Raw genomic sequence first — 72,089 nt, 5'->3', positions numbered from 1 at the left:
CTACACTACAGTTCTTTTCAATTTAGATAGCGTAAGATGCATCTGTACTCATCCACTTTCAAAATGCTAAGCTAAAAATTACCTTTCTGTCAGCCTGCTGAGGATCCATATGCAAAGATCAGACACTCCAAAGTTGTTTCCTCAACATTGCTTTGATGCGATCCCAGAAAGCATATTTTGCCAATTTCGCCTCATTTTCTAATTAGTAGCAATGGTTTACTGTTACTTGATTCTCTTGGAGTCCTCCAACTATTTGTTGTTGGGTGATTTTGATGTTGGTATTGTGCTTCCCTTCCCCTTCCCTTCCCTTGGGAAACAAAAACTTCTCATCGCAGACTGTAACATTCCAAAGATAACGACTTTCCAATGTCTTCATCCTTTGTTTCTATTCCTTTTATACATGAGACATGAAAGAATGACTGATGGCAATGCAGATGGCTTTGCTTCTTTCAGTAAGCTCAAGCAAATGTCATCTGTTGTTATTTAGAATATATGGTACTTGGAATTTCTTTGAGGAGAATTGCCCGCTTCATTCAGTTCTTACTAACACTTCCATAGGAGGGGTTGTTGCTGTCTCATTATAGTTCTGGCATGTTCTAGTAGGATGATAAAGTGGCTATATCTACACTTTACATTTATATTTTAAATATTACTGTTACTCATTATTTCCAGGTCTTCAAATATAGTTTGAAATACCTTGTAAATTAAAGTCAATGTACTGAAAAAAATGTCAGAATAGAGAAGTTTTGCAAATGGCTGAATGTATGCTATGGATCTGGAGCTTGCATCACAGTGATGGCGTTGAATTGAGTCCATTATTCTAAACGTGGTATTTGAACCTTCTGAAATAAGGAGTAACTTCCATGGAGAAGGTATAGATTTGCTCATGGAAGGGTAGTAGAAACAGAAGCAAATCCTGGCATATCAAAAAGTGGTGGGAACAAAGGAAGAAGAGGAAAGTTTTAAGGAAGTCAGGGAGACAGAAGGAAAAATAAGATTAAGATGGACAAAGATAATGGAAAAGGAAAAATAGAAACAGCTTAACAAAGTGAGAAAGTGAGGAGCAAATAAGGGAAAGTACGCGATGGAAGAATGACAAGAACAGGAAATGGAAGGAGAGACAGATGAGTGTCAGGCTGTGACAATGTCAATAATATGTTTTGGATAAACTTCTCAGTAGCTTCAAAGGTCCAGGGTACTAAAAATACTCTGGAACAGATGTGTAGTAGAGGATTTTTCCAATTGTAATGGCTGCAAGTGGTGTATGGCAGCTTATTTGTGCATTGTGCTGGTGAGCTGTTATCAGCCTAATTGGCTATTGTGCCCAACTATTTGACTCCACATTAGTTCTGGTGAAGCAGTTTACTATTCCCAATGTTGGTGGGCCTCAAGAACAAAGTGGGGAGTTCCTTCAAGTAGAAGCAATCAACTCTGCCTGACTTTCCAACCTCCTGAGAGGCTCCACAGACTTTGTAACCAAAACTTCACAATGACTCTTGGTTCACTTTCCAGTTGGCCAGCTTACCACAAAGGCTTTAAACTTGCCATCTCTCTACATTTTATGAATAAAATTAATCTCTCTAGCCACACCTTGAGTTACTTAAAAAAAACTCATTGAAAAAATTTAAATGTATTCAACAATTTTTTTTTGCAAAAAAATCTTTCAATGTCATCTTAAGGACTCTGCATATACTAGAAGATTTTCTCTTTAAAATATCACACATGATTTCCCAATAAAAAATATACTTAGTATGATTAACTTGATTCAAAATGTGATTTGCCAAGAGACATTTCAATTTTCTAGCCAGTACTTAGAATTAATGTTTTATAAATTGCCAATTCAAGATACACAAGTCTCAAAAATTTGACAGCAACATTTGTAAAGTAAAAATTCTACACAAAATCTATTTAAAATTCAACTTTTAAAAACTAAATCAGCATTGTATGTAGAGTGGGCACATATTTCAGGAAACACATGACAATAAAAGGACTAAGATTTGATTGCTTTTACAGTTTTAAGTATGCATGAAAGTAAGTCTTATTTCATTTTTATGCAACAGTAAGAGAAAGTTACATTCACAGTTTTAGCTCTTGACAAACTGAACTAGCAGGCAAACTTAAATCCATCAGATATAACTAATGAACTCACTTTCTCAAGCTTAGGCTACCTTGAAAACTTATATCAGATATTGCTGTGTATTCTCTAGTGAAAACAATGTCTGACAGAAGAGCCTTAATAGCAGATGTTTTCTAAGTTCATGCTGTTGGAAACAAAATTTATAAACATGCTACATGCTTGGTAATGATTTAGATCCCTAAAAGTACAAACATATTGATTTAGAAGTACATATGTTACAAATCTCAACAGGGGTCAATATTTGCCTTTGGTTAGCACTTACATTTGTAAATATGAAACTGAATTTGAAATTAGTACCAGTGTAGAGCATGCTCAGAATTCTAATATCCAAAATGCTAAAACAAACGTATACCTCTTTCCTAAGATGTTAGAATACTAGGGAACTAACTAGATCCAAATAAAAAGAATAACTCTTGTTCTGTACAGTTTCTTTGCAGACATGTTTAAAACAAAATCTCCAAGAGTTTAAAAACTGAATATTGTCATAGAAAAGTAGAAAATTACCATGATTGAATACCAAAGTTTAATACCTTAAATACAGCAAAAGATTTAAAATTGTAGAACACCTACTTATTCATTATTCTAGCCATATTTTAGTTTTACTCACATTCAAGGAGCCCATTATTGACCCAATTTATGAATACAGAACAAGGGAACAATAATTGTCACTTTTATGTGAAACATTCATCTATCAACTAAAGGACCAATTAATAGCAATGTAAGAAATTCAGAAACAGTAAAATGTTTGCTTTATATTTCATGGAAGGTTTTGCTGTTCCAAGTAAAGCTGTGTGCTTTCCAAATTCTAAAACTAAAATATTCCAATTCATTAAGGTACTCAGTGTCCTTTCATTTCTTTGGAACAACAACAACAACAACAACAACAAAAGGATTAAGGGTTGCTGACTTTAGATGTGACGGACCATTTTGATTTGGGGGATTTTCACACAGAGAAATCATATATTTATTTACAGGACAGTTTAAATAGTATGCATATTTCAAACAATCTTACTTCAATTACCTCGTGAGGCGATATACCATTTTTACATAGAGTTCTAAAAAAAATTTGAGGAAAGATACACACACACTCACACTCAACATTTGCATTTACTGATTTACTTCACAAATGCACTCAATGGCAGGAATTTGCCAGGGCTGAAGCCAATAGCCAGGAAGTCAATTCAGAAATCACATGTGCACATGTGGGTAGAGGGGCCTGACCCATCACTCTTGCCTTGGAAGGTCTGTGTTGGTAGGAGCTGGGGTCAAGAATCAAAGTCAGTTATCAAACCCAGATACTCTGTTTTGGGATGCAGCTTGGCTAAATATCTCTCTTGAATTTTTGAGTCCTCTTTTAGATACAGATATATAGACAGATAAACAGAAAGTCAGATACCTGATGTAACTGGAGCATTCTAATACTTTTTGTATTCCAGCACACAGGTCGATTTTTCCCTTGGTGGTTTATGGATCTACTTCTCTAGCTGACAAACTCCTTTTAGTCCAGGTTGTTTCTCACTCAGATTCAACTTCATGATGTCTTTTGTATTTTGATACTAATACAAGAGTAAGATCTCAATGGAGATTAATTATAAATGTTGTATCTGTTCCAGTGAGTGTGCTAGTTCTATAATAACTCTCCCTTACCTCATGACAGCAAGCAGGGTATCTACTAATTAACATGATTGCTGGCTGGGGAATATGAGGAAAATTCATCAAGTGCAAAGCACAAAGGTGCTTAAAATAGTTCATGAAAAACTATAATTAAAGAATAAATTTATTTGGTGAAAAAATAAAATCCATGCCTGATGTGTCACATCATACACATGTATTTTTTTCCAAGAACTTTTTGAAGATCCCCTCATATGCATGGATTTCAACATTTTTAAATAAATGTTTTCCTAACAATACTTACATATACATTCAAAAACTTTTGCACCAAAATTTTGTATTTGTTCTCCTACAAGCTGATGCTAAATCTTTAATCTTCTGTGTCGCTTCCATGTGGCACCAGTTCTAAGCCTGACTATAACCTCAATTCTGGAAGACAAGTTATTTCTTTAATATTTTAAACCTATGCTAAAAATTATTGCCAGCCTTTTGGTTGTTGAGTCTTTGGAAAATGAAATCACTTGCAATACCAGGATGATCTGTACCCCACAATGGTGATAGGAAGATGGATTCTGGATAGGAAGCTCCAGGATGGTGAAACCACATACCCTGTAAGGACCTTGAGTTAAGCAGGAGCTTAGCCTGCATAGCTCCTTCTGCCATAGCAGTTCTAGGTCACTCTTCTGTCTAGTGCTCATAATGGGGGAGTCTTGGCCTGTAACACCGGCGCCTCCCTGAGTATGAAAGGCTTGCTCTGTGATCCTGCTGGCCTGCTGAGCACCATCAGGATGGTGTGTGCACTCACTCATCTGTGTTGCGTCTGCAGAGAACATCATGTTCTGTTTTTCTGGTTCCCTCAAACAGAATCCTAATCTAACTCAAGAGTATTTTTACTCAAAGCCCAAAAAAAGGGGTGGGGGGAAGAGGAGGGATTAAAGCAAGGGTGCTTCATTTCATATGGGGTGAAGGGGAAATACAGCAGATGAAACTTTTCATAACCTGTTTTACTATGTATTTCATCACCTTACAGACACTTTTATTTTCAAAAGAAACATGTCTACTATAATGTAAGTCACCATGAAAGCTAATTCTATATCCAGAAGAGCACATATATAGAGAATTTCAAAGCAAAGAACGACACAAGCATTCAGTGAACAATATTAAAGATCCTCAAATTCAAGAGTTCTTTTAGTCACATTATCACCTCCTATTCTGAGGGAACACAAAATCTGCAGCAGGCAGAGTAAACTTGATGTGGGACTAATGTCTTTTCTGTCATTGTCCACATCTATAAATGAGGTAACAGTGTGATCGTTGAAAAGCAAGCCTGTCAACGTTAGTTGAGCAGAATTGCAATGGGGTAAAAAGATGAACCTCAATCAACAACAGGACAGCAGAAATGTAGGGAATTTTGATAAGAAACTAAAATTATTTGGACAGACTCAAAGCAAAATTTAAATTTTATTATTATATAAATAATAATATAAATATTGTTATAATTATATAAAATCATATAAATATTATTATAGAAAATGAGGCTTTTAAAACATATTTATGCTCTTCTGGACTTCATGAAGTACAAGCCTTATTTCTAGACACTCCGTTTTCATTTTCTGAAATGATTTGCTATTTACCAGAGAGCAAGATTATGCTATTCATCCTTTGTCTCAAACCCAAAAGCTAACATACTTTTGATCGTGAGCCAATTTAAGCTCTTTCGGATAACCAATAGAGGGTATTTTAATTATTAACATGGATATAAACCAGAAAGAACAATGGGGTGGTCCTATGAGTGTTTAGATTTGGAATCAGGTTTATAATCTTATTGGATGAAGTAGTCAAATAATGAAAAATAATAAAATTCAGATCCTTACCAGGGATTAAAGGATTTTTCATAACAAAATGTGCAATATTGAGAGGGAAGGTTTTCATAAGCTTCAGAATTATGGAGTTTGTAACTCTAAGGAAGATTAGGTTTATTTATAAGCAATAAACATGTTACAATTTTCTGACGGATGAGTGCCAGAGTATATATGAGCATCCAGATTACAGTGGTTTTGGTTGAATTCCTTGGCATGTTCATGGTGGATGCTACAAAGTAGAATGCAAATCCAGGTTTTGGATATGTGAGTTACAGTGCTTCTTTAGTTCACACTTACTGTGTTTTCTCTCAATCTCTCTTTTGGTTTTGAAAATTTGGGTACTCAAAAAGCAGTTCCTTCATATAACAATCAATTTCTTTAAATATGAAACATATAGCTTCAAGGAAGCCCATCGAATGCCTTCCTTTCCTCACTAAATTCTTAGAATTGGGTCTGTGAACTACCATGAATCTGTTCTGTGTTAATATCACAGTAAAATGAAAATTGATGATAGTTGTGCTACAACAACTATCATGTATTTGCTAATTATCCTGAGAATCTAATGTATTAATAAATTTTGCAAATAAAAATGTCAAAACACAAATAAAAGGAGAAATGGAAGCTATTTGGATTGCTTTAGTGCTTTTGAAATTCTAATTAAAATAAAAATTAGTATAGATTGGGATATTTGGTTTTATTCTCCACACCTGTAAGATGTCCTCATTTGATCATGTGAATCTTACACATAGATTTTCACATATACACGCACTGGTGTAGCTTCGAGCAAAGGGACGCTTTCTTGTTCTGGGTCAATCAAATTTGTTTAGATTTCTTATCACTTTCTTGGCATTAAAGATATAGTATTCTTCATTTCAGGAAACAATAGTGCATTAGAATGTGCTTGATAAGACAAACAGGAATGGAAAGTATTTCAGACTACCAGTTAAAGGAACAATGAAGGCAAGTAACTTTACTTCTCTATCTAATACATCTACCCCTGTCATTTCTCTATATCTAGTACTCATTTATCTCTTATGTTTATATATTCATGTAAAACCTAGTAGTGAACAGAGCATTCAATAGTCTTTGGACAGTTCTCCAGGGGATTCAACTAAACTAAAACTTTGTGATGTCAATTTTCCAGAAATTAAGTGCAAACTTTATGTATGCAGAAAACTTGTTTTATATTGATAGTTTATCTATAAATATGAAAATGCCAGAAAATTTGTTTAGAAACAAATTTCAACTCAGGTGTAAACATTTGGTGAACCAATTATATTACAACTAGAGATGATTGCATCCCATTTCAAACTCCTTGGGTTTAAATTCTGGCTCTACTTCCAATTCAGCTTCCTACTAATGCAAACCTTGTTAGGCAGTAGGTGCTGACATAAGTGGTTATAAATGTTAATAAATCTAAGTTAATTTGGAAATGAGAGTAGAGATTGCTGAGACTTTAAAACTATGCAATAACATCTATGATTCACACAATTCCAGTTGACAAAGTCAAGTATAAATAAGTAATTTACTCCTTGTATTAACAATTGCAATTTCCACACTAAAATTGTTCTCAAATCATCACTTCTTTCACAATCCTCTTTTTTGTAACTTAAAAAACATTATTTATTTTTATTGGAAAGGCAGATTTACAGAGAGAAGGAGAGGAAAGAAAGATCTTTTACCCCTGGCTCACTCCTCAAATGGCTGCAACGGCCAGAGCTGACCTGTTCTGAAGCCAAGAGTTTATCCCAGGTTTCCCATGCAGGTTCAGAGTCCCAAGGCTTTGGCTCATTCTCTACTTCTTTCCCAGGCCACATTCAGGGAGCTGGATGGGAAGTGGGAACCAGGACCTATATCTGAGCCATCATGCCTTCCCTGTTCTTATAATTTTTAAATTTGGTTTTTATGGTGTTAAAAGTAATATATGCTTGAAATAGCATTGCGATAATATAAACTGTACATTAAAATACACATTTCATCATCATATACAATTTTGTTCTCTAAGGTGTCTAAGTTATGTGCGTAGTATTGTTTAAGCTTTCATTCAAATACACATCCACACATATACATATGGTTTTGTGTGCCTGTTAAGTGTAATATCACTTTGCATATCACTCTGCAAGTGACTTATTTTTGCAACCATGTATTATGGATTTCATTGAAACCACCCATCTGTACAAATAACTGAAGACATTTAATTTTCAGAATTAAATTGTCACATGATACATACATATCTGTATGTTTCAAAATCTAGTTGCAGTTCTTTCATAAGATGCATTTTGCTTAAGCTTCTTAAGGGATCTTTTTATGTATGGATTTCAAATTTTTTTTGCACCAAAATAAACTCATTATAATTTCAACTAACTTGTTATGAGTAGGATATAATTTGAAATAATAATAATAACAAGATACCAGTTCAAAAGAGCTCATATCATAGTGACATGAGTTCTGCCAAGTTGAAGCAAGAATAAATATAAAATTTATGGGGTGCTTGGATGAAAGAGTGATAAAATCACCGATGCTTCTTAAAATGCGTTTGGGACAATCTCTCCAATAAATCAGCACTTTACGGAGAAGTAAACTATTTTTAGATAGGATGAGATGATGGCAAAGATGAAGGCCACCACAGCAAATCACCCACAATTTTTCTGTGTCCTAGTTAAAGAGGACTTACAACTAATGGCGGAAATAATAGCCAACACCATAGACAAGTCAGCTGATTCAGCTTAAACAATTCCGACCAAAAAACTAAAGAGGAGCACCCCTACTCTTTGTTGGGTTCCAAAACTGTCACTTTAAAAATAACTGCAGATTAGAGTGGACCTATAACTGGAAATTTTAAACAAGCAGTATATATTTTAAATAATGTCTTTGCAGAATTATAACAGGAAGTGAAATATGTTGGGCTTTTTTTCAGTACAATTCTGAAGACAAACACAATGAAAGCAATGGCTACTAAGTGAAGAAAGAGGTCCAGTGACTACCAGGAATCTCCCAAAACGAGTCACTGTGGCAGTCTTTTGGGATCCTCAAGGCATTTTGCTTATTGGCTTCACAGAGGGTCAAAGGCTAATAAAAATCTGCTTATTAAGAGAGTATGTTGAGAAAGATCCAAACTACCTATAAAATGTCTGGAAGCTTTCCTAGAATCCTTTGCCACCACAAGAATGTGTTTGATTATTCCACTTATCAAACAAAGACAATTTTGTGAGAATGTCTAAGAGAAATCACTAGATAGTGTGCAGGCTTGATTTCATTCTTTCTGCCATTTTTGGCTTCTTAATCTTTTTTTTTTTAAAATGACTTCTTTTTTTTTTTTTAATTTATTATTATTGTTTTATTGGAAAGGCGGATATACAGAGAGGAGAGACAGAGAGGAAGATCTTCCGTGCGATGATATTATGCCGATCTGAAGCCAGGAGCCTCTTCCGGGTCTCCCATGTGGGTGCAGGGTCCTAAAGCTTTGGGCCGTCCTCGACTGCTTTCCCAGGCCACAGGCAGGGAGCTGGAAGGGAAGCGGGGCCTCCGGGATTAGAACTGGCGCCCATATGGGATCCCGGGCGTGCAAGGCGAGGACCTTAACCACTGCGCCACTGTGCCGGGCCCAGCTTCTTAATCTTAATAAAATGTTTTAGAGAACCAATTTTTGAGTTAATAATATAAATAAATTACTTCAATGAGATGGCTAAATCCTTAGGACCCTCTGCTAAGGAATGTACTGAATGGCTCATATCAAAACTTCCAAAGGAGTCCAGATGGAATTCATGTTGACAAATTATATCTATGTTTACTTTTTAAAGTTCTTATTTCACTTTTTGTACGATCAAGTGTCAAACAGACAGACACACACAATTAGAGAGAGGGAGAAAGAGAGAGACTCCCCAACTGGTTGCAAGGGCTAGGAGGCTGGAAATCCACTGGGGTCTCCATATGAATGAAGCTCTACTAGAAATGTAGAAGATTTAAAACAGACAATAAATGGCTGTGAACTTGCAGGATCCAAAATAACTTAGAAACTTTAATACACATTTAAAAACACTGAAATAGACTGGAAATAAAATATAAGAAAGGGTAACAAATGTGCTGCAAGAAATGATTAAATATTTGCATAAAATGTTATTTTTTCAGAGCAAAAAATAAACCATCTGACCTGAAAATTTCTGAAATATGTAATACACTAAATTATATTTCCTTATATAGCAAAGTGTTTGTGTATTATGCAATGAAGTTTCAAGCAAATGGCCTTCCATGGATTTAGAAATCATTCATAACTGTCTGCATCTGGAAAAATATGTCCAATTATGTGTAGCTAAAGGAATATTTAGCCTCTTGCTTTCCTATTTTGCTACATTTTATGTCATACTTACTCTTAAATCCTTCATTTTTAAAGAATGTAAAAGGTGAAAAAACTCCTTAGGAAACATACACATTTCAGATTTACAATTTAAACTTATATAAAGTAGGTTTTTTTGTATCAGGCATATTTTATAGCAGTATGCTATGACTATTAAATTTATGTCATCATTTTTATTGAGTGTAGCAAATATATTCAACATTTACATTCTGTTTTGGAAAATGACAACATACAAAATCCACCCAAGAAGAAATTCCTATGTGGCACCTACTTTCTACTGCGCAAGGTTCTATGTGCATTCTTACATTTTCCTTTTTTATTAAAGATTTATTTATTTAGATTTAAAAAGCAGATTTACAGAGAGAAGGAGAGACAGAAAGAGAGATCTTCCAACAGCTGTTTCACTCTCCAAATGGCCACGATGGCCAGAGTTTGGCTGATCTGAAGCCAGAAGCCTGGAAACTCCTTCAATTCTCCCACAGGAGTGCAGGGGCCAGTGGATTTGGACCATCCTCATTTGATTTCCCAGCTGTGCCAGGTGTGAAAGTGGACTAGCCAGAGCCCTGGTCAGTGTTCACATGGGATACGTGCTGCAGGTGAAGGAAGGCCTAGCCAACCATTCCACAGCACTGAGCCCTTATTCATATTGTTTTTGTAATATAGCAATGTTACAAGACAGGAATTATTCCTCCAGAGTTGAAAATGTGAGGGTACAATGAAATTAAATCTTACCACAAGAGGTACAGAATTGAAACAATGCACATGGAAATACAATGTGAACTGTAGAGTGCTCTGTCAGTTTTGTTTCAACTTAAGTCGTGGCCATGACTCTCCCTGTTGATCTCAGGTTCCTATGCACTAACAGATTGGCCCAACGGGGAACTACAACTGACAAGCGCATTTTCTAAGATGTTTGTGAACATTTGATGAAGACATAAGAATGTTTTCATGGCTTCTCAGTTTTGCCATTTAAAAAACAGTTTTGTGCATAATAATAGCTGGAGTTACTTAATTGTGCTATGCAGGTAGGATAAAGAAAAGGCAGGTTGAAGAAACCCAGTGCCCAGTATAAAAGTATGCTCTTCTTCCTGCCAATGGAGAGCTTCTACCTACTAGGGGTGATCCAAGTGGGGAGAAAGTAGTGAGGTCCCAACTTGATCTGAAGGCTTCTGCTCATTTCTAGTGCTTGCTAGGCCACATGTTTGCCTCCACTTGCAGAATGGGAAAGGAAAACCAAGGTACGTCTTTAATAAGCTATTCTTACGTCAGAATCTATTACAACAGTAAACGAGAAAGCAAAAGCCACAAAATAGCTTCTGAGCACAAAACATGGGCATTCTAGTGAGCAGCATTGCTCAATTTGCTTGGACTGATTTCCCCTATGACTGAGGAGCTCCAGCATCTTGTATAACATTTCTAAGTATTAGGTAGAGCCAGCTGAAAGAGGAAAATAAACAACCTGACCATCCATGCATGAGGGCCTGATTTCACAACAAAGAGGGGAAAGGGAGAAATCAAATGCAATTAGACACTTTCAGCTATAGTCAACACCCTAATCTCCTCTAAATTCCAATGGTTTATAACCAGGGAGTAACTGAGATAATTTATTTCTGGGTGTGCTTGGCAACACCCATTCATTACTCATGGCCACCTGGAACAGAAATCTCCCTCCAGTCTTCTTGTCACTTGGGTGTCACCACCAGCTCATTTGTCTCATTGCCTAGAAAAACAAATTCGGAGCCACATACTGTTTAAGTATATGTTCACCAGCTAATTTGGTGGGAACTTGTAAAGGGTTTATTGGGGTATTTAAAATGAATTTAATTGTTCACATAAATCCACAGAACAAATTAAATGCTATTGCAGAGGCAGTTATTTCATTCAAATGTTGACAGACATATCTTCAAATGTAGGAGATGCTATACATGTAAGTTAGAGAATATAACCCAGCACTTTACATTAATTACAGACAATGGAGAAAATATTTGATTGTTTTATTCTCCCAGTTAACGAAAAGGAATGCAAATCTATTTTGAAATATCACATCCCATGTATCATAAAGAAATGAGAATGTTCTGGTTGAAAAGCATAATAGGTTTAAAAAATTTGTAAATACCCATAGTGGTTTGACCATTCTCCTTTGATTCCCAAACCTTTAATTCTTATTCAAAGGCCCTTCATCCATAAGTTACAGTGTTTCACACTCGTGATTCTGAGGGTTTTCACGACATCTATTTCTACTTGGTAGAAAATTGCTTTCCATCTTATTTGTGTAAATCTCATTTATCTTTAAGAAAACATGGCTGATAACTTCTTCCTGAAAACCTTTCTTTGTGTGTCTTGCTGATTTAGATGAATCTTGGTCTGGTGATGCCCAGCAAAACTCTACCGTTGCACCTGTAACACAGGGCTGCAATTTTGTGTCCTATAAATTTTTCTCAATTATAAAAATATTGAATGTAAGGCTATCCTTATTCATTCTTGTATGCTAAAAATAACCAATTATGAACATAAGTATTTTCAGCAAATATTTATGAGCATCACAGTAATGGTAGTTAACCCTTGCTCAATGTGTCCCAGTAATCAAAGTACTTTTGTTTTATTATCATGTTTTTTTCAATTAATCATTAGAAAATCATTTACAAGTTTAGCATAAATCAAACCATCTGGAATTTGCACATATTTCTGAGTTCTTGTCCTATAGAAAAGAATATTCAACAGATTGGAGCTGGCTATGAGAATGTCAATACTAACAAGCTGCTGCTGCTGCTGCTGCTAGTGTCAGGTTGGAGGAAAGGGGAGACCAAAGGGGCACACCCTGGGAACAACCTCAGCACATCCCTGTGAGGTTAAGTGTTAAGTATTACCAATTTACAAAGGAAAATGAAGCTGAGAGCACTGACTTTTCATATAGTGAATTCAGGTCCTTTGAACCATTGTCTTCTTGGCTTTTTGACTGGGTGTAAAATGTTTTCACATTTTATCAATGTAATTGTGTTAGACACAGACCAATTTAGGACAGACACCAATTAATATGTAATTCTGCCCTTACGGGATGATAGTTTGTAAATGCAAGTCATATGAGGCGTTACTGAAATTTCCATGAAAGCTGTCAGGAAGCACTTTCACTCACTACTTCAAGTTCTCACAGCAGGAATTGGTGCAATGGCTTGAGGGTAACAAGGCAGGCAAAAAGTAGCCTTCAGCTTCCTCTTCTCCAGGAAGGGTGGTTGTGTGTTGTTGTAGTTGAAGTGATACTATGTTTTTAAATTGAAAAATCCTGAAGTTGGTGTTTTAACTTTTCATTTCTTGAGATATTTTCCCCCTACCTTGGTAGAGTAATATTTGCCTGGAGCTGGAGAGGAAAAAGCTAAGAAGAAATGGTAAAGAAACTAAATAATTCACAAACAGTGCCATTGGAGATGGGCTGAAAGTCAACAAGAACTAGCCTTTTTTCGAAAGGAGGAAAGTGAAGGGATTACGCGTTTCCTGTGGAGTGTAGTCCTAACACAAAAGAGAATTTTGAAAATCTTCCTCTTTCTTCATATGAGACCTGAAACAATTTTGCTTTAACATATATTCTGATCTCTTAGTTCCAGCAAGACCTTAATTATAATTTGCCACATTAAAATATACATCTAAGCAGACAAATAAATACAACAAGACAGACTAAAATCTAGAAAGAATGAGCTAAGAGCTGGTGGGGATTTTAGAATGAATATTACCAATGACAATAACTGTCCAGACTACTCTGAGAAACTAGGAGGGTGGGTGGGTCCAAGAATCACTTTCACTTTTAAATAAAAATAAATTGTTCTGTCCCGTGTACTTTTTGATTAGGGAGTAATTATTGAACACTTGTACTTGTTGGGCCTCTCACATATTCCAGCTGTTCTAGCCCTTGACACCATGTGCTTCCTGGCCACAAATTTACACTATTCCCTAAAGTGCAAAGCTAATTTTGGGGCTCAGTGATTTTTAAAAATTTTATTTTTTAACATTGTTTAAACTGTTGAGAAGGATGCATGCCCATGTGGGCCTATAATTAGGGTGGGGAGAGTCAGTTATGGGGGGGGGGAATATGCTTCATACGCTTCAGTCCTTTTTTTTTTTTCCTGTATCCACAGGGGCTGAGGGAGTTGGGCCTCTTCATGCTGTCAAAAACATCAGCACCCCAGGCATGGGGGACAGTCCTTTGATGATGCCCTGAGACCCAATATGGGAAAGAGTGTTCCACGGGTGTTACTTGAGTGGCTTCAATAACCCCAAGACATTGTCAATTTTATTGCTCCAGGTTGGGGAAATTTTTCCAAAGTTTATTGGTTGAAAGAGTCCAAAGACCCAGGAATATGCTGCAAAGCTTGGCCAGGAGAATTGTCCAACATGTTCTGCTTTTCTATCCTTTGACTAGTACTTGATGTAACCTGTCGGCCTAGGTGAGCTGGCCATCATGTCCTCCTGTGTGCATATGGACATGCTGTCCGCTGCACAGGCATTAGTAACTAAGTGGGCTCAGTCTCCAAGATCAAATCACACATCCTGTGATTTTTTTTCCCCGTGGCCAGGGTCTGAGGGCTAACTGGGGAGTCCCCCGAGAAACCTTGCATGCAGTGACCTCAGATTTGACTCCTATGTGTGTCAGCCGATTCACCACATGCAGTGAATACACCTGCACCAATCAGCACCTACTGGTGAATGCAGCTTGGTCAGTCCTGCCTCACCCTCATATCTTACATGAACTGACAGGCCTGTGGCCTAGCAGGCTACCCAGTCCTCAAGCATGCCAGCGGGTACTTTGGTCTAGTTGGGGCAAACAAACAAACAAACAAACAAAAAAAAACTCCCACTGGGTTGGCATTTACCTCCAAACTTTGCTTGTGCCAACCTAGACTGCAGCCTATCCTGGAGCAGCCCACATTCCATTTGGTGCTTGTGCACACCCACCGTTGCTGTAGCTTAGCTCAGCCTGACTCCCAACCCAAGACCTGCCCCTCACATATGCTGACAGGAGTTGCCACTTTCTGTCTAACTTTGACTGCCCCAGCCCTGTCTCTTGTGCTTACCAGTGATAGGTGTGGTCTACCCCATACGCTGTTCAGCATGTTCCTAGTCCTGATTTTGTGCCTGCCTGGTGGTGCTGTGATCCAGCCTAACGTGATTCATAACTGTTTCCAGCACTTGCCAGCTGGTGCTATAGCCTAGCCTGACTGGCCTGTACCCATTTGGGCCCTTGTGCATGCCAGTAAGTGCAGCATCCAAGCCCAGGTCAACCCATATCAAGAAAGGTCTGCCTCTAGTCCCAGCTGTCACTCACCAGTGGAAGCTACAGCCAAGCAAGGGAGTCCTCAAAGTTCCCCTACTAGACTTGTTTCTAGCCCTTGGTCTTGCATCTGCCAACAGGTACTGCAGCCCAGTCTGAGATTCCCTTCCCACATTTTGGTATTTGCCAGCAGATGCTACAGCCTGGCTTAGTCCGGCTGATCCCCAATCCCAGCTCTTGCCAGTGCGTGCAGCAGTCTATCCTAGTCTGGCCCACCCTCAGCTCTCAAGTAAACTGGTGGGTATTCTGATCCATCCTGGCCTGACATATACCCTGTTCTGGTCCAGTGTGTGCCATTGTGTGCTATGGCCTGAGCCTACCTGTTGCCCCAGACTCAACTCACAATAGTGCCAATGGGTGCTGCAACCCATGCTGGTCTAGTGGGAGATGTGCCTATCAGGGGAGTTTTCAAAGTTTTCTGATCAGGCCCTCTGCAGCCCCAGACCCCACATGTCCTGTTAGGTGCTGCCTCAGTGATTTCGTGTAAGCTGCGTCCTTTGACAGGTCCGCTCTGATCAATTCTCAGCAAATCTTTATACTTTCACAGAATTGTGAGCTTGGCTCAGATTAATCCTTTCAGAAGGACATTAAACAACAAATCTAAGACACAGCCAATCATCCCTTTCCCATCCATTTCTAGCAATCTGCTGACCCTAGTCATCCTTTTTCAAATATTAATTACTACCAAATGTTACATGTGCAAATGTACTCACAAATATACCTATATTGTAAATGTACTTATATTTAAAATACATTTGCAAGTGAATATAGTTATAAATATAGATACATAATTTTATCATTGAAACAAATGGGGTATGAATAGAAATCTGAAAATCTGAACAAAATCAATGATTTTGCATTGATCACATAAATTATACTTGAAAAGAGGCAAAATACCAAAATAGTTAGGTAACACATTTGATATGGGAAACGCCTTAAGATGTGCTTTACATCAGGATAGATATTTTGCTGCTTTGATCTTTCAAAGTTTCAAGACAGTATTTCACGTTGTTACTAGAAAACAAACCAATATTCACCTAAGAGTAATTTAAAAATTTATTATACTAATGAAATTTGATAATAATGTTATTTGTAGATACTGAGATCTTAAACAAATAAACTAGTAGTAGACTAAATGTAAGAGTAAATTGTGCTTTAGGATCTATAAATTGCCTTTCCCTTTGTAATGCGGTTTAATTCCACAAAGGCAAAACAAATCAATTTGCGAAAGGAGGAGTGGGTCTTTGGGACAAAAGTAAAAATACAGTAGAAAAGTTGTTCAAATTATCAGCAGACTATTTCCAGTAATAGTTCCACCATGCATCAATGCACTGGTAAATTTTCCCAAACTCTTGGTAAATAAATTATGTTCCTGTGTACAATCATAACAAAACAATTTCATTAAGAGTCTGCCATAAAATTTAAAGGCCTAGACCAATTTACTGGTGAATTTTCTCAATTTTTCAGTAGTCTCAAGTTTAAGGTAATTCTGAGGATATATATATACCCTTCTAAATGCATCAAATGATTAAAGTTAATGAATATTTTTTTATAAAGACACATATCTGGCACATATCAACCAAGAACAGCAAATCTATAACATTTCATTATATCGATAGATATAGATATGATAAATATATCAGAAAATTCCATTATTTGTATGCTTTCATTCTTAGATTACTTCATGATTTCCTGAGAGTCATATCCTTGGACAAATGAAGAAGGATGGACTTAATGACAAGCAGCTGGGAAGACTGGGTTGCAGGTGATTTGGAGGATGACATAGAGGCAAAATTTCTGTGAGGATGGTGAGACGGATGACAGAAGAAAAATGACTCTGGTGAGGGTTCGTTTCTGTGAAAATTTTACAAACTTTAAGGACCATAGATCATTTACCATCTGTTTGTGCATTCCCTGGGTGGACAAAGTGAGAAACTGGGGGAATAAACAAAACCAAAGGGCAGGAAAAGAGCAAAGGTGAGCAGCTGGCGCTGTTAGAAATTTACCAGACACGTAGCCTCTCCTATCTCAAGGATGCAGTAGGTTCTGTCACAATAAAATTTGATACCAGATGATCTGGCACACCTCATCTACACAGCAATAAACATCTCCTATTAAGTTTAATGTGTATATGGTTTTAATTATTTCTTGAAGCACTTTGCTATCTTTATGAGGAAATAAATTTAAAGTAAAACCGTGTTTTAAGGAAATGTCCATGGCAAATGATATACAGCATGTCTTGTTTGTGTTTGTATTGTTAACTATTCAGCTACTTTGCAACAAGCTATATGTAGATATAATTGAAAAACAGACTGGTGTAGAATGATGATTTGCATTTGAGTCACATTTTTATATAAAACAAAAGGTGCTCTAAAACTTAAATTAAAAAAAAAGACCTGAAGTACTTGTCATTCTGTATGTCTTATGGCAGAGAGAATGAAGGAAAGAGGGAAAGGAATTTCCTGAGGGGATGCGTGGTGCACATGCTAAGAAGCTTGTTTATTTTTGGTCTTGTTACTCTATTTCTTGTCAGTTTAATTCAAAGGGTATAAGTAAGGCACCTAATGTGGAGAGAGGAACGTGTCTTTTCCCTTCCCTGCACAGGGAATGAACCTGAGTGCAATTCTCACTGTGGAGTCTGGAGTGCACCTACTTCCGAGTGCACACTAAAATCCTACTGAGTGGGGCCCACTCAGCTCAGGCATATTTCTCTTCTGTCAGCTAGCATCCTGTGGTAGTTGGAACGTTTTTTTCTCAATAAGTTTTTTTTTAATTTGACTTCTAAAGTAGCCTGATTACCTCCTTAACCCATGTCTCTGCACACTGAATGATAACACTGTACATTTTCACAGTCTGACTGAATTTCTTTATCTTTACTGCTGTTATGATGAAAATGATGTGATAGCCCAAGTTATGCCTTGATGGCTGTAATCAGGAATAGAGCATCACATGACAGGCAGTGCAAAACTATGACAAGTTAGAAGTTTTAGATAACTGACTTCAATTTTTTTTGAGTATATTCTTTACCACATAGATGCCACAGATGTATAACTGTTTAAAACACAGGAAATATTTTGAATTCTTCAAAAATAGTGATCCCATATAGACTCAATCACGTTTAATTGTACTCAATCACAAGTGGTAAGTAAAAGGATTTTTTTCTTTGCTTTTGCCCTTCAGCATCCTCTCTTTCAAAGACCAAGTCAAGTATGACTATTTCTATTTTGAATATTTTCATCTTGAAGGTCCTTTAGTGTAGGAACACAATTGAGTAGGAGGACAGTGGGGAACCTCACTGCTGTGCAACTGTAGCTAGCTGACGCCTGTGAAAAGTTCCAGGAAGAGAACTTTAAGGGTAAATGTCCTGCAGCAGTTGGAAAAGAAAAGCACAGAAGCAGGAACTCCCTAATCTTCAAACTCTGTTAACAGATCAAAGAGAGGTGCTTCTTCCAGCATATGCAGTTTAATTATTAGTAGTCTGTTAGAACATATTGTCCACTGATTGAGCCCCCTTGAATCTAAACCATATCCTGTCGCAGACCCTCTTTCCTTATGCCTACATGACCCTCAGTTTTAGAAGGTTTTTCCTGTTAATACACTTTGGCTATTGACCATCAGTCCCTGTGTTTGATTATCAGCTCCATGCACCAGGTGTCTTGCTGCTGGACAGTGAATACTTCAGCTTTCACTCAAGACTTGCTTTTGCTGTAATGCATTCAGCTTCAAATAATAAGCCAATCTACACGTATTCAAGTATACATGCACTACAGAGCTGCTACTCAACAGCACCTAGTCAACTGTATGATAAAGTATTGTCCAATTAAGGTTTTTATTCCTACGACTTAGAACAGTATATAATAATTAGACTCTTTAAGGTTAAAATGGCCTGATTGTGTTAATTTCTTTTTAGATAGTATTAAAGGTGAGATAATGAAGGGATGTAGCTATTCTTAAGCTACTTGCATGTTGGAAAATGAATTCAAATCTCTGATCTTCAATCTGAAGTAGTTGCTTTGTCCAACACAGTGAGTACCATGATGGATATAGATATTTCAGTTCTCATATTAGCAGGCAAGACTTTTTCCTTGTTGTTTTCTCTGTATTTTCATTTAAAAAAATATGAAATTAACATTTCCTTTTTTCACAACATGTGAAACGAGACAAAGAAATAAATCTAGATGTAAATAAGGAAAGTTGTATAGAAATTTAAAGCAGGGCCTGGCTCTACAGCCTATCTGGCTAAATCCTCACAATGCAATTGTTGGGATCCTGTATGAGCATTGGTTCATGTCCCGGGTATTTCACTTTCATTCTAGCTCCCTGCTTGTGGCCTGGGAAAGCAGTAGAGGACAGTCCAAAGCTCTGGTCCCTGCACCTGTGTGGGAGATCTGGAAGAAGCTCCTGGCTCCCGGCTTCAGACTGGATTGGTTCTGGGCATTGCAGCCACTTGAGGAGTGAACCAGCACATATAAGATCTTTGTCTTTCCTTCTCTCTGTTAATCTACCTTAATAATAATAATAATAATAATAATAATAATAATAATGTTAATAATTTTTAAATCTTTAGAAATTTAAAACAAAAGAGATATAAATAAAATATGTATGTTGTAGGTAATAATATAAAAATAGGTGTTTCTGGAAAAACATTGAAAAATCTCATCCCTGTGTTGAAGAGAATAATTTAATTTGGTTATGCTTCAGTTTCCTTCATTGTTAAACCAATGAGCACAAATACCTTTTCGGACTTTTGTAAGACTTCACTTATTTAATACTTTTAGATGCTTACAACTGCTCTTAGTATATAACACATATGTCATAATAATAACTATTACAAATAACTTTCCTTAAACTCTGTTATGTGTAGTACACAGTATAAAGTGTTAGAGACATAATGGCAAAAAGATCTACACATTGACAAAAGATGATCAGATGACTAATGTCATAAATTTCCAAAGTCTTAAACAGATAAGAAACATCTTTCTGTCCTGAAGTAACACCAATGGTTAAAGTGCAAAGAGTAGAGGACTCCAAAAACCAGCCACTTTTTACTGTCAGTGCACTAAACAGGCAGTTTTCAACTTTACCAATTAAAACATAAGATAACAACTTGTTTGACTTCCAAAGTAAATGCCTGCCTCATTTGATTTCTCATTTCTTTGAAAGGCACAAAGACTGCTTTTAATGGCATCATTCTAGAAAAAAAATCAGACAATAACATGATTATTTTTAAAAGTAAACCACCTAAATAAGCCTAGAGTGTTTGCAACTGTGGCCATTGTTATATGGAAAATAAATCTAATGAAATTGGAAGCTATGAGTCTAATCCCCTGTCCGTATCCATAAAGAAATTGGAGTTGGGAGAAGCAAATTAACTTGGGAAAAGGAAGCAATGTGGGACTGAGAAACCTTTAATGATTGCCTACAACTCTCGTCCCTTAGCATCAAGGCACATTCCAAGTCATTGTGTTTTAGTTGGAACACAGAACAAGAAAATTTCAGTGACGGCTTCTAACACCTATTACAGTTCATTTTACTCCCATCTGTCAGAGAATTAATCTTGGTTGTGCTGTTCCCCTTGGTTCTGCAGTGAATTGATAATGTTGATATTTCTGTCACTTGGACTGTGCATATAATTCTCAAATGTGTTCTGACTTTATGAGAAAAACTCAATATTCTGTACTTCAGCTGGATATCAGCCTCCACACTCTCCTGGCATGAGCTTTAGCCACACTTATTAGTTAAGGGCCTTGAAAATACAGATATCAGAAAATATAATAGGGCCCAGTGCAGTATGTAATTATTTTTAAAAATAATATTCTATTATTTTTAAATTATTAAATAATATTCTCATCCTGGCGGTCCTGCTTCTCATCCAGCTCCCTGCTTATGATCTGAGAAAGCAGTTAAGGATGGCCCAAAACCTTGGGACAGTGCACCTGTGTGGGAGATCCGGAAGAAGTTCCTGGCTCCTGACTTTGGATCAGTGCAGCACTGGCCATTGCAGTCACTTGGGGAGTGAATCATCAGACAGAAGATCTTTCTCTTTGTCTTTTCTCCTCTCTGTATACCTGAGTTTCACATAAATAGTCTTTAAAAATTACAATAATTATTTCTTTCAAAACTAAATTTAGGGCCTTTTATCTGCAATATAGACATTTCAAAGAACTTCTAAATTCATTATTTTATTCAGTTCTCAGCACAGTCCTATGAAGCATTCAAATATGTCACTGTACATGTGCTGTCTCACAAGCAATGGCAGAAAGCAGGAACTGTAGCCTAAATTCCTCCAGTGAACAGGTTACAGAGATTAATAATAGTTCAGGACTTGCACATTTTACATCTAATGGCATATTTACTGGTGGACATATGCTTACATATTTATAATTGATTCTTTTTAAAATTAATTCATCTATTTTCAAAGTAACAACAATTCTTTATGCTTGGTTGTCCTTGTAGCCAGCTTGGTGCCTAGGCAAGGTTCTTTCTTGACCAGAGCTGCCAGACACATAGAGAGACCCCTAATGTGGACACCTAGACTGAAATGTGCCTTTTCTGGGTTATTCTGGGGAGGCCACTCTGAACGATGCATTCTTAAGAATAAGAAAAGCAAAGGATGGAGGACTTTGCAAAGGACGGAGGACTTAATATGCATTGTTAGTATGGAGGAATAGGGACTCCAGTCAATAAGGAATGAACATTCATCTTGTAGTAGAGATAAGTTAGTCAGCAGAACAAAGGCTGAAGACAGGTCAGGCTTGTGTGGGGATAGAGGAAATGGTGGTTGAACTCCTGCTCAGTGCTCTGAAATAGCAAGGGCACGGGAAAGAAACCACTGTGAGAACATGAAGGTAGAAGGAATGGTCTACAGATTTTAGAAAGCTGGTAATTGAAAGAAGTAAGAACACAATTTTCACTGACCATTTTGGTAGCATTTGACTCATATCTGAGATACAAAATTAATAGCAACTATTCTCTTAGTTCCATATTTGTTAAAAATAAATATGGAAAGCTTACAAACAGAGATTGAGAATAAGATGAACAAGAGTCTCCAGGGAAAGTGTTTCACAAACACAAGGTCAAAAGCATTGCTGGGCAACTTGATGGACACCTTTAGAATAAATTGTTGGCTCCTAAAACTCATCAAATTAGTCATTAAGCAGATATATAATTTGGGAGCATTTCATATAGGATTAAGTTTATGTCTAATTCAGAAGGTTTCACAAGATTTCATGAAGGCTACAGATAAACAAATGTGTAGGGCAGAAGGTTAACCTGGGTCACATAAGGAAAAAAAATCAGGTTCATTGTGTGAAATATTGCCTGAATTCTCTGATCTAAAACAGTATAAATAAATACATACATAAATAACTAAGTAAAAGAATTTAGAAAATGAATGGTGGCAATTCAACAAGAATTAACTAATCCTTAATACTATTTTAAACTATGTTTAATAAAATACTTAATTATATGTAGAACCAATAAATGTGAAAGTTTAGGTGAATGTGTCTGATTATCATCTGTGCAAATCATTCATTATAAAAGCAATGTGTTGCCTATTATGAATAACAGCAAAAAAACACTGTAAGTGATTATTCTTTATAAATATCTTTCAAATATTAGGATAGAAATAGCATAGTTAAACACAATGATGGTCTGAATCTGTAGACAGCATAAGGTGTATGAGGATTGATGCTTTTTAAATAAAGCCATCAGATATTCCATTTTGTGAGAAAAAAAACTGTAAAAGTGTGGAGCTTTGTTTTAATATTAACCCACCCAATAGTTACATTTGTTTCAACAATTTAATGCTTACTATGTACTTAGCATTGTTTTAGACATTTGTGCCAGTATTATGCCATTTAATATTTATACCTACCGTCTAGTGTGTTCTATGCCAACCTACTCTTTATACAGAAGATTCCAAAGAGAATAAAATGAATATATCCACATAATGGTGTTAGGTGTTAGAGACAGAGGCCAATCCAGATATCCTGATTTGAATTCTATTATTTACTCATGACACTTAATTAACCAATGTAATGGGAGAGCAAAAATATATAGAAATTGTGAGACACTAGCCAAGAGATATGGTAATAGATATTTTTATGAGTTATTAGCTATCTTAAAGATAGCCTACAGGTAGTTTTTCTAGCCAATGATATGTTATGTATCTAAATATTTTATATTTTAATAATAAAAATATTATTTTTTATTTCCTTTATGTATGAAAATAATTTTTCCTATGACTATTAGTTTACTGTCATAAATATTCAGACTTTCCTGGAATCTCAAGGTATTTTACTATCTACCTTATCTTCAAATCATCGTTATTACACTGAAGAAACTCAAATCCAGGGAGCTAAAGAAACAGAGACCAGGAATGGCCTAAAGGCTTGAGACCCTGCATCATCGTGGGAGGCACAGAAGAGGCTCCTGGCTTTGGCTCAGCTCAGCTCAGGCCATTGTAGCAGCTTGGGTATAAAATCACTCTTCTTTTTCTGCCTATTACTTTTTATAGAGGCAAAATCCTAGAAGCAGACCTTTCATTCAAGCTTTACAGTAGATTCCACTGTCCCCCGCCCCTGGCATCTGCAGTAGATGTTTTAAAGTGGTTAGTTTACATTTCATTTTAAAAAGCAATATGATCAGAAGACTGTGGGAGAGCAATAAAACCCTTCTGAGTATGCTTATTTTCATTAAATCTTTATTTTATTTCAGAGAGAGAGAGAGGAGAGAGAGAAAGCTCCACTATTTCACTGCACAAATGCCTGCAAAAGCCAAAGGTGCACTAGGCGAAAGTCAGGTATTGCTGAAGCTGACAGAAAGGAATTTCATATAAATCTCCCATACGGGTAGTAGTGACTCAACTACTGGAACCATCATTTCCTTCCTCCCAGGGTGTATATGAACAGGAAGTTGAAAGTGAGAGCAGAGCTGAAGTTTGAATCTGAACATCTTCATGTAAGACATTGACTTCTGTGGTTTGATTATAATTTCAAATGCAGTTTTGGGAACCCTCAAAGGTTTGTTCTATCTAAAGTTTTCCAATTCCTTCCTTCCTTCCTTCCTTCCTTCCTTCCTTCCTTCCTTCCTTCCTTCCTTCCTTCCTTTCTTGGTTTATTTTATTTATCTGGAAGGCAGCTACAGAGAGAAGGAGAGAAACATCTTCAATTTTCTGATTCAGGAACCCTCAAAAGTTTGTTTTGTCTAAAGCTTTTCAGTGGTTGCAACTTTTCTTTTCTCTTTCTCTTTCTCTCTCTCTCTCTTTCTTTCTTTCTTTCTTTCTTTCTTTTCTTTTCTTTTCTTTTCTTTTTTTCTTTTCTCTCTCTCTCTTTCTTTCCTTATTTCTTTCTCTCTCTTTTTCCCTCCCTCCCCCTTCCTCCTCCCTCCCTCCCTCTTTCCTTCCTTCCTTCCTTTTGTTCTACATTTGTTCTACTTATCTCGAAGGCAATTACAGAGAGAGGAAAAGAGATATTTTCCATCTTCTGGTTTACTTCCCAAGTAACTCAATTACCAGATGGCCAGGGCTGGGCCAAACTGAAGCTAGGAGCCAAGACCCTCTTTCTGCTATCCCATGTGGCTGCAGGGGTCCAAGTACCTGGGTCATTATTTGTTTCTTCCCAGGTACATTAACAGGCACATTAACAAGGAGCTGGACCAGAAGTGAAGCAGTTAGGACTTAAATTCACACCTGTATGGGATGCTAATGCTGTAGACAGTGGCTTAATTTATCACTCCGTAATGACGGCCCCTGCTTGTGATCCCTAATTCATGAAACAGGACAAAGTATGAACTAATTTCACTATTTGCATCAAATTCCAAAATGGATTACTAGTTTGCCATAAATTTTGTGATTCATTTTCTTTCCTCAAATAACATGGGTCATGTGCTGATGTCACATCAAGGTTTGAGAGAGGCACATCTTACTGCAGTGTGAAAATTCAATCATCACACATGTGATTAAAATTGTAAGGAGTGGAGACTGATTCTTTCTGTTAAATAGACAGGAAAAAAAGTTGTGCTATTTGCTATCTATGGAATTCAAGGATCTCAAATGTTCCTAAGATTTTTATGCATCAGGTGGGGCAGGAAGCTGAAACAGCCCATAAATATTCAAAAACCCAGCCCCAGCATATACTGAAGTGTCTCTCTTTTGAATTTCTTTCTTTGCATCTAATTCTCTTGATAGTCACTGCCTGATTTCCCTTCTGTACCTGGATATTTTCAGCTTCAATTTTCATGCTGTCTCATTTTATATTTTACTGGGCTCAACAACAAAGGTAGTTTCTTTTGGGAACCTTGTATACTAACTTCCTTTTACACTAAGAGTATTGAATTTCAGAGTCAACTAAAAGTTGCTTGGTTACAGTTGAGAGCAAGTAAAAGTAAAGAAATAAATGTAGTTGCTTATAACAATAAAGATTTTCCAAAATACAGTGAGAACTAGAAATTGCATTACGTATTAAGACTTTTCTTTTGAGTTCACCTATGGTAGAGATGCTGTTAACTTGTCCCGTCAAAAGCCATTCATTCAGTCTTTGCTACTGGTGATGATCTTATCAATCAGGCAGGTGCTGATGAACCGAAACAGACCTTCACTTGGAGGTTTGGATGATGCCTGCATTTGTTTAAATGTGCTGTGCTTCACATTTGGTAGAAGATGCATTTTAAAAACCACATTTTTTTGAAAAATAATTTGTTCCCATTTCTTAAATTTGGTTCAGCTTCTTATCCATCAACCTTATTTGTTCCAAGCAGAGGCAGCCTGCCAGGGAAAGCAACTCTCCTGCCACGTGGAAGGCAGTGAAGAGGGAGGTAATGAATCATTCTGTCATTTCAGGAAAAATCATAAATTCATCTGCTTTCACAGGAGGCATCACATGCTAGACAGTGTATGGCTACCATTTCTTAATCCTGTACATGTCAGGAAGCCACTGGCTGTGCTCATGAATAGCCTTGCTTATTGCTAACAAAAAATTAAATGAAAAGGTACACTTGTGATTATATTTCACTTGGATTTGCCCATGGAGTGGACACTGGATCTAGGATCATTTTTTCAGCATCAAAGAGGTGCCGAAATGATTTTCCCAAATAACATAGGGTATTAAAATAAGGGGGAAGAAAAGATCCATTATGAAAAAAGCTATTAAAATTGAATATTGTGGAGCACCATGGAACGAGTTTTTTTTTTTAAATTTAAAGAGTTTGTGGAAACTGCAATTGAATTATCTGTATAAGGAACAAAATTTCTTAAAGCACAGATAAAAACCGAGAAATTAACAAAGGAAAACTGAAATTATAAAAAGACAAACTATAAACTCTTTCCCAAAGAACTCATTCTGCTTAAAAACAACAAAAAAATTTTTAAGCCCATGGAAAACTTGAATCTAAAGAAAATATATACAACCAATAATCATTGAGGTTTATTCTTGTAGGCATTTCAGGCTATTTTTTGGTCATTTTAAAATTGAAAATAATTTTCAATTCTTTTCATTTTTAAGAAACACCACTGAATTTCTAATATTTTACCATAGACATTTTGAAATGTGTTACATCTATGTTGCACAAGCTCATGCTGAGTGAGGTGGCTGCGTGCTCCCTACTGGACATTCTCCATTCCTCACCTTTCTGGCTCTTCACTACATGACATTACTGACAGCCCCTGTTGACTTTTCCTTCCCTGTAGGACTTCCTGACAACCACTTCCCCCGCTGGCATTCTTATTTGGAGTTTTCCATATATTCCTCTCTTCATCCTGTCAATCCCTTTCATTTATACATCAACTTTAAAGTAGAAATCTCTTGTATATATTGATGGCTACCAAAATAGCAATGAATGACATACTCTGATACCCATATTCTTCATTATCCAGCTTTTTATGTGAATATTAAAATAGATGCATTTCCAATTTCATCGTTGAAATTGAAGTTCAGAGAGTTTAAGAGATTCTTTCTCAACAATTGCGTCTATTAGCTGGATACACAGAGTTCTCTGGGGATATTTCCATGTGCACTTCCCATATGGGCTTCAAGAGAATAATCAAGAGACTGTTCAGAGATTACAATTCCCAGTAACCTATTTGTAGAAATCAGCAATCAGCTATCTCACACCAATGATTTTCACTCATTCTTACACCTCACCAGTTTCCAAGTCTTGTAGATTTCTCTTTTATATATTTGGACTTTTAAAATTTCCTGTTTTGTTTCTATAGTCACATCCTTAATCCAGATTCTTTCATTTCAAGCTTTCCTAACCTTCATTTAGTTCAGTAACCTTGATAATCATGCCCTCCTCTGTGATTTTCTTCTTCATGCTTTCAAGTTCAAAACCACTCCTACTACATTTCCCAATTCCTATCCTGGAATTTCCCTCACCTTATGCTTTAATCATAGATCTGGTTTTAGTTTTAAAGTTCTTGTTTTCTTAGTGTGTAGGCACAAAGGAGCACAGGACCAAAAGCAGTGATTCATACCCAGGACTAAGAAAAAAAAATGTCTAATTGCAGGAATGAGAGACCAGAGGACCACAAGAACTTGAGCATCTAACTTTTAATATTAAAATTATTTCAGAAGCAAGGAGCCTATCCATCGGTGTGACAGTCCATCTTAGTAAACCATGTGTGTATGGCCTGATGCTCTAGTCAGAGACTACAGAGGTACTCTAGTTAGAACTTCCCTGCCAGCACACAGATGCCGATTTTCCCTGCCTGACTCATAAAACTGTCCTAAGATCCCTGATTGTTGAAACAGATTTAAACCATGGCTCCTTTCTCCTCTAATGGTCAACTATATAAATAAAGTGTTTCTTTTCTGAAAAGACTGATGTTTCAGATCGGTCTTTGCATGGGACATTGAAGTATTCTGTTTGCTCAAAAACTCTAGATAAATATTTTATTTTATTGATTTGCTTTAGATAGCTTATTTACACAGAATGAACATTTTACACATTTCACCACACAGATTTAGGATTGTACTGATACGTCCCACCCTGCCCTGCTTCCTACTGCAATAACCACCCGCCCTCCTCCTTCCTCATTATTTTTCAAATTTTTACAATGTTATACTTTCATTTCACTTCACAGTCACAGGCTTAATACTTTAGTAGGTAAGCAAGCAGGAAAAAAAAAAACCCTTTAGTATCATTCCTAAAGACCATTCCTTTAGGTTGCAAACAGTAATCAGATTTCAAAATGTCTGTCTCGTTCATGTTGAACATATCTTTCAAACTCTACTTATTAGTTGCCACAGATCAAAGAAAACATACAGTATTTACTTTTTTAGTACTAAAATATTTCACTAAGCATAATTGTTTCCAGTGACATTTGTTTTGTGCAGGAGACAAAATTTTACTTTTTATGTCTGTTTATTCCATTGTGTGTGGGTGTGTGTACACATATACACCACAGTTATTCATCCAGTTCTCCACTGATGGACATCTGAATTGATCTAATATGATTGTTCTGCAATAAATATGGTTGTATAAATAACTAATATGCAGATTTAATTTCATTTGGGTAAATTCCTAGGAGCTGGATGACTGAGTTATATAATAGGATTTGAAAAATTTCCAAACTCTTCTCCATAAAGGTGTGCAGTTTACATTCCCACCATCAGTGGAATAACAGAGAAATGGGGAGAGATGGGCCCGGCATGATAGTGTAGTGGTGAAATTCCTCTCCTTGCACGCGCCAGGATCCCATATGATCGCCGGTTCTAATTGCGGCAGCCCTGCTTCCCATCCAGCTCCCCGATTGTGGTCTGGCAAAGCAGTCGAGGACAGCCCAAAGACTTGGGACCCTACACCGGTGTGGGAGACCTGGAAGAGCTCCTGGCTTCTGGCTTCAGATCAGCTCAGCACCAGCTGTTTGCGGTCACTTGAGGAGTGAACCATCAGACAGAAGATCTTCCTCTCTGTCTCTCCTCCACTCTGTATATATCTGCCTTTCCAATAAAAATAAATAAATCTTTAAAAAAAAGAAATGGGGAGAGACAGAGTGAATCATCCATCATTAGCTGGGTCACTCTCCAAATCACCACAAAGCCTGAGTTGGGTCACGCCAAAGCCAGGAGACAGGCACATCATCTTGGTCCTCCACATGGGTGCAAGAGCACACAAACTTGGGCTATCCTCTACTAGTTTTTCAGGCATGGAGCTGAATTGGAAATGGAGTAGCCTGACTCGATCTAGTGCCCATACGAGATGATGGCACTATATGCAGTGACTTCACCTGCCATGCCACAGCGCTAGCCCTGATCACACTCTTGAGTGATTCTTCTCATTCTCTTGTATAATCCAGACTCACAACCACTTCCCAGGACCTCTTCTATAGTTCATACTGTTCTTTTGAAAATAAATTTTAAATACAAGAGAGCTCCAAGATGTGGATACTGGCAAGCTTTAGATTTTATTTTCATGCTTCTTGTCATTCAAGCGCAAAGTAGGAAGGTGGGTATTAGCCTATGTGTGGCAAAGAGGCAAAAGGGAAAAGGCCAGAAATTTGTGCAAATAGGAACATGGTCCTGAAGCTTAGTTTGGAAGCAGTCTTGTACTTACAGATTAAAACCTGCCCATGCCTGATAATTTTGGAAAGGAGTCCCAGCCTTCTCCGCTCAGGAAATCTCGCTGGCATGCCTGTAAGGCTGGTGTGTCTCTGGGCTGAGGTGGGATGGTGTACTTCATAGTACACAGTGTAATACAACCTTTGAAGAAATGTCATAACTTTAACTCCAGAATACCCTTTGCCCAGCAATATTAAAGAAGACATGAGGGGAGAAGAAACTATGGGAAGAAGTGGACCCCGTACCTAAACATAACCTACAGTTCAGTTTTTTCGCTGAGTTGCCCATTTGGCCTGTAGGGTATATTGCTTCAGTAAACTTTGCTTGCTTACATGTCAACACTGTACCTCACATACAGAATTCTTAAAGTGGACAAGAACCTCCACTGCAGCCATATCTGGTAACCAGAAAACTATGTACACTGGCTTTCTTCTTAGAATATGTACTTACTTGCTTATTTAGTATACATCTGTTCTTCAAGATTCACCTCATGGGAGGACAAAATGGAAGAAGAGGGAGATGGGGGGAATCCCTGCACCTACAAAACTGTATCATAGAAAATAATAATGGCAATAAAATAAAGAAGCCAAAAAGATGCACTTCAAAAGCATTTCACATCCCAGGATAAGATTGAACACAGCAGACACTTTCGCTATTTCAATTCCCATGTCAGGATGGTGTCACCGCTGACTTAGGTTCTGCCAAAGGAAAGCTTTCAACCCAGACTTTGAATTTGGAGATAGAACTGCCTGTTGGTCTTTTTCACAGTACTAACATCAAGTGGCACTCACATTGGTGTCCATTTTCTCTCAGTTTTGAGGCATGAATTTAGCACTGCTTCCTGGTTTCATTTCACAGCCCTGAAGTCTTGCTCTCCAAACCTCCAAGTGAAAGCAATTTCCTAACTCACTGGTTCTTTGAAGTTCACTTTATAGGCCTCCCATATCTATCCTCAGTTTATAGTTCCTCTGTAGAGAGGGAGTCTTTGAGTTAGGGAAGTGAGACAGGTTAAGAGACTCTCAATCTTATGAGTGACACAAATTGGCCCTGTATTTCAATATGCTAGATCCTGCTATGAGATTTTTTTAAGGATCTCACTTGCACTGATGAAAGAAATCAATATTCAATTCACACTCATACCCAGACAGACTGGAGTCCATTTTTGAAAATCAAATGGAAATATGCTGGCTGCTATCACCGACCAATCAAAGGACAAGCATTTACACTGGATGAATAAGTGACTTACACATGAGTTGATCATACACCATCCACCCGAAAGAGCTCTGATAATCATCACTTTTATTCCCTTGCTGAATCTGGGAATTCAGTAACAGATCCCTCCTTACTCTGTTTTTTTTTTTTTTTTTTTTGTAATCACTAACCTGCCCTTTTTTTTTGTCTACCCTCAGGGCGGTTATTGCCTTGTGCATTCAATAAATAGATCCAGTTTGGGGATTATACAGTAGCTCCTCCAAACATTTTTAGGGTGTGCAAAAACACAAATGCCTCTTTGGGATATGTGACTTTTTTGTTTTTAGAAAATATGTATTTTTTTTTCACTGAATTCTACTGTAGGCATTTCTGTTGCTTACAACTAAGAAGAGCTTTGATTGTCATATCCAGGCAGAAGGAAGCAATCCTACTCGGACCTCGGCATCTTCTGACAGTGCTTTCGCACACCTATTTCATTATAGTGTGGCATTATCACTCCTCCCTCTCCTGCCTGCTGTTTTAATCATGTTGAAGCCAGGGCAGCTGCATTCTGAATGTTTTCATCTACACTGTGTCACAGGACTTGGTCTTTCACAGTGCTCAGTGCTTGTTTTGTATGAGGACTCTAGTTAACAAATACAGTGCATACATTACGTTTTTTCTCTTTACCGTGCTAGCCCTTTTTTAAAAAAGTTAACAATGAAGTCCAAGTAGGAAGAATTTCCCTATATTGAATTTTACAGCTTAAAGGTTTTCTAAAGGCTAAAGTTAAGACTTCAAACCATCTTTTGGTTTTCAGGCTGATAGATCATTCAGCACCACAACATAGGCCTGCATAGTGACCTAATTCTAACCAATTTTAGGAACTGAAGTTCAGTTAAGGAAAATATTAGTATCATAACCATGACAGCTAATTAACAATTTACTGTAAAAAATGCCTAAATAATTTGGACTAGGACCATTAGGTTATGTGTTAACAGAAAGGAGGAAGAAAAATGGAACTGTGTTTAACACAGCATTACTGGCTTACAGGATTCATTTGGGTTAAGAACAGACCATCCTTTGATATAGTGGGGTCCTGGAGATGAGTATACTGAGTACATTGCCTGCCTACTGTCTACTCAGTGAAACCACAGCCAATGGTTCTTCGCTACTTATGTACTCAGTTCCAACATCAGGACGGAATGTCACTCAAAGGATAGGTTTTGGGCCCAGTGCGATGGCACACTGGTTAAGGTCCTCACCTTGCACGCCCAGGATCCCATATGGGCACTGGTTCTAATCCCAGCAGCCCCGCTTCCCATCCAGCTCCCTGCCTGTGGCCTGGGAAAGCAGTCGAGGACGGCCCAAAGCTTTGGGACCCTGCACCCGCGTGTGAGACCCGGAAGAGGCTCCTGGCTTCAGATCGGCATAGCATCGGCCTTTGCACTCACTTGGGGAGTGAATCATTGGACAGAAGATCTTCCTCTCTGTCTCTCTTCTCTGTATATCCGCCTTTCCAATAAAAATAAAATAAATCTTTAAAACAAAAAGGATAGGTTTTTTTTAAGCTTTATTTTTTTATTGGAAAGTCAGATATACAGAGAGGAAAATTTTACATCCTGTGATTCACTCTCCAGGTGGTCACAATGGCTGATGCTGAGCCAATGCGATGCCACGAGCCTGCAGCCTCTTCCAAGACTTTAGCATCTAGGCTAAGAGGCTGGGCCCCCAAAGGAGAGTTCAACTGTAGATATAACTTAAGGGGAAGCAAAGAAAGCAGACTATGGAGGCTCAGCTGAACTGAAAGATCCTTAAGGACTGGTTGGAAATCTGGACTCTTAAGAGCTATAAAAGGACATTACAGAATCTATTGGAGGCCGTAGTATACATTCAATGACATTACAACCATGCATTATAATCTTAAATCTACGTGTAAATCTATAATCCACTTTGAAATGAAGACTTTGTCACACTTTATTATTCCTCTTTCAAGCTCTAGAATAAACACAGTGCTCAGCACATTAACATGAACACAGAATGTTGATTATTAGACACTGGAAGGGGTTAGAATCAGAGAAATTCAGTGTAGTTTATGGATTGAGACAAATATTAAGATATTAATTATATGGGAATGTGGATATGAGGATTATTGGAACTTTTTGTACAACTAAATGATTTTCCTTCATAAATTTAAAGCTATATTGGAGTAAAGATTTGAAAAATAAATTTGAAAAACTCAGTTATGACAGGTTAATGCTCATTAACCAATTATGCCAAGACGGCTTAAATGTCAGCTTCAAATTGTTTTCTTTTATTCATCTGATGGCTTAAAGATCACTTAATAATGTTCATTTTATCCTTTTCATTGACATCTGTATTATTTCAGTTTCTTTTTTATTCTGTTAGGAAATGCTGAATAAGATATCACTTTAGTGGTATAACTTATTTACAATTAGACAGCCACATAATCACGGCTGACAACTAATAAACAATTATGCACTTAAAATTTTAATCGGTAATATAAATAAGACATTATTGATTATATACAATAAACATCTAAAATATTTGATTTCCAAAACTAGGATATTTTTCAAACATTTGAACAGCATTCAAAAATGCTAGATGAAAAACAAAGGGTATAAAAATGATAATGTTCAAGAAACTGATTCTTCACAAGAATATCCTTATCATTATTGTTATTATTTTGTCTAGTAAATTTGTTGGAGATAAACAGAGGCTCAATTTTTTTTAAAGATTTATTTTATTTTTATTGGAAAGGCGGATATACAGAGAGGAGAGACAGAGAGGAAGATCTTCCGTCTGATGATTCACTCCCCAAGTGAGCGCAACAGGTCGATACTATGCCGATCTGAAGCCAGGAGCCTCTTCCGGGTCTCCCACGTGGGTGCAGCTTTGGGCCATCCTCAACTGCTTTCTGGGGCCACAGGCAAGGAGCTGGATGGAAAGCGGGTCCGCCAGGATTAGAACCAGCGCCCACAAGGGATCCTGGGCGTGCAAGGTGAGGACCTTAACCACTGTGCCATCATGCTGGGCCCCCACAGGCTCAATTTTATCAATCTCTAATTAACAAGCCTTCACATGTCTACATTTTATTTTAATTTCCCAACTCCCATTTCACAAACATAAACTTTTAACAGTTTCCAGCTTAATGTTTTGTTTTTATTTATTTTATCTCTTACTCAACATATTTTATGAACAGTCATAAGGAAAAATGATAAAAAGTAGATTTTTTTCCTATTATTCCTTCACTTTCATTCTTGAGGGTCTCAATACAGCCAGCTACCTTTGAAAATTTTTCTCCATTTGGTGTTCATCTGGAAAATATCTTTTTTAAAAAGATTTATTTTTATTTTTATTGGAAACTCAGATATACAAGGAGGAGGAGAGACAGAAAGGAGGATCTTCCTTCCATTGATTCACTCCCAAGTGGCCACAATGGCCAGAGCTACACCAATCTGAAGCCAGGAGCCTGGAGCTACTTCCAGGTCTCAAATACGGGTGCCAGATCCCAAGGCTTTGGACTGTCCTCAACTGTAGGATACAAGTAGGGAGCTGGATGGGAAGTGAGACCACCAGGATTAGAACTGGTATCAATATGGGATCCCAGTAAATGCTAGGCAAGGATTTTAGCTGGTAAGCTACCACGCCAGGCCCTGAAAATATCTTTTTTAATTCATCTGTCTTATGTCCATTAGCAATTGAGGTGGCTCAGTCTCAATAAATGAACTCTAACTCAATAAAATCACATACATTGTGATTTTTCCTGTGGCCAGGGTTTGAGTCCGGCAGTCTAGTTCGTGAGTTCCCCAAAAATCCTCAACTGGGATAACCTAAATATTTGCCACTAACCATACCAAGAGTCCCTACCAGCTATTGACTGCTTTTCTCCCAGCAGTGTAACACTGGCCTAGGTACAAGGCCATCCAGGCCAAGGCCCACAGCTGGGGCAGATGGGATAACTTCTATCTTCAAGAAATCAGTGTCTTTCTTCTGCCACATCTAATCTGTTAACCTTACACACAAAATTTTTTACTCCAGGTATTTATTTTTTCAGTTGTAGAGTTTCCATTTTGTCCTTTTTAATAATTTCCATTCCACTTACATTTTAAGATTATTATTCTTTAATATCTTGGTCATATTTAAAACATTCGCATGGAAATTATTATTAAAGTCAACAATAAGGCGTTTTAGTGTTGATCTGTATTAATTGTTCGGCTTGGCTGGGGTTTCTCTTTAGCCACTATACGTCAAGGTACTGGATCTCTGGAGTATATATTATATACACTCTGGATTGCTTCATCTGAAGGGTGTTGATTTGTTTTCTAGAAGATAGTTTAATTATCTTCACAGTTGCTAAAGTTTTTTTTTAACATAATTTCACTATTTTAAAATTTATTTATTTATTAATTTTTGAATTTTTCCTGATAGAATTCCATAGGCTCGGGTATTCTCCCTTCCCCTTCTCCATCTTCCCTTCCCTCCCGACTGATTCCCTTATATTATTACAATAGTATAGTCCTTCATCAGTAATCACAAGTCCGTCATTCTTCTATTTAAGTGTGTCACGATATGGTAGGTATAGACAAAGGTGGAAAGCCTAGCATCCTATTGTCAATATATGTCTAACAGTTTCATTGGAAAGTCCATCTTTTATTCAGGAGTAAAGACGCGTTCTGGTCTCTTACAGTTACTCTAGTACGTGTGTTTTGTTTTAAGATGTATTAGGACTTACCTGTGAAAACAAAAGGTTTTTTTCCCACATTTCTCCAAACTTGTAAGATGCAGTCTGGCACATGGGTTAAGGTTTGATGTCAGGTTTAGCTACGATGATCCAGATTAGGATCTAGTTGTAGGTCTTAAATCCTAAATTGAGGCTCTATCACATATCTGCTATTATGAACCTCAGGCAAATGCCTCATTTATAATACTGACAAGGTCTTTCCTCTGTGGTTGGTTGAGACTTCCAATGTCCCAGGCACTGCTTAATGTCTAACTTTGATTTTTTATTTCACTTAGTTGCCGTCTGGAAAATCTTGAGGGTTTCTCACTGTGCATGTGGATCCTGACCACATAGACTTAAGGCCTGTCTTGTGCACAGTGCCCTCTCTCATGTCCTTCCCTGCCAACTTCAGGAGTTGCAGCTGCCCTACTCATCAGGCTCTGCTTGCACAGCTACTTTGTGTGCCAGAGTTGGGCAATAATCCCCAGGCAAAGAATCTGCCAACTCATGGGACTTTCTCTCAGAGACGGCAGTATCATTGCTTTATATCATTATTCTAGTTTTGAAAAGCGCTTAAATTATTCAAACTAGATATGTATTTTCAGTTTTTTAGTTATTTATAATAATGCTAGACTGAATTAATTACTACATAATCAGTAGAAGTGAAAGCTCTAACATTCTTGAATAAAATACTATTAGTTTACTCAATCCAGTTTTTAAATTATTGTTATTATTCTGAAGGTTAGTATGTGCCAGGCTAAACAACTCTTGTTTTGCCGGTATCACAATTTATTTAGCATTTACATATATAAATTATGTTCTCGTATTTGGGCATTCTTGCCTAACTTCTGCTGGAAGAACTGTGTCTTATCTGATATCCAAATACGTTGTAGTTCACAAACTAACTTGCCAGGCTCCTTATTTACTGATGTAATTCCACTGAGGTAGGTATAGCCTACTCACATTAGTTTCTTTTCTATGGAAATTCAGCTGCCATGTAGTGCAAAGGAGACTAGGCATGTGAAGCTCTGATTTCCATTAGTTGGAGTGATATAAAATGGTGTGCTACCTAATATAAAAATACATCATAGACATGGTGTGCTCAATATTGAGGCACCACTTATGTGAAAGGAACATGGGAAAACATTGTTATACAAAGAAAAGTATTGGCATAATATAGCGCATGTTAGAAACTTTCCTCATCTTTGCAGATAATAAGAAAATTATTAAGACATTTCATGCATAGTAAGCTGCTTCTAATCATCCGACCTGACTTCTCCAGGTTCTTCTATTTGTTAAATTCTGCTATTGGCTTCATTGGTAAAAAGTTTGAAGAATATTTTTAGATCATCTGAGGATACTTTTCAAATCTCACCCAGTTTTAAACAATTATGCTTATACCTTTCCTCTGTCTACTGAATAATCTCTCATGGGTCTTTGACCACTCAGTGCTCCACAGGACTTAGGTCTAACTTTTCTGTTAAGGACTACACATCTAGCACATTTTATATCTGAAACATATAGAAAGATATATTTCCATCTTTTTTACTCCAAAATCAAGAAGAGTAAAAGACTCTGTTATTTCCCTCAATACACAGAACAATTTCCTAAGAAAATTAGGATCTTTAAGCATACTTTTAAAGAAGAAAGTTGACTGGGGCATTGAGATAAATATTACTCAGTATTTATAATGGGAAACTAATGGAGTCTTTGCAATAAACTTTAAAGCTAAAGTGTTTTATACTTTACTGATGTATTGGACCGTTGGTTAGCCAAAAGTTGGAATATTCACGGCAGATGAGACAGTGGAATGAGTTTTCCTATTAACAGTTCCAGCCGGCAGCAATATGCCAGCACCCTCCCTCATGAACTACTGAAAAAGAATATGTGAAACACTGATTCATCTCACAGAAAATAAGCACAGGAATAAACAGTGTTACATTTTTTTAAAGAAAAAAAATTTGGGAAAACTTTACTCATATTTAACAAACCGACACTTTGCTTTTGTATGAGTTATGAACTTGCAATTAGTCAACAAAGAAAGGGAAATAATGAAAAGCCACAATTGTTTTTATAGGAGAAAAGACAATCCACTATATAATGTGCCATTTGAAAGGAAATAAGTTGGGGGCAGCATGGTGTCTCGATTGGCTAATTCTCTGCCTTGCAAGTGCCTGGATCCCATATTGGAGCCAGTATCTGTCCCAGCTGCTCTACTGCCCAAGCAGCTCCCCATTTATGGCCTGAAAAAGCAGCATAGGATGGCCCAAAGCCTTAACACTCTGCACATGTATGGGAGAACAGGAAGAAATCCTGGCCCCTGGTTTTAGATTGGCTCAGTTTTGGCTGTTGTGTATACTTGGGAAGTGAACCAGCAGACAGAAAACCTTTCTCCCTTGTCTTTCTTCTTTCTGTAAATATACCTTTATAGAAAAAAATCAAATAAAATTTCCAAAAAAAAGAAAAAAAGAAGGAAACAATTTGACTCCTACCAGTTTCTTACAAACTGCTTTCAGAGATCATTATTAATATTAAAGATTTTACCAGGTAATATAATACTGTTACACATGTAAAAATAATAAAAATAATCTTATTGTGTCCTTGACTTAGAATTAATGAATGGATTGTTAAAAGTTCTAACCACTTACAGGTAATCACAAATATAGTACTCTTAAAACATGACTCATTTCAAATCAACAACCAGGCATAAATATCTTTGTGAATGGTTGTTTTTTATATGAACCAAGAGGTTGATTACAGGGGCTAAGGAACATAATGGTATTTTTCAATGTTCTATGGAAGTAGAATACATGTGTCAAGAAACAGACATAAGTCTACAAATAAATGTATTTTCTGTTCAATGATTGCAATCATAACCAATAGAAAAAATAAGAAATTAGTACGCCAAGAATATTCACAATTTCTTGATTTTTGGGCAATAGCCATTCTAATTGGGATTAGGTGATATCTCATTGTGTTCTGGATTTGGATTTTCATGATGGTTGGTGATTCTGAGCATTTTTTTTTTCACATTTGTGCTGGCCGTTTGCATTTCATGTTTTGAAAATGCCTGTTCACATCATTTACCCATTTCTTCATTGGATTATTTTCTTGGCTGAGTTCCTTTTATTCATTTGTTTAAAATGTCTTATTTATTGAGTTTGAATGTAGAATTACAGAGAGCAAGAGAGAGATAAGAAAGAGAGAGAGAAAGAGAACTAGGTAGACGAAGTGGGGATGGGGGATAATCATAGATATGTCATTTTCTTGTTCAGTCTCCCAATGACTGCAATGGTCAGAGCTGGGGCAGACCAAAATTCAGAGCCTAGAAAACCATTTGTGTCTCCAGCACGGTTAGATGGCCCAAGCGCTTAGGTTAGGATGTTGTTCCAGGTGTACAAGTAGTAAGCCATATGAGAGGTAGACCAGCTGGGATTTGAATCAACATTCATATGTAACCCACTGTGCTATAATGTCCACTCTTGTTGCTGAGTTTCTTGAGCTCCTGATATATTACAGGATATTAACCCCTTATTGAAAGGATAGTTTGTAAACATTTTCTCACATTCTGTCATTTGCCTTTGCACTGTGTTTATTGTGCAGAAACTTCTAAGCTTTAGGTAATCACATTTTACCACTCTCTTTTATTGTCTTCTTCAATAAGAAGCCTTTATATAGAACAACGTCATGGAGAATTCATCCTATCTTTTCCTTTAGTAATTTGATAACATCATTTCTTATGTGTTTTTTTTTTTTGCCTGTATCAGACTGTGTCAATTATAATGGTCCTGAATCAAATCACACAAGCATAAAAAAACTACCTACTTGTACTAAGTAAAATTTACTTCAGGGATTGCCAGTATGGTTCACCATACAAAAATTCATAAACATGATACATCACATTAACAAAATGAAAAATTAAAACCACATGATCTTCTCCATAAATTAAATGAAAATATTTGATAAAATATAACATTATTTCATGATAAAAAAAACTTGAAATGTTTGAGCATAGAAAAAACATGCTGAAACATCATCAAGGCGATACATGTCCAACCCACTATTAGCACCATATTGAATGGGAAAAAGCTGGAAGCTTTCCTACTGGCATCCAGAATTGGACATGGATGTCCACTTTCATCCTTATTATTCAACATATTTTGGAAAAATAAATTAGGGGATATGAATTGGAAAGTAGGAAGTCAACTTATTTCTGTTTACATAATTGTCTATACACAGTGGAACCAAAAGATTCCATTGAGTTTACTGGAGCTCATTATGGAATTCCATAAAGTTGTAGCGTATAAAATCAACACACAAAAAATCAATAGCATTATTTTACATCAACAATTCTCCAGCTAATAATGAATTTGTAAGATGAACCCTCTGGCTAGCCTGTGTGTGGTATAAGGTGTTAAGTCATTACCTGTGACATCAACATCCTATTTGGACCCAGCTGTTCCACCCTGATCTAGTTCTATAGATGCACCTGAGGAAGAAAACAAAGTTGGCCCAAGTGTTTGGGTCACTGTTACTGATGGGGGAGACCTGGAAGAAACTCCTGACTCCTAGCTTCAACCTGGACTAACTCTGGCATTTGTAACAATTTATGCCATGAACCCAGTGGATGGACAGTATCTTTTTGTCCTCGCTCTCTCTAATGCTGCCTTTAAATAAATAAATAATTGAATATTTTTTAAGATCACTCCCATTTACAATAGCTACAGAATAGCTAAATACCTTGGGATAAATTTAGCTGAGAACCTTAATGATCTCTCTAACAACAATTACAAAACATTAATGGAAAAGACAGAAGCCATAAAAGAAATGGAAAACTCTTCCATGTTCATGGATTTAAGAAAATTAGTATCACTAATATAATCATACTACTCAAAATTATTTACAGATTCAATGCAATCCAATCACAACATTAAGAATATGAGAGCCTGAAAAACACAAAGCTTTCTGCAGCCAGTGTCATTGCCTGTTTGTACAAAACCTACAAAACCTTCTCCCAACCCTACAAGGAATGCTTTCTCACATCTCCCTCATGCTAAAGAGTCCCATACCTTCAACTGTTAACACATGGGCATCACTAAGCCTTAGCTGTTTCACTTTGGGCTCTCAAATTTCAAATTTCGACCCAGGATTTCGAATTTTAGAAACCTCATATGTTCTGGTAAAAATGTTACCTAAATTGACTTGAGCATCTTCACACAGGATATCATGAATTTTTACAACCAGATGTAGTTTTTGAGAAAGATTTCTAGTTCCCTGGGCCATTTTCCACATGCCCACACCAAAAAACTTGAGACCAGGTGGAAATCAAGAGGTCAGTATTCCACAGGAGTCTCCCAGAACATGGCAGGACCCATGGACTTGAGTCCTCACCTGCTTCCTCCCAGGGTGTATATTAGCAAGAAGGTGGAATTAGAAGCAGAGCCCAGATCAAAACAAGGTACTCTTAAAATGGGAGAGAGGAACCATACAGACCTAATTGCTATGCCAGCTGCTTTCCCTGGATCTTTTCCATTTATTCTAGGAAAAGGTTTGTCCGGGTGACTGTATGTTTATTTACTCTACTGATTATGTGATCCTTTCCTCCTGTGATTCTGCTCAGTACGTTTGTAGTTTATTTTAATTTTTTTATATTACTCCTCCTTTATCTTTCATTCTTAATGATGAATGGGAAGTAGCAACAGATGAGGGTCAACTATACAAGTGGTTTCTGAGTTTCAGATAAATTCAATCTCATTAGTTCCTTAGCTGAGCACTTTCTAGAAATATACTGAAACTCTGAAAGGATCTGAGAAGCAGGAACACTCAGTTTCAATCACAAATGTACCTGCTTGATAACCCTGGGGCTTAGAGGATAATACTGCCATAGAACAGTAGTAAAATTAGTCTCAAGACAGATAATAGATTTTCTGAAATAGTCTCCTTTATGTTTCTAAAATAATTTAAGCCAATACATGAAAATACATTAAATAAATAAGTAAGTTGCTCACATAACCCTTAACAACCTGAAGTTTTGATAAATTAAGTTTGAGTTTAAAACATATTGTTTGGAATTTCTTTTAGAAATACTCCCCAAGGAATTAGGATTAGCTTTTATTTTGAAGAAAGTATGCATTAATCTTTTTCACCACTTTTTTGTTCTTACTGAAATGAACCTACTGTTATTACTAACAATAAAAGAACAAGATTTAGATCTCTATGTTGTAATATTACTTGGATCACTTAACACGTGTAAGTGTTGTATTTACTATTTAACTGGAAAAGCAATGTCCACTGATTGAAAAACATATTATAAAATATACTTGTAATTAAATGTTGGCTGCATGTACATAGCCATTAAAATCAATGAATGAGCTGCATAAGAAAGAGGCAAACTCACATTAGATTGCAAATTGAGAAACAGCTACAGTGCAGTTCCTGCCTTTTAAAGGTCCCTGACTACAACAACATGAAAAATGGTATATCATTATTTTAAGGCTTCCATTTGTTCAGAATTCATGTTAGACTATATAATATTTAATGATAAATCAGAGTACAGCAAAGACTTTTAAGTGAAGTGCAATATTATACAGGGGAAAATAAATGTATTCAATAAGTAAAATGAAATTATAAATCTCTCTCAGGATGGATGTATATTCCTTTACAAAGTACTAGCTGCCACCTAGTTTTAGGTTTTAACTTTCAGAACACATTTTTTCCTTTTGCATGTAAAGCTTCTGTCTGATTATAAAAGGAAAATTACTATGTATATATAATTATTGCTTTGTTCTTTAATGAATATTTCACCTGTAACAGTTTTAGTATTATTTCCTACTTTCTTTAGTAAGAGTGAGTTTCATCTGAGAGTGAGTTTGGGAATGTTAATTCTTTGAAATTCACTATCTTCTATCTGCTCCATCAAATTTATCATAATATGCACATGCATATGTACTATCATGTAAAGCACAATCCACCATCTATAAATTCGAAATGTTCAAATATGAAAATCTGCATAATAGTCTTTTTCTTTTTCGATTTCTTTTATTTAGGCCTAATACTTTCTCACATGAAATCATTTGTAAAAACGATTGTATAAGAGAAAATACAGATGGCATTAAGATGATAATATTTTAACATTAGTAGAAAACAATTGGATATAAAAAATATGTAGCACTAAGTTTTTTTCCAGACTTTGCCTGCCCTAACAAATTCCTTTTTACAGATTTCACTTGAATAATATAATTCATTTCATTATATAATTTCCGCTCTCAAATATTTTTCACTGTAATACCAAGCATGCAGTTATTTCTGGAATCTATTGGAACGGAAAAGGGAGGAATCTAGATAAGCTCAAGAAACCAAAAAAAGGAACTTTACAAGCACAGGTTATCATTGACGAAGAGAGATACAAATTACAATTGTACACCACATTTCTCAAAATAGTGTAATGTTAGGAGACTCCCAAACAGATCTGACGTAGAATATGGCAAGAGGCGAAAGTACAATGTAGTACAAATGTTCAGCATGAATTACCATGTTTTGGAAAGACCATTCATTCTTGTTTCTCCTTTATCCAAACTAACAGACTTTTAGAAATCGCAGTGGGACAGCAGGGAGAAGGAGCAGTGAGGAGGAGCTGAGGAACACGATGAAATGCCAGCCCCTGGTGCCCAAAACATTCAGTGGGAAGAACTGCAATAGCTAAGCGCTGAGGCACAGGCTGGAGGGGGCCTGGACTGATTTCAACTTAATCGACACAGTTGTTGTTTTGGTAGAATTCATACTCTTCTCTATTACCATCATTACCACAGTTTCGATCAATCCCGCATAAAACACACATTTACATATTAAATGTTCAAAACAGGAGTTACTGCAGGTTTAGTTAATGGTGACTTGAATATTTCCTGTCTTGCTGTGGTAAAAAAAAAAAAATCAAATTATTTTTATTTTAAAATTCGTGGCTGTGTTTGGCTTCTGGTTAAAGGCAGGTATACTGGACATGTGACTAAAACCTGTTAATGTTCAGTTTTCACACATTTATAGATTCTTTTTAGTTTCCTCTCATAAACTAGCTGGTATTTATCTTTTCTCACTCTAATAATGTGGAGAAGACTAGGGGTGTGTGCATCTACTGTTCACAGGCACTAGCAATGTGGACCTCTGATAGTCAAGCATACTGTGTAAGGTAAAACTGATTCTGACGTATTCTACCTACTCTATAAGTATTCTACTTATCCCAGCGGTGGCAATTGGACAGCTGGGTTTGTTGTATTTGAATGCCTTCATTTCAACCATTTTCTGAATGAAGACCTTTTAGAGATGACTGCATCCTGCAGTGTCCTAGAGTAAGCTCATGTGTTTTTCTATCAGTTGAGTCTAAAACTCGCCCTTCGTGTTACTCAGGTCATCCAGATGACAAAAACGAAGTTAAAGTTCTTGCTGACACGTCTCAGTTTCAGTCTGACTTTTCTTCACCCGCAGTCCTGCCAAATGCTCTGGTTCCACAGACAGTTTTTTTGTGGCTGGTGACTTCATTGGAATTTGAGAGCAAACACTAAGAAATATGCCACATTAATTGCAAAGAAACCACAACTTGAATCACATTCCTAAAGTAGCTAGAAATATCTTTGCCAGTTGGTTTAGAGGAGGACTCTTCTGTTAAAAACATTTATTCCAGATATTCAAGTTCCTGGTTATGACAACACCATTTTAAAAAGTTATCTCAAAGGCTTAAATCCTCAGAATTTCCTTTTTTATTGTCACTCCCTCATAATAATTTATTAAGTTTAAAAATTTTGTTTCCAAAATTAATTTGCTGCTTAGTTTTAATGTGTTATTATTTTAACTTTAGAACACTAATGAGTGCCTCTTTATTATTTTAGGTCTCTCTTCATATTCTACTTCATCCCTGTTTCCATTTGTTTAATCTCACACTTTTTACATATTTGTTAAGTTTTCATAATCCAGGGTGGGAAAAAAAAAGAAAGAAAAAATGAAGTGGCCTCTGCCATGAGTCAGAACTTTTACATAAATACTTACAAACTCTGGCATTCATTTTGTTGACTAATTAGGAATGACACTTTTGCCTTCTCAGAATCTTAGATCCGCCATGTGATACTGTTTTTCTGGTACCAATTGGTTGCTTTTTCATGATGGGATCTCAAACTTGCTTTAAGGAATGCATCCACTTCTACTCATGCATAGCTGTACTTTGGGCTGACCTCTGTCACATGAGTGGTGGCTGGCACGCTTGTTAATTCATTTCTTATCTCCACGGAAGGGATAGGAATTAACTGTCTTGAAATAGAATCTTAGTGATGTGAGTATTATGGACACAAATCATCACTGAGACTCCTCACACACCTGCCCTGGCTTCCTCTGCTCTGATCCCGAGACTGGTTATACAGTTATTCCAGATTTTGTATGAGTGCAAGCTGCTGAACATCTTTGTGCCCATAATAAGCATTGTCTTTTACACTGCCATGATCCATTGTTGATATAAACATTATTCTTCTGTGTAATGAATAGGGTGGCTTTTCTTCTTCCTGTTTCTGAAGCAGTTGGTATAAAATAGAGATTATTGAGCTGGTGTTCTGATGCAGCCTGTTCAGCCATCTCAAGTGACAGCATCACACATCAGTGCACTGGTTCAAGTTACAGCTGCTTTGCTTCTTGTGGGCTTCATGCGAAATCACCTGGAAAGCCAGCAGAAGAGGGCCCGAATGCCACTGCCATCCACGTGGAAGACAGGATGGAATCCCTGCTTCCTGCTTTCAGCCTAGTCCATACAGCATTGATACACTCATTTGGAGGAGTAAATAAGTGGATGGAAGATTTTTCTTACTCTGTCACTCTTGGCAAATAAGTAATGAGATAGCAATGATCAGTAACAGAAATTGGTCTTCTTTTGGAGATTTGAATGCTTGAACACTTTGGGGGTTTCGTGTTGCAAAGCAAGCCAGTCTTCAAATGGAGTTGCACATGTTCTGTTTCATCAGGGGGAAACTTCTGGAAGGCTGATCACCTTTGGAAGAAAGAGAGTGGTAGCACTTTCTTTCAGCTTTTCTTCTCCCAACGCATGTGGTCCATCTGGTATTGGACAGCAGCAGGAAAGAAGTGAAAGTAGATTCTTACTTTTGAGTTTCCAGGTCTTTGAGTCTGTGGATTTTTGAGGAGGCTCATTTGGATTTTCTTTAGGCTCTTTTAAATTCTGACAAAACCTTCTTGTGGAAATAATTTTTAAAATCACCTGGTGACAAAGCTAGAATGGGTAAAACACTTTGCATCAGCTTCCAAGGGGGAGACCTGCCATTATTTCCAGTGTCCCACCCACTGTGTTTCATTATGTCTTTCCATAATAAACCAACAGACACAGCAACTGCCTTTAGATGCCTTTTGTACACACTAATCCTGTGCACTGTTAACTTCAGGAAACACGTCAGTGCTGCCTGAGGGGTCCACACTGAAGTGAATTTCATTGTACGTTCCCTTGAAGAGTGATACGGAACACATGGCATAGCCAAGTCTTTGGAAATAAATTTCCTCAAAATTCTTCTATCAACTTCTCTTATAACTTTGAAAAATCCCTTATTTGTGGTAACTAACATATACAGCGCAAAAAGGTATATGAATAAAATTACATTTTGAGATTTGTTTATGATCCTTGTGACATAAGATTCAAGTACTGCTAGTTTTTATCTGAGCTGGGACATCCTTTGATTGTTCTTTTAATCTGATCATATTTTCATTTAAACAAAAAGCTACTATGACAGTTTGTTATTTGACCTGCCTGGTGTTAACTCTTTATGGTGTGACCCTGACTGATTATTGCTATACAATCATTAAAGTGTTATTATTTATTAAGATGTATCTTCCAACTCTAGGTGTAGTCTTTGTTTCCTAGCACTCACAATGTTTCACGTACCTGACCTACAATAAAAGACTAATGAAATGTTATTTGTTATTCCTTGCCATATAAACAAAAACTCCAAATACTTGTCAATACCTTTACTCTACTAATTTATCCTAGCAAGCAACATTCTATAAATAACACATTTTCATTAGAAACACTCTAACAAAAGTTTTTCAGTTTAATCACAAAATATAAATGTAGTTATAATATTATTTCCATACTAGAATTGTTTGTATATATTCAGAAAGCAAGCCAATGTACTTCCCAATATCATTAAATATTAGCAAAGTTACTATGAAGTGATATTAAAGTTTTCATTCTGGATTCCCAAAGAATAACTTCAGAAGAGAGCATTTAGGTTATGATATCAAAGTAAATGTTTATGTAGACATATAAAGTACTACTGATTATGACTAGTCATAATATAGTTTTCAACATGGGGCCATTCATAATTTTTATGATTTTCTCAAATGTGTCTTGTCTTTTTCTGAAGAATTGAAAGGGGTTCCCAACATCTCAGAGTAACAGAGGTTCAGCCTAGTGGGAAACATAAAACCAGTGCATTCAAAGGATAAGAAAAATCCTATGGAAGTTTCAAAATTAAAAATTTAAATGAAAAAATTAAAATAAAAATTCAATGCATTGAATTTAATTCAAAGTTAAAATGCTGTGAGTTTCTTAGGTCTGTCAACATTACAGTAGTAAGAGGAGTGAGTTCAAAAAGGTCTATCTCATTGGCTTGGTGTTGCTTCTGTAAGCCAGAGATCAACCAACTAACAACAGCACAAACCATTTTCCTCTGACATGGTTAAACATCCTGGCTGAGCTGAAAACAAAGCTGTACAGGATCAGGGCAGGGCCTGTTGGCCTGTGGTTCCTGTGCCAATAGGGAGCCTGGTTCGGGAAATTATGAAATTCAGTCTGAAGAAGGGCTTTTTGTCTGTATTCTTAGAAGTCAGGGTCTTGGATCATCTCTGGGCTGAGTCCCTCTTTCTATTAACCAAAGCACATTCAACACACACACACACACACACACACACACACACAGGGCAATGAATGACACCACAGTTGTCATTTCTATCAACTGCTAGCCCACTAAAGCTCAGTTATACACATGTTAAGGAAACTGATAAAGCAAAGTGTCTACTAAGATGAAACATTTTGCTAGGTAGCCATTTTAGGATGGATGAAAGTGTGTGCTTTTTTTTTTTGAAGTTTCCAATTCTTAAACTGTAGACAGCCACCTCTTGTACTCTCTTTTAAAGTAAGTAGTTTGGCATGAGAGACTGTCCTAAAAAATAACCCACCACTTTTTTCTTAGAAGACAGAAATACCTATTTAACATTCAGGTCATACCAAGGACCTTGAAAAGTGTGGGAATCACAAATCCCTGTCAGCAATAGCCAGTGAAGGAAATCTAGGACATTGCCTGCCCTCGAGAATGCCTTCCGTGCATGGATCAACAGGCTGCAAAGAAGGCCCTCCATCAGAAGGACAAAGCAATGCACTTTTCAGCTGTGACAACAGGTTGCTGGCCTGTGAAGTCCAAAAACAAATGCATAGCTAAGTGTACAAATGCATCATGAGGCTTTCCTTTTTGGGAGAGCAGAAAACACAATCAGATATTTCTGATTTTTCATTTTCATGACTCTGTAACATAAGTGATCTGTTCCAATTCCTGAAGCTCAGGTTGTCCTGAACTCTGGGGAGAGAATCTCCAGCCAGGACCAGCACTCATACCATAGACTGTGGATTTCCTATGTGGGATTTCTGTGCCCAAGTGGGTAAGGTGTGCAGGCGCTGGGAGTTGACCCTGGGCAGTTTGTTCTGGCTTAGAGAATGGTGAGGTTGTGGATATGCAATTTACCAAAACTGAGGTATGAAGACACAGAAAACCAAAACATACAAATAACCAAGATGGAGATGGAAATAGTAATAAAGATACTCCCAACAACAGTATAAAAAACCCCAGATCAGAGATTTCTCTGCTGAATTCGAACAGCTTCTAAAGAACTAATCCCCATTCTTCTCAAACTACTCAAAACTATTCAAAGGGTAGTAATTCTCCCAATTCCTTCTATGAAGCCAGCTTCACCATAACTCCCAAACCAGAAAAATATAAAAAACAGAAAGAACTAGAGACTAATACACATGATGAATATAGTTGCAACAAATCATCAACAAAATACTAGCTAATCCAATCCAGCAACACGACAAAAAGATCATCTATTCAGACCAAGTAACATCTATCCCAGGGATGCATGGATGGTTCAACATACACAAATCAGTAAATGTGATACATCACATTAGCAAATTGAAGAATAGAAACCATACAATTATCTCAACAGATCATAAGAAAGTTAAAATGTGACATCCTCTCATGATACAAATCTTAAGTAAATTATGTGTAGAGGGACTATATTTGAAATAATCAAGGGTGATATATGACAAACCCACAACCAGAATCACATTGAATGCAGAAATGCTTCAAGCATTTTCACTAAGACCCAAAATAAAAAACCATATTCTCACTTCAATACATTTCTGGAAGTGTTAGCTACTACCATTAAGCAAGAAAAAGAAACCAGAGATACATATTGGAAATTGAACTGATAAACTGATAAACTGGCATGTTTTGATGGTCATCTTTCTACCTTGTCTTTATAGAGCTCTTTTGTTTACTAACCATCCAGATGGTCTAACTTCCAAATCTTTTCATCTTGTTGTATATGGATTGTAGAAACCTTAGAAAATACCTATATACTTTAAGATTTTATGCAGTCTCATTTTTCCAAAATTAATTTTATAATTTTCCCTATTTATATCTTTAATAATTCTGGAATTCCCATGTGTGATATATCAGGCTGTATTTTAAACTGTTTACTATTTGCCTTTCAGTTACTTAGCATGTCGTTTACTCAGCAATTCTCATGAACTTGAAATGTCATCTATTTTATATTATTTTCATTTCCAAACAATCTTAATCTGTTGTAAACTCATTTCTATTCCAAGTCAGTTACTGCATTTCTGTTTCAACTCTATAATATTTATTAAACAAATGTATAGCAAATTTTATCACCAAGCATAGCAAATGCCAATCCTTAAATTTAGCTCTAAGTTTTATTGATAGTTTTCTATAAAACTTAAGATTCACATCTCAATTTCTAATCCATCTTCCTGTTAATACACCAGCAAGGCAGAAAAAGATGGCTCAAATACTTGGGCTTTTGTCATCTATGTCAGAAAATAGAAATAGCATTCCTAGTTCTGGCTTCTGCCTCTCCATTTTTTTCTCTGTCACTCGTGGTTTCAAATAAAAATTAACAAAGAGATTAAATTGTATGTTTGTATCTTATAAACATGATGGTATTAAATGTGTCTAATTGTGCAATGATCATCGATCTAACCACCTATCTATCTACACACACACACACACACACACACACACACACACACATTGGTTGTTTTCACTTACCTGAAAGGTAGTGACGCAGAGAGGAAAATCTTATATCCACTGAGTCACTCTTGAAATACCCACAAACCCAGGGCTAGTCCAGAAGCCTGGAACTTAGCCCAGATGTCCCTTATGAACAGCAGAGGCTCAGGAGTTTGGACCACCTGCTTCTTCCCAGGGTGCATTAACAGGAAGGCGAATGAAAATTGAAGCAGCTAGGACTAACACTGGCACTCTGATACAGGACACTGGCGTCCCAAGTACTACAACATCCTCCCTGGAATGATCAAAGCTGATTTAATACATGCATTACCTCACAGTTATAATTTTAATAGTAGGTATACTTTACACATACTATCTTGGCATTTTTTAAAAACTAGAATACATTGTAAATGACAGTCATGATGTACAACCCATTTAAACTTGGAGGAGGGAGGGAGTACAATTTTGACTTTAAATATCTACATTGTCATTAAGTCTGCTTAACTTTCATGTATTTCCTTGGTAAACTTTGCTAATTTATATTTTACTCTAAAACTATCTCTTTATTTTTTTTAATTAATTGTATTGCATTATGTGACACAGTATTATGGGCACTGGGATTCCCCCCACCCCTCCCCGAACCCTCTCCCTATGGTGGATTTCTCCACCTTGCTGCGTTACCACAGTTCAAATTCAGTTGAGGTTCTTTCATTGGAAATATTTACCAAGCATAAAGTCCAGCATCTTATTGTCCTAGTGGGTCCAACGATTTCTTGGTGAGACCATCTCTAGTCTGAAGGTTAAGCCAGCAAAAGTATCATCCCAATCAATTCAAAGCCTCGACATAACATCAACAACCATTTACAACCTTATGGCTTTAATTGACATGGTATTAACAATATGTTAATAGGAAAATGCGGGTTCTTAACTACATCCTGTGATTTCTTCATAGACATTTCGATTTTTGGTTTATATTCAACCGAATTCCATACACCTCAAAATAGCTATAGATTACTATTCAGCTGTCTTGTCTATTTTTATTTTAGTATTTAGCTGTTTATAGTGTTGAAGCATGATTTTGCTGAACTTAGTTGTTTTTTGGATGATCTGAACTTGTTTATAACTCTTGCAAGACATGTGTCCTCAGTTTAAGTACAGAACATGTTTTTAGGATGGGTGTGCAGAGAAATCCCCAATACCCCAGTGAGGCGTAACTAATCTTTGTGTCCCACCTAGTGAGGCATGATTGAATCCATGCTGGCCATTTCCTGTCTGATTCTAAGCTTTCCTTGTAGTAAAACTATCTTTTTATGTGGAGCTAAAAACAAACAAGTAAACAAACAAAACAACAAACCCTGCAGAGCCTCTTAAATCTACCCCATAGATACCTATATGTTCTTGTCTTTAAATTGACTCTGAAATTTTTTTTTGTTTTAAAAATTAAAGTGTTATTCTAACTGTATTTTTTTATTCTCAGCACCTCAGCAAGATGTTTGAAAAATAACAACAGAAAACACGATGTTAAATTTTAAATATTTTTTTTCCTTATTTTACCTTGCAAAGAACTACTGAGGGTTGCTATGGAGATCATCTGGATGTTGCTAAATAAGAAATTGCCTTACATTGAAATACAAATTCTTAAAAGTGTTCTTGAGTAAACAAAGAATTTATGAATTACACATTTCAGAATAAGAGTCCCCCTTTCACTTCACAGCTTTAGTTTCTTCTTTCTTAGAAACTGTAAAGTTTTTTTTCAAAGCCGTGGAGTTGCTAAGTGTTCAAACATGCTGAAATCCACGTTTACCAGATCTTATAGTCAAACCTCTGTTAAATACCATGCAGTGTGTGTGGGATATAATTCCCTGTGCACGTGGGCACAGGGAAAGTTCTAAGAGAGGAGGACTGCACATCATTTGAGATATAAAGAAATATTGTGGAGTTTTCAAGCAATCAAAGTAGGAAAGTATAAAAAAGGACAAAAAGAATAAAAACAAATGATCACAGGAATAAAATTTCACAGTGTTAGAGTAGCAAATAGCAGAATGCAAATCAACTTGAGTTCCAGATTTACTTGAGGCCAGAAGTTCCAATCTGTACTCAGAGAATCTGTCTAGTCCAACCTTCAAAGGGCCACAGAACCATAACAGCAGGGACTGCATATTAGAGATTCCGGCCAACAGAGGGGTCGCATTGGTACTTATCAATAATAAAACCCTCTTTGCTTATTACTATTAATATCCAAGTCGAATGAAAGAAAAAATGTACTTCCAGTGACTCTGACTACATTTCTTCACATTCCTTTAGCTTGCTCCAGACAGCTCCTTTTCTACACTTGTTCCAAGGATTCGTTAGCTGTCCAGCCTCACTGCACTCCACTGTCGTCGTATATTTTATAGTTCAACTGATCTTCTGTAAGTGCATCTTCAGGTTGTTGAGAACATTTCAATGTACCCTACGGAGTAGTCTTGTGGACTATATCCATAAGTCTTGTGGATATAGTGTTCGAATTGCACTAAAATATTCTAGAGATGAAAATGTTAGGTCAAAAAGTAAATGAATATGTTATTTTGTTAGAGGCTGCCAAATTTACATTTAAAATAATTGCCTCTATTTACTTTTCCACTAGGAAAGTGCTTTAAGTACTTGCCAACAGAAATATTGCTCATTTAAGAGAAGGGAAACTGCATTTTGTTGTGATTTAATTTTTTTTGTATGAATTAAGTTGAATCTTGTTCCATCTTTAAGCCTTATTATAGTCAATTTTATGCTTTGACTGGGCTGAGGAATCTGAGGAATGCCCAAATATTTTACGGATGTGTGTGTGTTTGTGTGTGTGTGTTTAAAGATTTATTTTTATTGCAAAGTCAGACATGCAGAAAGGAGGAGAGACAGAGAGAAAAATCTTCCACCCAATGATTCACTCCCCAATCAGCCACAATGGCTGGAGCTGCACCGATCCAAAGCCAAAAGCCAGGAACTTCCTCCAGGTGCAGGCTCCCAAGGCCTTGGGCTGTCCTCGACTGCTTCCCCAGGCCACAAGCAGGGAGCTGAATGGGAAGCAGGGCTGCTGGGATTAGAACCGGTGTCCATATGGGATCCAGGCACATTCAAGGTGAGGACATTAGCCACTAGGCCACCATGCTGGGCCCTGGATGTGATTTTAAGGACATTTGTACAAGATATTAGCATTGGAGTCAGTTGACCAGTAGGAAAGACCTGTTCAACTACGGTAGGGAATCATCCAATTCACTGATGATCTGAGCAGAGGAGAGGGGGCAAATTCACCCTTTGTTATTGATTCTCGAGGTGGGACAACCATCTTTTTCTGGCTTTTGATGTCAGAGCTTTTAGTTCTCTGGCCTTTGAACTGTATTATGTACTCTAACAGCCTCTTTAACAAAATTGGTTTCTCTAGTAGTCCAGCCTTCAAACTTTGGCTGAATTATACTACTCATCTTGCTTCTGAAGCTTACATATGACAAACTGCACGATGTCTGGACCCCCACCACCAAGTATGCATCTCTTCTTTCTCATCTATGCTACTGTTTCTGTTTCAAGAACATAATAAGGTTTTATTTTATGTATTATATAATACATGTTTTGTGCATTTTTGTCATATTTGGCTTTAGCTACGTTTTAAGTGTTTTTAAATATATTATTTATCTTTTTTTCTGACACATATCATGCAACTATTTTTTTCTCAGTTGCTTACTTTTGATCTTTTGATACTGCCTAAAGTGTTTTGTTTGCCATGAACAACTTATAAAAATTGCTGAAAGATTTATTTCAAAGGCAAAGTTAGAGAGAAGGACACACACACAGATGTCCCTCCCACTGGTTCATGCCCCCTATGGCTGTGCTAAACTGAAGGGAGAAGCCAGGAGCTTCTTCCTCCTGGGTCTCCCAGGTTGATACAGGGACACAAGCTCCAGTCATCTTTTGCTGTTTTTTTGCAGACATTAGCAGGGAGTTTTAGAAATTTACTATGTATTTGCTTTGTATACATATGGCTTTACTTCAAAACTGTGGCTTTTATGTGTGTGTGTGTGTGTGTGTATGCCTGGATGTAGCAAGGTATGGACCTAACTTTTATTTTTATAAATATAGAACTATTTGTTTCCTAACCCAGATTTTCTAACATGATACATTTAAATAGCAGAAAGTTAAGCTTCTAGCAACTACTAAAGGACTGCTTTACTGTGATAATGTGGTGGAAAACGACAAGAGGGGAAAACAGGGAGCGAGGAAGGAGTGGGAGAGAGATAAACCCTATATTCATAGGAATGTATTATGGAAAATAATACAAGACAAAATAAAAGTTAATCTCTGTTTAGTGCTTTAGCTTATTAATCTTCCATATGGACTTGGGATTTTTTTTTTTAGACTTCATGCCATATTCCAACTAATCTGAAATGTCTTTAATGTCAACTCAAGTATGAACATTGCACTGTTTCAACAATAGAGTCTTATTTTTTTCTTTCAACAACAAAGTCTTTATTCTATTTATATTAGAAAGGGCTACTTACATCCTCATCACTTGACTTTTTCCCCAGTGTTTTAAGTAGCTAATTCCATGTTTATTTTTCCATAACAATGTCAAATAGTTTATCCCATAAAAGCTTCGTGAGTTTCTATTTTGGAAATGTGCTAAATCGCCTATCCCTACAGATAATTATCTTTATGAAGAGCCAGATATTTAGAAAAAGGAAACAGCTTTCTCTTTGTGCAAATTCCTCTTATTAAATGTATTGCTAAAGTTTTTATTATTCTGTTGTTAATGTGCAGGTGACCCTTCTCTTCTATTTCTCTAAGATCATTGATTTAAAATGTTAATTTTATATCCTCCAATCTCACTTAATGAACTGTTTTTATAGTTTGCATTTTAATCATTGACTCTTCAGAATTTTTCAGGTGTAATATCAAGGAAACTTTTAATTCTCATGCTTCTTTGTTCCTATCAAACCATTAACTATTTCTTGTATAATATAAATATCAGTGAGGCTATCTCTGCATTGACCCTAATCTTAATGAAAACAGTTTTTGAGAGCTACTATTATGTGAGATGCATTTAAAAATAGTGTATTTTATTATAATAAGAGAAGTGGCCACCAATTTCTTAGTTTGCTTAACGCCTCTTTTTAAAAGTTCAAGAATAGGGGCTAGTGTTGTATTATATCAAGTGAAGCAACCGCCTGCAAAGTCAGCACCCCATGTGGGCACCAGTTCCAGTCCTGGCCGCTCTACATCTGATCCAACTCCCTGCTAATGTACCTGGGAAAGAGCAGAAGATCGCCTATGTGCTCAGGCACTTACATTTTTCTGGGAAGACCCAGAAGAATCTCCATAGACTCTTGGCTTTGGCCTAGCACAGTCCTGGCTGTCAAAGCCTCTTCTCTCTCTGTTTCCAAAGAAACAAAACTAAATATTTAAATAAAAGGAAAAGATTAAGAATGGTCATTACATTTTTGGAGTTTCTCACAACTCTGAAGAAAACCCAGTACATCTCTTAATTTCTTCTTTTTCAAAAGTCTGAAAAGCATGAAACTCATTCTTGATTTGTTTAAGATTTATTTATTTTTCTTAGAAAGGCAAATTTACAGAAAGAAGAAGATACAGAGAGAAAGATCTTCACTGCCCAAGGGCCACAACAGCTAGAGCTGAGCTGATCCAAAGCCAGGAGCCAGGAGCTTCTTCCAGGTCTCCCACTTGGGTGCAGGGTCCTTAGGCTTTGGGGTATCATCCACTGGTTTCCGAGGTCATAAGCAGGGAATGGATGGGAAGGATGGGAAGTGGAGCAGCCAAGACACAAAACCAGTGCCCTTAAGGGATCCCCGCCTGTACAAGATGGGGATTTAGCCTCTGAGCTGCTGCACCCAGCCCTCATTCTTGTTCATTGTAGGACCTTCTCCTTTGCTAGAGGCTAGGAGAATTCTTTTCTTTATCTTAAGTCTAACATTTTTGCTAGAACATATATTGGAGTTGTTGATTTTGGACCACATTCTGCAGATAATTTTTGACTCTTTCAATATGTAAAATCAGGTCTCTTTTCATTTCTGAAAAATAAAAAGTATTTGACTAAAATATTTATTTTACCAGGTCAATTTTGTGGTGTAGTGAAGTACTCAGCCACCTGCAATTTTGGCATCCCATACAGGAGTAATTAATTTAAATCCCAATTGCTCCATTTTCAATCTAGTCCTCTATGAATGCTCCCAGGAATGTAGCAAATGAGAGCTCAAGTACTTGGGCGCATGACACTAATGTGGTAGATGTGGATGGAGTATTTGGCTCTAGTAGTCAGGCTGACCTAGGCTTTGCATTAAAGTCATTTGGGTAATAAATCAGCAAATGAAAAATCTGTCTCTCTCCATCTTTCTCTCCCATCACTCCATCTTTCAAATAAATAATTCTTTTTTTTAAAAAAAAATCATTTTGTTGGATTTTTTGTTTCCTTCTTTAAAGATTCAAGTTTATTCATGCTCTTGATCTTCCTTTTCAATTAATTTCTTTTTGATACTTCTTATTTTGAACTTATTTTCATTCTTTTGGCTATTTTTCTGTCTCCAAAAAAAATTCTAGTATGTTTATATTTAGTCCCTTGATAAAGTATAACTTGATTTTTGTTTTTTATTTAAGTAATTTCTAGAGCTAAATCAACATAATTGATTCAATTAGTTGTTTTTCTTCAGTGCTGGTTCTTCTTAATATTTTTGCTGTCAATTTTTATACTTCGAATCTCTCAATTATGCATGCAGGTGTGCATGTAAATATTCCAAGATTATTTTTAATAAACAATATTTAATTATGTTTAGAATTAGAGTTGGTGTTGTTATAGTATTTTCATTTTTACTCTGTTTATTACATTTTATTGGAGGTGGTAAGGAAAAAGTTCACAGGCTACATTTTTTTCTCACAGTTCTTTTAGAGCATTGGAGAATGCAATTATCCATTAATTTTATGGTTGTAAGTTTGAGGCAGTTTTACAGTATTCCCAGTTTAAGAGCACCCTCTTCTGTCATTGTAGCAAAGTTGGCTTTCTTAATGAAGTACTTTTTTTTGGTAACAATTCAGATCAACAGAGTACATTCTTTTACTACAACGAACTTATTTATTTGCTTGCCCAATGTTTCTTATTGTCTACGAAGAACTCCTCTTCCTTTTTTTTTTTCTTTTTTTTGATTGGTAGTTTAGGCTGTGGTTAGGCCTTGTGCTTGCATCTCAATACACGTAAACACTCTTCCGGTCCCAGTGTGGTAGCCTGGTAACTGAAGTCCTCACCTTGCATGCACCACAGTCCCATATGGACACCGGTTCTTGCCCTGGCTGTTCCACTTCCCATTCAGCTCCCTGTTTGTGGCGTGGAAGGGCAATAGAGAATGGCCCTGTTCTTGGAACCCTGCACCTGTGTGGGAAACCCAGATTAGGTTTCTAAATCCTGGCTTATGTAAGGCTTGGCTACAGCCATTGCAGCCACTTGATGAGTGAACCAGCCGATGGATCTTTCCATCTCTCCTGTGTGTAAATTTGCCTTTCCAAAAAACTAAATAAATCTTCAAAAGGAAAAAAAAAAAAAACCTTTGCATTGGATTACTATTTATATCCCTTATCGCTTCTCGGCCTTCTGGCTAAGATCAAGTATAGTATCTATTCTTATCAGTTTAATATATATATCCCTTGCCTATATTCCTTCTGAAGTATAGTATTTTTACTTTTCACTTGAACTTTTTATTTAGTGAAACAGTCTTTACTTATAATCCTGATTAAAAATGTTATCTCAAAAAAATTAAGAAGTTATTAAAGGAAAAAAAGCAACATAAGAGTACTAGTTAAAAATAAAACTAACAATTTTTTTGAAAATTATTATATTAATTCAGTCTTTATTTGGTATGTTATCCAAATAACTGTTACAATATCAGATATATATTAAGCACAGGTAATGAAGTTATTGAAAACATGGTTTTTCCTTTCTAACATAAAAAGTGGCTGTCTCTCATATCCTGGCAATTGGGAAATGAAAAGTAAGAAACTGCTACCGGATTACGTTTTAAATTCTAGCTTAAAGTGCCTTTTTAGAAGCAAGTACTGGAGCGGGCACTGGAATCTCAACTGGGTGCCAGTTAGAATCTGAACCACTCCACCTCCAATCTAGCTTCCTGCTGATACATGTGGGGACCCTAGAGGAAGTTCCTGGTTCCTAACTTCGGCCTGTCCCAACCCTGGCTGTTACAGTCAATCAGGGAGTGAACCAGAAGATTAAAGATTACTCTCAATGTGCATCTCTTCCCTTGTCTCTGTAACTCTGCCTTTAAAAGAAATAAGTAAATATTTGTAAAATGCAAAATTTTTGTAGATGCATATATAAACATTTGTTTTTACATTGTTTTATACCTCAAATTTTTGCTTACAAAACAAATATGTTATTCTCTTTTATTGGTAGAATACACTCATAATCTTGAACAAAAGAAGCAAACTCTCAAAAACTGTGGAAGTCTTTTCTCAGACTATATCACAATAAATTTAAAAATCAACAATGAAGAGTGATAAAAGATAAAATCTGTTGAACATTGTTACAGCATTTACAGCAAATCTTTATGTTAAAGAAGCATTTTTTAAAGGTTTATTTTTATTGGAAAGTTATACATACAGAGAGGAGAAGAGACGGAGAGGAAGAACTTCCGTTCATTGATTTACTCTCCAAGTGCCATCCTTGACTGCTTTCCCAGGCCACAAGCAGGATGGGAAGTGGGGACTCAGGAATTAGAAATGGCACCCATATTGGATTTCGGCATGTGCAAGGCGAGGACTCTAGCTGCTAGGTTATGGTGCCGGGCCCAGAAGTACTTTTAAAAAAGACTTTATTTTGAAAGGAGAATGACAGAGGGTGATAGAGACAGGAATCAGGAGGGAGAGAGCCATCTTCCATCTGTTTTTGTATTCTTCAGATGCATTCAAGGGCCAACGCTACCCAGTTTGAAGCCAGGAGGGTGGAACTGCGCCTGGCAGTTCTAGTAACCCTAAGCATTTGGACCATCATCCTCTGCGTCCCAACCACAGCAGCACGAAGTTGTGTTAGAACAGCTAAGTCTTAAACCAGGAACCCATATAGGTTTGAGTGTCACATATTACAGCTTAACCATTAATACTTAAAGTTTTTTTTTTTTGCTATTTATTTATTTGAAAAGAAGAGTTCAAAAAGAATAAAGCTGTTCTGCTATGAATGGAGTATCAAACTTGACTTCCCTAACAAGCCTAAGTTAAATATTCATTGGTCAACTAGATTAACTATAGAAGAATATGCATCATTTCCCAGGGAGTTTATGAAATTGCAAAATTCCCTAAAGGGAAGAGAGAAGACCCAAGCAATGTTTGATATATAATATAAATAATTCTCCAAAGATATCACAAAACCTGTTTTTGTTTTTTTTCAAGTATACAAATGAATGTATATATCTATACCTTAAAATTTATTCAAACTATTGAATAAATCAATACATGGTCTTGTTTATGAATTAATTTTACCCTTTGTTTGAAAAAAGAAGTATGAAATTTGACATAGAATATTCATCTGACATAGAATGCTCATAATCAGAAAACATTTTAAAAATCTTACCTCAATCATATATAAATATTAAGGAAAAACTAATGAGTAATAACAAAAGCATATATTCCACATAATATAAAATGTTGAAAGGAATGTAAAGTGACGTTACATTATTGCTATTTTTAAAAATACACTCTAGTTTTTCTTCCTCTTATTCAGACAAATGGAAGTGCTGCTATCCACTGTCTTTAATAACTACATACTGATTCATGTTCTATAACAGTATCAAACGAAAATAGTAAATAGCCATAAGAAATGTATAATAAAGAGAGGTCATGCTCATTACTGATCTATAGAACTGTTTTTTTTCTGCACCATACAAGACCTACCGGGTCTGCAATAAATTATTGGACATTTTGAAACACATCATCATAAGCAGTGTGGTGAATCATAAACATTATTAGGAAGAGGAAGGGCATAGTCAGTAGTCATTGCATTACTTAAAATTTTGGAGTAAAAAGCTTCCCAGCTACTAAAAGCCAAAGAATTCTCCTAGATGACTTTTCTGTTTCCCCCTAAATGTGCTCAATGTCTCTTGATTTTATGGATGGGTTCATGCCCTTTACATGCCCCAGTGGGTCACAACAACAGATTTTCATCTGCACTGGGTTAGGTGCAATTTTCTTACTGTAGATATGTGTGTAGGATTTCTGATTATGCTCAAGTATTTGGTAACTGCAGTCATTTACTGAAACCTTTCTTTAGATTTACATCATGGCCATGACTGCTCTGCACTGGTGGCTATTTCTTGATAAAATTTCTCATGTGCATGAGTGTGTCCTCGCTCAAGGGTTGACAGCAGCATAACTCGGTTACCCAACCCTGCCCCACATCCTTGAACATGCTATCTCATTGCCCTGCCATAGCTTAGTGTAAACATCAAAAGAAAAGATTCATTTTATTCATTTTAAAATTAGAGTTACAGAGGGATGGAGAGACGGAGAGATTGACCCATTCCCTGGGCCAGTCAACAAATGGCTGCAATGACCAGAGCTGAGCTAGCTTGAAACCAGGAGCCAGAATTCCACCTGGATCTCTGAAAGGGTGCAGGGGTCCAAACACTTGGGCTATCTTCCACTACTTTCCCAGGTGCAGGACTGCAGGTGGAACAGCAAAGACTCAAACCAGAGCCCATATGGGATGCCTGCACTGCAGGAAGTGGCTTTACTTGAGATACCACATGGCCTGGTCCTGAAAGCTTATTTTTCAAGTGGTTTATTTATGTTACAAAGAAGTTAAACATCTTCCCATAGCTACCACTGCTAAGATGGCTAGTGCTTTGATCTTTTCCAAGATCACTAATTGACACTGCAACTGTGGATTCTCAAACACAGTCATGATGCCCTAGTTTGGGTTGCCCATTTCCCTATTCATTTAAGGTCCAAGTTGCTCCTTCTGACTTCTAAGATACCACATGCAGGACTGGCAAACCATCTGGGTGCTTCTTTGAGGCCCAGCTGCTCCACTTCTGATCCAGCCTGTGAAAGCAGTGAATGATGGCTCCATTATTTTGTTCCACATATCCAGGCTCCTGTCTTTAATCCAGCCTTGGACATTGAAGCCATTTGGGGAGTGAACTAGTGATTAGAAGATTCTCAAACAAACAACAAATCTTAAAGCAAGATACCATTTTTCTTTGTTGAACTATCATAACTGCAATGATTAATGTAAATATCCACCATCTTTTTTTCAAAGATCCATGTATTTTTATTGGAAAGTCAGATTCACAGAGAGGAGATACAGAAAGATCTTCTGTCCATTGATTCATACCCCAAGTGGCTGCGATAGCCAGGGCTAAGCTGATCCAAAGCCAGGAGCCTCCTTTAGGTCGCCCACATGGGCACAGGGCTCCACGGCCCCAGGCCTTCTCGACTGCCCTTACACATCACAGGCAGGAAACTAGATGGGAACAGCCAGCTGGGATCCCATAAGGGACCCTGGCGCATGCAAAGTGAGGACTCCAGCTGGCAACAAGGCCACTGCGCTGAGCCTTCCACCATTTTTAAGGAGTTTATTATTATTATTATTATTGCTGCTGCTGTTGTTGTTGTTGTTATTGTTATTTTAATTTGGAAAGCAGAGTTATAGAGAGAAAAACAGCCACAATGGTTGAACCAATAGTGATCCAAAGTCAGAAGCCTATTCTGACTTTGGATCACTATTCTGAGTCGTCCATGTGGGTGAGAGACCCAAAGAACTGAAACATCCTTCACTGTTTTCTCAGGTTATAATCAGGGAGCTGGATCAGAAGTGGAATAGGCAGGACATGAGCTGGCGCCCAAATGGGGTGCTGGTGCCACAGGTGGGAACTTAGCCTACTATGCCAGAGTTCCTGCTCTAAACCTGCATCATCTTTAATATTCATTCAATAATTTTATTCTGAGCATCCATAAAATATCTGATACTTGACAAATATTGGAAATACACTGTATAGTGAATAAGTGAAGCTGAAATGTTTTTAAAAAGAAAGAAAAAGGAGGGGAGGGGAGTTGCATTTCATGCTAGAAAGAGAATTCTAGGTGTAAAGTTGATGGAGAGGCTTAGAATGAAACTTTGGAGACAAATAAGTCTCTACTAATAATATGAAGAAATGATGGTTGCCTGAATGAAACCAATGAGTCTGGGCAGAAGGTTGAATGTTGTAAGAACTTAGGAAGTATCAAATGTTAGAGTTGCAATATCTTGCTGAGTATAAGGATGACATTCAACTTTCTGGATGGGATATTTGCCATTTGGTGACTTTTCTCACTGAGTTTGGGGATTTATTGGGAATGAAGATTTTTAAATTTTCAGTTTTTCTGTAATAATTTAGAAGGCGGAATAACAGAACTTGCCTCTTCTTGTTCACTCCCCAGATGCTCACAATAGCTGGAGATGGGCCAGGCTGAAGCCAAAAGCCAGAAACTTCATCTTTGGTTCTCTAGAATGCATGTGTGTGAGAGGGTAAGGGCAAAGATTTAAGCATCTTTTGCTGCCTTACAGAACCCATTAGTTGATACGTAGATAATAAATGAGGGAGCATAGACTACAAAATGGGATACAGGCATCCTGAGTGGTGACTTAACCCATTGTACCATAATGCCCACCATTGGGAATGACGCACTCTAAAGGTAAAGGTGATGCTATGTTTTAAGTGCATTACATAGAAGTGGAAGTGTTCAGTTCCACTTCTGGCATTTGCAGGTATGGACCCCAGAGGGATTATAAAGTGGACAAATTCTAGAATTCTCTTCAGATTTCTTCTCTGTTTCCTAGACATTATGTTTTTTTTTTTTTTAGCCTTGCTCCTCAAATGATATTTGGAGATCATTTTAATGGCAGTATCATAGACTTTACTCTGTTTTAGAGAGGATTTGAGTGTGTTTTCTCAGTGTTCACCAGTTGAAATTTAATCTCCCTCGTAAAGTATTCAATTTTCCTTCTCTAGAATGTATTTCACTTCTTGATTTCCCTTATTCCTCCTATTCAATGAAATACAACAGCAGAGGAAACTACTGAAGATGTGAGTAAAGAGATATACCTATAAAACATTTAAGGGGTGTACCCAGCTGAATAGAATTCACTGACTTATTTAAAAACAGTCACCACATATACAGCCACGTCAGCAGACACAAACCTTACTTTAAAAAAAAAAACTATTTCATGGTAATTTTGTTTTACTAAACAAAATTTTAGTGCTTCCCAATAAAGGTTTCATTTTAATGAAAAAAAAAAAGTAGAACATCAGAATTCATTACAGTCCACCACAGCTGCACAGTTTCTGTGGATTCATTGATATTCAGTTGATTAAAGAGAGGACTACATAGCATGCTTTCTTTCAGAATGATTCTGGGCAGAAACGTAATTTTCTTGCAATGCATAGTAGAACACAATAATGAGGATTTAGCTGCTCATAAGAACAAGGACTGATCCCTGGGATTTGAAAAGCTTTGTAGAACATCTCTGTGAGAAGCTATTTATAAGTTTCTGCTGGAAACTTAGGTTCTTTCCTCACGATACAGAAAAACATAGTACAAGTTATGTGCATCTTTAACTCATGCAAAACACATGAAAAGCAAAAGGGATGGTGATGAATAGTGAGTAATGAACAGGATGAGTAGTTTTTGTAGGTAAATAATCAGCTCCTTAAATGGAAAGTAGGCACTCGTGAGGGTCATACTGTGATTCAGACAGATTTCTGTGGTTTTCAGCTAGAGTAATTTCTTTGTGGCATGTACCGCTTGTCTTGGTTACTATGACCATTGGCATAGAAGCTAACACAACTCATAACTGGTTTAGGCAGAATTCACATTTAATTCCATTCCTATGAGTCTGTGGAGAAGTGGGAACACACACACACATGCACACACACACGCACACACACTTATTTTTAAGATTAACTATAAGTAAGCTGCAACTACACACCTATTATTTTTTCTTCTTCATGTAAACGGAGACTGAAGAGTGACAGTTTTTATGTGATATTTCACCAAGAAGACAGAGAACCACCACGAAGACCAGTAACCTGATCATCACTTCATGATATTTGCTTTGGTCATTTAGAAACTGTGTGACTTCAGCTGTGATCTTCAAGGTTAAACTTCTTTACATATAAAATAAGCGTTACATCACTTCTTTTATAGGTTTGATGGGGACATGAAACTACCTTATAATATTTTCCCACTATTGAATGGCATGCATAAATATTAAATAGCTTCATCCACTTATCTACATTTAGGTTGTGTGTGGGTGGTGAGGATGACCATTGAATGCCTGTGAAATCTAATTCATTACTATCAATTTCTACTTCATTTTTCTACTGATGAAGTACTAATGGCTGGTTGTATGTCAATGGCTGAATTCTCATATGTGTTGCCTCACTTAATTTTCATAATATCATGTGTCCATCATAATCATTCTTATTTTGCAGAGTAGGAAACTAAACATTCAAATAGTTAATACAACCTGCTTGAGTTAATGCCAAAAATTATCTGAATGGAAACTAAATCCTGGTTATTCAGCTCTAATACCTGTAAATCTAAAAATAACAAATTATTTGCTATTCATCCCACAATTTCTGTATCTGCTTTATTTCTTGACATTATGGTCTCAAGCACTATGACCAATATAGGAAAATAAACATATTCATTTATAATAATCTGCATGTAATTGGAAGAGATGTATGAATCCTAGGAGTCCAACAGAATAGCTTGTTCCAAGTAAATAGACTGCTCTCTTTATCTTAAATCTCTGCATGGCAACTGCAGGAGAGTTGATCACACTTCAAAAACTTGAAATGGTTCCAAGACACTTACCTGAGAAGATTTTAGATTCCCAAATCACTGTAAAATCACTCTAAAACTACCGTGAGCTATCATCATCATCACCACCACCACCACCAACATCCCTACCAGTATTCATTACTTACGTAAGATTACACTCGTAATATTCTATCCAAACATCTTCTGTTCAGTGCATTTTTCTAGTTCTTTTAATTCTCATAGCTATAACCTTAGTACATGCTTTATTAACATCTAATACTGCAATTAACTAGAAAAATTCTACCAGTTTAAATTAGCCAAGCAAATTTTGATCAATAATTTTCCATCACACAAAAATCATAACTTGAGAATAAATAAATTTTCTAATATAATCAGGAGCAGAAAAGATTCATTGACATATACTTAACCTGCAACAGCTAGATGATTCCTGAGCTGATGTTCTTGTTAATCATGTAAGCCATGAGATAGGTGAGCTCAGATGCTCACCATCTGTTTTAAAATCACTATGGGGATTACTGACTACTGTAAGGATCTGACTCACACAACTTGGGAAATTTCAACATTAATTGAGGAACATGATATTTGAAAAAAAAATGAAGATGTAATATACATCGGCAATTCCTTATCATGGATGAAGTTTATGTGCATTCTTCAAACAGAAGTGCTTACTGTAACATATTTGATTGACAAGCAGAAAGCATATGAAAAATAAATGGAAATAATATAATGAGGATTTTATCTCCAAAAACTCTGTTTAATTAGGTCTTTTAATTTTACTACAAGCAAACATATCTAATATGACCTACATTTTGTAAAGTAAACTGTAGATGATTGATGAAAGACTAACTTGGGCAATAAGAATTACCCACTGATTGTCTACCACGTTTTCTGACACTATTTTCAAAGACAGATCATATCAAAGCAGGTAACACAAATTCTAACATATTATAATACTTTGTGCACCTATACGGCCAGGATAAATAAAATCCCACTTTTACATAAATAAATTTGGATTCTGGAGATATGTACCTTGTTTAAGCAATTTCAAATAGAAGAATTATTGCATTAATACTTCTTTTCAAAATACATGAATAATAGCAAAATAATGCCAGAGTATTCATCTTTTCACATTTTGTATATTTTGGAGGCCAAGCCAACTCTCTTTTACATTTCTTTTTGCACTGATACAATTCAATATGTTGTATTACTTCCAGCAATATAAACATATTTTTCACAATTATTTGATGAGGAATATCATGTGTCTCTTACTTTCTTCAATAATTCACTCCTCTCTTGAAAGATACAGATAGATATTTTCAACTCTCACATAAATGCTCCAATGTCATAAAGAAAAACGCATAAGAATCATCTATGGTACAATAAATTTACTTTTACATAAGCAACTAATTATACAAATAGGAAGTTCTTACAAAGAACAAAAGGAGTATCGTTTTTATTTTATGCTTCTGTTTAATTTTTATTTATTTGAGCAGAAGAGAAGGAGTGCTCTCATCTGCTGGTTCATTCTATAAATGTCTGCAAGAGCCAGGGCTGGGCTAAGCTGAAGTCAGGCCCTAAGAACTCATCTGGGCCTCTAACACAGTCGATCATGCCATCATCTCCCACCTCCCAGGCACATTAGCACAACAGTGCATATGAAGTGGAGGTGGGACTCAATTCCAGGCACTCCCAATATGAGGTACTGTGCCACAATGCTGACTCCTCAACTAGAGATTTTTAAAAAATTAATAACATTAGACTTCATAAAGTTAACATGAATAGATACCAAATAACTGTTATACAAAAGAATGCTAAACACTAAAATTATTAAATTATACTACATTAAAAGTATACGTTTTATTTCTGTTTAGTGAACACTTTGTAGAATCAGCATATTAGATTGTACATTTTGTGATGAAGGCAGTAATTAATGTCAACATTATTCCAGACTTGAAGCCAAAGCAGAAATTTAATTATTCCAATCTTGCCATTATTTTGAATCTCAACACAATCTTTTTTTTTATCACCTGATGCTTAATTTACTTTTCATTTTGCCAAGAACATTTGAATGTAAATGGAGTACCTGAACACCTGGACCCATCAGGTTGGAAATTCCCAATGTTGGCAAAACCATCACATCGCTGGTGACCTGGGAAGCAGCTGTCAGAGGAGGTGCATACCAGAGTTCCCTCAGAATAGCTCTTCCTTGCTGAAATAAAGAAAAATAATTATGTCAAAAGTATGCCTTTTTCCAAATAAATTTCTCATAAAAATAATATGACAGACTCCTGTGTTATCCTTCATGTTAGTTTTACTCTTATGTCCTAGAAATTACTTCTTTTTGAAGAAAATTTCACTAACTTGAAAATTTCTGAAAAAAGACCCCTTTGTTAATAGAATCACTTCCCAGATGAGCATTGTTTTTGGAGCCAAAGTGTGTCCCCTCAAAATTCTTCTTCTGTAGCCCTAACATGTGGTAGGGACTCATAGGAATCATGGGGGCTAAGCTGATCAGGGCTGGGCCCTATTTCAACATGAATGATGCTTTTTTTTCCCTTTTTAATAAAGAGAGAGAGAGGGACGCCAGGCCTGTGCTTCTACAGAAGAAACATCACAGAGGACACAGCATCTGCAAACCATGGAGAGAGCCCTGAAGAGACGTCAGACCTTCCAAAGCCATTATCTAGGACCTTTCGGCCTCCAGACCTGAAACTTTGGCTGTCAAGCCATGCTGTTATGTATTGTTGTAGTAGGACTAGCAAACTAGTACATGCATCATGTGGAATAAAATGTGCTGAATGCAGTCTATAGTCTAAATTGTTCATAGGTGAAAAAAAATCAACGTTTATCTCAAGGCAGATGTCTCTGTGCTCTGTTTCTTCCTTAATATCCCTGGTATTATATGCAATTGAACTAACAGAAATTGCAGTTTTGTTCAGTGTTCATCAACTCCCAGCTGGGGCATAAAATATGGGTGGTCACTGGGCACCTGTTGGATATAATCTGCTGATGTGGGTCAGTAAAGCTCAATGATAGGAGTATGCACTGTGATCATGCATCATGGGGGTCTTGCAGTCATTTCAGAAGATCCTGTTGGAGGCTGCAAGTAGAGCTTGATCTGACTCTTAGGGGCAAACATAGTAATCGGTTAAAGATGCTATTGTCCACAAGATTACAGGTTACTTCAGAAAATATAGTATCTTTAGACATCCATAAGAAACACTGAGAAACTGCTCAACAGCAACATAATTCTATAAAGTGCTCTACTGCTCTTGAATGTGAATCACAACCAATTCACACATAACCTCTTCATCCAGTCAATTCTCTAGTCTCTTCAGGATGATAGTTTCCTAAAGGAGCACACTTCTATTTAGATTGATTTTTTTAAGGCTAACCAAGAACTCCTCCTTTCAGGCTGCTGTCATAGGTACAATAGCTTCAGATTTATTCTGTTTGTTTTGGGATCTAGAAGCCAGAAGCTTTGGGTTTCAGGTCTGGTCTCTTTTTCTCTTGGTTCTACTCCGGTTTCAGTTCATGCCCATTTTGATATATATCTTGCCTCAGAAACTTTCTAGGTGATGGCTCTTCTGTCCAGCACTGGCATGTGTCTGGGGCAGATGGAATGCCAAAGTGTGAACCCTCTGCAGCAATTCTTCAGTAAGTCTATGTAGATTTAAGATCAAGCACTATGTAAAAACAGTAACAATCTATACCAAAATTCTAACCTTGCTTCACTGAGCATTAGGGTTTAGTAGACATATCTCAAAGGCAGCAGTTAATAGAACTTTTTGGCACTCAACCCATGTTCAACAATAATAATCCTTTTTTCAACAGGTGTCCTTAGTAGCACTATACAGAACATCATCATATTTGAACATTCTACTGCTACTGTTAATACTTTAAAAAAAGACTCAAATAGATTTGAGGAATCTATTAGCCACAGAATAAATAATTAAGCATGACCGTTTCAAAGCAAATCTATGTTCAATTATCAAGGAATAAACAGCCCTTTTTATGAGTCTCTTGCAAATTCTACCAGCTTTCTTCTTGATGAACAACGGGCTGGGAAATTTTTTTTACTTGAGATTTTAGACTCGGTTGAAAAAAATAAAGATCTACTTACTTGAAAGGCAGAGAGAGAGAGAGAGACTATTTGTTGTCTCACTCCCCAAATTACTAGTGGCCAAAGAGCCCAAAGCTACATCTGAGCTTCGCATATGAGTCATACAAGCCCAGATACTCAGTCCATATTTGGCTACTTTCCCAGGCACATTAGCATGGAGCTGAATTGAAAGCAGAACAATCCTGCTTTTGCAACAAAATGGATGCAACTGGAAATTATACTTAGTGAAATAAAGCAATCTCAAAAAGAAATATCTTACGTTTTCTTGATATGTGGCAAATATAGAACACAAAAAATGGAGGAACCAAATGGTCACTTTGCAGTACAACTGTGTTATGGTCTTATTACTTTCTGCTTTTGAATGTTATAAGTGGCCAATTAAGCTCATGAATATAGAGTGGATTAAAATGATATTGATTCAATAAATCTTGACAATAGAACTCTGGAATCTGTGTCATTGTCTGTACCTACAATGTAAAGTTACACTTAAAAGGCAGATTGATGGTCATGTGACTGTTTATGAAGGACTATACAACTACAATACCATGGGAGAAATCAGTGAGGGAAGGGATTTGGGGAGAGGAATGGGAAACCTCAGAGCCTATGGAATAGCATTGCAAAACAACAATAATAATATAATAATAATAAAATACAGTACTAAAATTATATTGGTTCAAATACTGTAGAAGAAAGAAGAGGGGAGCAGGAGTACTGGGAGGAAATAAAGTTTTTTTATGTTCTTAAAACAGTACCTAAGGGAGGAGAGAGCGAAGATGGCCGACGTAGGAGGAAGGCTGTGAGGGAGCGTCTAGTGAGAGAGGGATAGAAAGCTACAGAAGCAGCAAAGAGGAGCAGCAGGGAACCGCAGGGAGAGGTCCGTGAAGCTCCCTGGGACAGTGTGGAGCCAAAAAGATCCACACAACTCGGAAGAACAACGAGAACGGAGCAGGGCAAAGGCAGAGAAACCGACATCCCACTCCAGACCTGCTGAGTCACTTTTGAAAACGGCCTGACGGGAGACGCGGCCAGCTCGGAGGCGGGGAGATCAGGGGGATCGTCACCGGCGGGAGGCCTTCGGCAGCGGTGGAGGCAGACTGCAGCGGCCGGACGTTTGGTGAGCTGGGGGTTGACGTGGCAGCCTCCGCATTTCTTGCCCCCTGCTGAGGCTCCAGCCTCAGAACGCGGAGCAGACGGCCGAAACTGTTGGGTCTGTGTGGAACTACGCACAGTGGTGTTGTGTTGGTGGCTGAGGGGGCCCCGGGAAGGCGCATCGGATGTTCCTGCGCTGAGGGGACCAGTGCGGCTCGGTGCGCAGAGGTAGCTGGCGAGGGTCTGGAGTCCCCCACATCCTGCCTGGTGAGTGCTTGAAACCACCAGGACTCTGAACGCCGCACCGAGCGGGCTGGGCGCCCCGCCTGCAGCAGCAGCACCTCCGTAGCGCAGGTGTCAGGTGTCAGGAGAACTCCTGCACCAAACTGACACGGTGCGAACCTGCCGCCGTGAAGTCATTATAACAGGGCGCCTGGGCCACTCCTCCGCTAAGGGCCTGTGTGGGGGAGCCACACGGGAGCAGGGGCTCTGAACACCCACACACCACGAGTGGTGGATTCACTGCATAAGAGCCACGCCTGGAAAGTGCCTCACCCACAGTCCCGTGTGTGGGAGACGCACCAGGTGGGCTCTGAAAAACCCTGCAGTCCCTGACACGGAGAACGCAGGGAGAAAGCACATAAAACCTTCTACGCCCTGCGGATTCCCGTGAAGGGAGCACACCCAGAGAGCGCCTCCATCCCGCCACGCCCTGGGGTGTCACACCTGTAGAAGAGGTGCCCAGAGTGTGCCTGGAATCCACTGGGCCCCCAAGGTGGTGCTCTACAGCCCCGGGCCCTGAGAACGCACCAACGGTGCCTTGAAAATTACCACGCCCGGCAACACCACGCCTACAGGCTCCAATCTCTACAGGAAAGCACCTGACAGCCCCTCAACACACGGGTCCATTTGCCTCACCAGAATACACCAACGCAATGGGAAAAACCACCAGAAAGAGTTGTGCTCCAGATGAAAGAGCCAGCACCCCACCAAACAAGGGCCAAAAGCCATTATCAATATCGACGATACGAGATGAAGACATGGAAGTGTTACCAACAAAGGAATTGATGAAAATAATGCTAAAATCTCTCAGAGACGTGGACACAAAGCTGGAAGACCTCCAGAACCGCATAATCACCGAAATACAACAAATCAAAACCAAACTGGATGCCCAAGATAATAAGATTGAAAGCCTCATCAACAGAATAAATGCGGCAGAGGAAAGGATCTCTGAAACAGAAGACACACAAAATGAAAGTGCCCAGCGAATTAAACAGCTGGAGACAAACCTCAGCAAAACTAATAAAATGATGCAAGAGATGAAGGATTACCTTAGAAAATTGAATATTCGGATCATCGGCCTCCCCGAGGGAGTAGAAAGAGAATCTGGGATGCAAGCAGTGCTCGATGAAATTATACAGGAAAACTTCCAAAACACTTGGAACACGAATCCACCCCGCATACAGGATGGACAGAGAACTCCCAACAGACATGATCCAAAGAGATCTTCACCCAGACACACGGTGCTCAAGTTCTACTCCAATGAAGACAAAGAAGGAATCCTGAGACAAGTACGAAGTAGAGAAAAGATCACATACAGGGGAAAACCCATCAGAATCACTGCTGACTTCTCCGAAGAGACCCTACAAGCAAGGAGAGAATGGACAAAGATCTTCCAAGTCCTGAAACAAAACAACTGTCAACCAAAAATAATCTACCCAGCAAAGATCTCATTTGTATATGAGAACGAAATCAGATACTTCAATAGCAAAGAAAAACTAGAAGAATATGTCTACACAAAACCAGCTCTGCAAAGTCTCCTTAGAAATGCGCTAGTCCCGGACAAAAAGGAGGCAAATCACAAACAAAGTTGGCAAATAAGAAGGTCTCCAA

The 72,089-nt window shown here is 37.2% G+C and overlaps 1 non-coding gene and 1 pseudogene across 1 annotated transcript; one reads left to right on the top strand and one right to left on the bottom strand.

Annotated features, from left to right (window-relative positions):
• Window positions 1–25,155: 25,155 nt before the first annotated feature.
• On the bottom strand, window positions 25,156–25,260 carry LOC121148241. Its single transcript, XR_005882527.1, has one exon. It is a non-coding gene; the product is annotated as a small nucleolar RNA U13 (small nucleolar RNA).
• Window positions 25,261–57,727: 32,467 nt separating this feature from the next.
• On the top strand, window positions 57,728–57,848 carry LOC121148250 (annotated as a pseudogene).
• Window positions 57,849–72,089: the final 14,241 nt, after the last annotated feature.

Source organism: Ochotona curzoniae, unplaced genomic scaffold (genome assembly GCF_017591425.1).
Source record: "Ochotona curzoniae isolate NIBS_2020 unplaced genomic scaffold, NIBS_Ocur_1.0 scaffold_4683, whole genome shotgun sequence".
In the NCBI taxonomy this organism is placed as follows: Eukaryota; Metazoa; Chordata; class Mammalia; order Lagomorpha; family Ochotonidae; genus Ochotona; species Ochotona curzoniae.
This window is presented reverse-complemented; position numbering and strand designations above follow the sequence as displayed.